A 60,948-nucleotide genomic window follows, 5' to 3' on the forward strand; every position below is an offset into this window, starting at 1 on the left:
TTTAATTTTAGAGTATTGTAGGATTATGAGGGGCAGAAATTTAAAATTTTTTTTTACATTTATGTATACTGTGTGTGTGGTGTGTGTGTGTGTGTGTATGTGTGGTGTGTGTGTGTGTGTGTGGTGTGTGTGTGTGTGTGTATGTATGGTGTGTGTGTGTAGTGCGTGGTGTGTGTGTGTGTGTGTGTGTGTGTGGTGTGTGTGTGTGGTGTGTGTGGTGTGTGTGGTGTGTGTGGTGTGTGTGGTGTGTGTGTGTGTGTGTGGTGTGTTGTTAGGATTCTCTAGAGGAACAGATCTGATAGGATGAATATAAGTGTATGATTTGTTAGAGTGGCTTTTAGGCTGTGGTCCAGCTAGTCCAACAATGGCTGTCTCCTAATGGAAAGTTCAAGAATCCAGTAGTTGTTCAGTCTACGAGGCTGGGTGTCTCAGCTGGTCTTCAGTATATGTTCAATCCCAAAGGATTAGGCTTGTATGCCTGTGAGTAAGGATGAAAGGCTGGCAGGCAAAGGCAAGGGCTTCTCTACCATGCCCTTTATACAGGCTGACACAAGAAGGGAAGACCCAGATTAAGGCTTGTCTTTCCTACCTCAAGTGATCCAGATTTGAGGGGTTTCTTCCAGCCTCAAGTTGTCTGGATGTAAGGTGGGTCTTCTTACCTCAAATGATCCAATTAACTAAGAATCCCCCATAGGTGTGCCCAGGGACTTGAACGCCAGATGTAGTCAAGTGGACAGTCAAGAACAGCCATCAGGGTCTATGAGTGTGTACAGAGACATTAAAGCACAGCCTACAGGGTCTGATATTCTTTCTCTTTCTACCAGGTAGGTCCTGGCAATCAAAGTGTTTCCCAGCTTAACAGGAAGTAGTACCCTATCCTCTGAGCCATCTTGCCAGCCTGACTTTTTTTTTTTAAGTGGCATGTAGGAGAAATGAAATGTACAATTCTGATCCACACACCTAAGACTGAGATTTTTCTGGCCTAAGGATAATGTGTAGCCTTTGGAAAAGGAAAAATTATAACCATCAAAAGTATAGGGATCAATTTTCCAAAATCAGGCATCAAAAAGAAATGGTTTTATGTCTTTTTTGGTCACTTTTTCTAGAACTTCAACCAGAATGGCTACATAGAACTATTAATAATAGTAGCTACCCAATGTGTGCTTAAGGACAGAGGTTGACTGGTCAAACTCAAAAAGTGAGTGTTAGCAAGAGCGACTGCTACTATTAGTGGCTCTCTTAGCTCCAGGAAGGCCTAGTTTGGCAGGAGCCCCGCTGGCCTGCAGAGGTTAACTGTGTGGCTATGGATGGATTGACTCCTGCATGTCAGTGTTCTTACCTAAAGCCACAGGGATAAAAATGGTCTCTCCAGAGCAGTGGTTCCCAACCTCTGAGTTGAGACTCCTTTGAGGGTTGGATAACCCTTTCATAGGGGTCACCTAAGACCCTCAGAGAACAGTATTTACATAACAATTCACAAATATCAAAATTATAGTTATGTTATGAAGTAGCAACAAAAATAATTTTATGGTTGGGGGTCACTATAACATGAGGAACTGGAGCAGCTGGGGCGCAGGGTCTGCTGACACTCGCCAACTGCCCACAACACCCGCCACAGGATCTTAAGACTTCTGGTGAGGGGAGCACAGCTTCTGCTCCAATCCAATTGCGCGGGACCTGAGACTGCATTAGTTAGGGAAGCAGAAACCGGCCTGAGTAGGACCACAGGCCTCACCCGGCCGGATCAGCGCCAGGGTAGCGGGAGCGCAGGGTTGCCTGACACCCGCCAGCTACCCACGACCCCCGCCGCAGGATTTTGGGACTGCTGGTGAGTGGAACACAGCTTCTGCTCCAATCCAATTGAGCGGGACCTGAGACTGCATTAGTTAGGGAAGCAGAAACCGGCCTGAGTAGGGCCACAGGCCTCACCCGGCCGGATCAGCGCCAGGGTAGCGGGAGCGCAGGGTTGCCTGACACCCGCCAGCTACCCACGACCCCCGCCGCAGGATTTTGGGACTGCTGGTGAGTGGAACACAGCTTCTGCTCCAGTCCAATCACGCGGGACCTGAGACTGCTCTGGTTGGGGAGAGAGAAATCCGGCCCACACAGGGCCACAAGCCTCTTCCGGTCAGAAAAGCACCTGAGCAGCTGGGGCGCAGGGTCTGCTGACACTCGCCAACTGCCCACAACACCCGCCACAGGATCTTAAGACTTCTGGTGAGGGGAGCACAGCTTCTGCTCCAATCCAATTGCGCGGGACCTGAGACTGCATTAGTTAGGGAAGCAGAAACCAGCCTGAGTAGGGCCACAGGCCTCACCCGGCCGGATCAGCGCCAGGGTAGCGGAAGCGCAGGGTTGCCTGACACCCGCCAGCTACCCACGACCCCCGCCGCAGGATTTTGGGACTGCTGGTGAGTGGAACACAGCTTCTGCTCCAATCTTTAAATAGTGACAACGATAACAACTAACCCCAGAGATTACCAGATGGCGAAAGGTAAACGTAATAATCTTACTAACAGAAACCAAGACCACTCACCATCATCAGAACCCAGCACCCCCACTTCACCCAGTCCAGGGCACCCCAACACACCGGAAAAGCTAGACACGGATTTAAAAGCATATCTCCTGATGATGATAGAGGACTTCAAGAAGGACGTTAATAACACACTTAAAGAAATGCAGGAGAACACTGCTAAAAAGGAAGAAGACAATAAAGAGGAAGCACAAAAATCCCTTAAAGAATTGCAGGAGAACACTGCTAAAGAGTTACAAATCCTTAAAGAAAAACATGATAACATAATCAAACAGGTAGAAGTCCTTACAGAAAAACAGGAAAACACATCCAAACAGATGATGGAAATGAACAAAACCATACTAGACCTAAAAAGGGAAGTAGACACAATAAAGAAAACCCAAAATGAGGCAACACTGGAGATAGAAACCCTAGGAAAGAAATCTGGAACCATAGATGCAAGCATCAGCAACAGAATACAAGAGATGGAAGAGAGAATCTCAGGTGCAGAAGATTCCATAGAGAACATCGGCACAACAATCAAGGAAAATGGAAAATGCAAAAAGATCCTAACTCAAAACATCCAAGAAATACAGGACATAATGAGAAGACCAAACCTACGGATAATAGGAGTGGATGAGAATGAAGATTTTCAACTCAAAGGACCAGCAAACATCTTCAACAAAATTATAGAAGAAAACTTCCCAAATCTAAAGAAAGAGATGCCCATGAACATACAAGAAGCCTACAGAACTCCAAATAGACTGGATCAGAAAAGAAATACCTCCCGACACATAATAATCAGAGCAACAAATGCTCTAAATAAAGATAGAATACTAAAAGCAGTAAGAGAAAAAGGCCAAGTAACATATAAAGGCAAGCCTATCAGAATTACACCAGATTTTTCACCAGAGACTATGAAAGCCAGAAGATCCTGGACAGATGTTATACAGACACTAAAAGAACACAAATTCCAGCCCAGGCTACTATACCCAGCCAAACTCTCAATTAACATAGATGGAGAAACCAAAGTATTCCACGACAAAACCAAATTCACACATTATCTCTCCACGAATCCAGCCCTTCAAAGGATAATAACAGAAAAAAACCAATACAAGGACAGGAACCACGCCCTAGAAACAACAAGAAGGTAATCCCTCAACAAACCTAAAAGAAGACAGCCACAAGAACAAAATGCCAACTTTAACATCAAAAATAACAGGAAACACCAATTTCTTTTCCTTAATATCTCTTAATATCAATGGACTCAACTCCCCGATAAAAAGACATAGACTAACAAACTGGCTACACAAACAAGACCCAACATTTTGCTGCTTACAGGAAACTCATCTCAGAGAAAAGGATAGACACTACCTCAGAATGAAAGGCTGGAAAACAATTCTCCAAGCAAATGGCATGAAGAAACAAGCTGGAGTAGCCATTCTAATATCTGATAAGATTGACTTCCAACCCAAAGTCATTAAAAAAGACAGGGAGGGACACTTCATACTCATCAAAGGTAAAATCCTCCAAGAGGAACTATCAATCCTGAATATCTATGCTCCAAATACAAAGGCAGCCACATTCATTAAAGAAACTTTAGTAAATCTCAAAGCACACATTGCACCTCATACAATAATAGTGGGAGACTTCAACACACCACTTTCACCAATGGACAGATCATGGAAACAGAAACTAAACAGGGACACAGTGAAACTAAGAGAAATTATGAATCAAATGGATCTGGCAGATATCTACAGAACATTCTATCCTAAAACAAAAGGATATACCTTCTTCTCAGCACCTCATGGTACCTTCTCCAAAATTGACCACATAATTGGTCACAAAACAGGCCTCAACAGATATAAAAATATTGAAATTGTCCCATGCATCCTATCAGATCACCATGGACTAAGGCTGATCTTCAATAACAAAATAAATAATAGAAAGCCAACCTTCACGTGGAAACTGAACAACACTCTTCTCAATGATACCTTGGTCAAGGAAGGAATAAAGAAAGAAATTAAGGACTTTTTAGAGTTCAATGAAAATGAAGCCACAACATACCCAAACTTATGGGACGCAATGAAAGCATTTTTAAGAGGAAAACTCATAGCTCTGAGTGCCTCCAAAAGGAAACTAGAGAGAGCACACATTAGCAGCTTGACAACACACCTAAAAGCACTAGAACAAAAGGAAGCAAATTCACCCAAGAGGAGTAGACGGCAGGAAATAATCAAACTCAGGGGTGAAATCAACCAAGTAGAAACAAGAAAAACTATTCAAAGAATCAACCAATCAAGGAGCTGGTTCTTTGAGAAAATCAACAAGATAGATAAACCCTTAGCCAGACTCACTAGAGGGCACAGGGAAAGCATCCTAATTAACAAAATCAGAAATGAAAAAGGAGACATAACAACAGATCCTGAAGACATCCAAAACACCATCAGATCCTTCTACCAAAGGCTATACTCAACAAAACTGGAGAACCTGGATGAAATGGACAAGTTCCTAGACAGATACCAGGTACCAAAGTTGAATCAAGATCAGGTTAATGATCTAAACAGCCCTATATCCCCCAAAGAAATAGAAGCAGTCATTAATAGTCTCCCAACTAAAAAAAGCCCAGGACCAGATGGGTTTAGTGCAGAGTTCTATCAGACCTTCAAAGAAGATCTAATCCCAGTTCTTCACAAACTATTCCACAAAATAGAAACAGAAGGTACTCTACCCAACTCATTCTATGAAGCCACAATTACTCTGATACCTAAACCACAAAAAGACCCAACAAAGATAGAAAACTTCAGACCAATATCCCTTATGAATATTGATGCAAAAATCCTCAATAAAGTTCTTGCTAACCGAATCCAAGAACACATCAAAACAATCATCCATCCTGACCAAGTAGGTTTCATCCCAGGGATGCAGGGATGGTTCAATATACGGAAATCCATCAACGTAATCCAGTATATAAACAAACTCAAAGATAAAAACCACATGGTCATCTCCTTAGATGCGGAAAAAGCATTTGACAAGATCCAACACCCATTCATGATAAAAGTCTTGGAAAGATCAGGAATTCAAGGCCCATACCTAAACATGATAAAAGCAATCTACAGCAAACCAGTAGCCAACATCAAAGTAAATGGTGAGAAGCTTGAAGCAATCCCTCTAAAATCAGGGACTAGACAAGGCTGTCCACTTTCTCCATACCTATTCAACATTGTACTTGAAGTCCTAGCCAGAGCAATTCGACAACAAAAGGAGATCAAAGGGATACAAATTGGAAAAGAGGAAGTCAAAATATCACTTTTTGCAGATGATATGATAGTATATATAAGTGACCCTAAAAATTCCACCAGAGAACTCCTAAGCCTGATAAACAGCTTCGGTGAAGTAGCTGGATATAAAATTAACTCAAACAAATCAATGGCCTTTCTCTACACAAAGAATAAACAGGCTGAGAAAGAAATTAGGGAAACAACACCCTTCTCAATAGTCACAAATAATATAAAATATCTTGGCGTGACTCTAACTAAGGAAGTGAAAGATCTGTATAATAAAAACTTCAAGTCTCTGAAGAAAGAAATTATAGAAGATCTCAGAAGATGGAAAGATCTCCCATGCTCATGGATTGGCAGGATCAACATTGTAAAAATGGCTATCTTGCCAAAAGCAATCTACAGATTCAATGCAATCCCCATCAAAATTCCAAATCAATTCTTCAACGAATTAGAAAGTGCAATCTGCAAATTCATCTGGAATAACAAAAAACCTAGGATAGCAAAAACTCTTCTCAAGGATAAAAGAACCTCTGGTGGAATCACCATGCCGGACCTAAAGCTCTACTACAGAGCAATTGTGATAAAAACTGCATGGTACTGGTATAGTGACAGACAAATAGACCAATGGAATAGAATTGAAGACCCAGAAATGAACCCACACACCTATGGTCACTTGATCTTCGACAAGGGAGCTAAAAACATCCAGTGGAAGAAAGACAGCATTTTCAACAAATGGTGCTGGCACAACTGGTTGTTAACATGTAGAAGAATGCGAATCGATCCATTCCTATCTCCTTGTACTAAGGTCAAGTCTAAGTGGATCAAGGAACTTCACATAAAACCAGAGACACTGAAACTTATAGAGGAGAAAGTGTGGAAAAGCCTTGAAGATATGGGCACAGGGGAAAAATTCCTGAATAGAACAGTAATGGCTTGTGCTGTAAGATCGAGAATTGACAAGTGGGACCTCATGAAACTACAAAGCTTCTGCAAGGCTAAAGACACCATCAATAAGACAAAAAAACCACCAACAGATTGGGAAAGGATCTTCACCTATCCTAAATCAGATAAGGGACTAATATCCAATATATATAAAGAACTCAAGAAGGTGGACTCCAGAAAGTCAAATAACCCCATTAAAAAATGGGGCTCAGAACTGAACAAAGAATTCTCACCTGAGGAATACCGAATGGCAGAGAAGCACCTGAAAAAATGTTCAACATCCTTAATCATCAGGGAAATGCAAATCAAAACAACCCTGAGATTCCACCTCACACCAGTCAGAATGGCTAAGATCAAAAATTCAGGTGACAGCAGATGCTGGCGAGGATGTGGAGAAAGAGGAACACTCCTCCATTGTTGGTGGGATTGCAAGCTTGTACAACCACTCTGGAAATCAGTCTGGCGGTTCCTCAGAAAATTGGACATAGTACTACCGGAGGATCCAGCAATACCTCTCCTGGGCATATATCCAGAAGATGTCCCAACCGGTAAGAAGGACACATGCTCCACTATGTTCATAGCAGCCCTATTTATAATAGCCAGAAGCTGGAAAGAACCCAGATGTCCCTCAACAGAGGAATGGATACAGAAATTATGGTACATTTACACAATGGAGTACTACTCAGCTATTAAAAAGAATGAATTTATGAAATTCCTAGCCAAATGGATGGACCTGGAGGGCATCATCTTGAGTGAAGTAACACAATCACAAAAGAACTCACACAATATGTATTCATTGATAAGTGGATATTAGCCCAAAACTTAGGATACCCAAGATATAAGATACAATTTGCTAAACGCATGAAACTCAAGAAGAATGAAGACCAAAGTGTGGACACTGTGCACCTTCTTAGAATTGGGAACAAAACACCCAGGGAAGGAGCTACAGAGACAAAGTTCGTAGCTGTGATGAAAGGATGGTCCATTTAGAGACTGCTGTATCCAGGGATCCGTCCCATAATCAGCTTCTAAACGCTGACACCATTGCATACACTAGCAAGATCTTGCTGAAAGGACCCAAATATAGCTGTCTCTTGTGAGACGATGCAGGGGCCTAGCAAACACAGGAGTGGATGTTCACAGTCAGCTATTGGATGTATCACAGGGCTCCCAATGGAGAAGCTAGAGAAAGTACCCAAGGAGCTAAAGGGATCTGCAACCCTATTGTTGGAACAACATGATGTACTAACCGGAACCCTGGAGCTCTTGTCTCTAGCTGCATATGTATCGAAAGATGGCCTAGTCGGCCATCAATGGAAAGAGAGGCCCATTGGACTTGCAAACTTTATATGCCCCAATATAGGGGAATGCCAGGGCCAAAAGAATGGGAATGGGTGGGTAGGGAAGTGGGGGGCGCTATGGGGGACTTTTGGGATAGTATTGGAAATGTAATTGAGGAAATTATGTAATAAAAATATTAAAAAAAAAAAAAAAAAAAATGAGGAACTTTCTTAAAGGGTCTCAGCATTAGGAAGGTTGTGAACAACTGGCCCAGGGCTATTATCTCAGGTAACTAACATACAACTGTCTAGCCGTATGTCTGGCGTGCAGTCCAACCTTATGAAATCAGTGCTACTCTCACGATAGTGCAAACATTTAATTTACTAAGAAAATGTAGGGGTGAAGTTACCACATGGACGTGAAATCCTGACTCTAATCAGATGAGTCCTGTGTTGGTCAACAAACTGTAAGAACAATTGTGCCAACTTGGGAAAATTACCTCAGAAAAATTTCCCCAATCCTATTAGAGAGCCAGTGTCCCAGGGACAAAGCAAGCAGTCACCTTCCCTTATCAGAAGGTTGAAGAGTGACTCAGAGCTAAAGGAAGCCAAGAAGCCCCTTCCTGCATGAATTACACAGAAGTCACAGCTGGCAAGATAGGGATCTCTCATATCCATAAAATACATATTTAGTTAATTCGGTTACTTAAAACGATAGAAAAGCTTGTGCCAGGCATACAAACCAAGTGAAGAACATGCAAATTGCACAGTACTTGCCAAACCTATCTTTGAATGACACTGGAGTGAGTGTGTGTGTGTGTCTGTGTGTGTGTCTGTGTTGGGAGGGGGGGGGAATACCAAGCTACTTCCAACAAGAAGGGAAGGGGGCTGTAACCTTTATCAGTTACACACAATTACCCAGTGTATTTTGTTGGTAGTGAAAGAAGATGATGGTAGCTTCATGTGGTCCCTGCACTTGGAAACATGAATTTGGGGATTGGTTAGTTGGCTGATTGCTTGGTTAGTTTGTTGTTTTGTTTTGTGTGAGGTTGTTGGAGTGTAGCCTGCCCAGAATCAGTGGCAGGTTCTTTTGTTTGTTTGGTTGGGTTTTTTTTGTTGCTGTTGTTGTTGTTAGTTTTTTTGTTTGTTTGTTTTCTTTTTTCTGTTAGCTATGTCTGATCATCACTGTGCCCTTTGCTCTGAGATAAACCCCAACCTGGGTGGTTATTCAAGATGCAGAATAAGAAAGAATCTTATGGCTTTAAAGTAAAGAAAGAAAGAACAGATTCAGTCTGTGGTATTTTCATTTTCTAGAATGTACTTTAAGTCAAAGATTATAGAAAGTGCCTGCATTTTGGCATATTATAGTAGTGCACATCACCTGTTTAAGTGGCCTTTAAGTACTCTGTCTAAACAGATGAGTGAACTGTGGGTTTTGGTAGATTGCAGTAAAGGATGTGATTCTCAGTGAACTTGCAGCAGTACTCAGTTGTATCAGCAGTTCTCTGCAATGGTGACACATACCTAGGTAGCCAGTCTTTAAGGATCAGCCCTCTCAGAAAAGCTGATTCTTCAACCTCAGCCATTCCTAATTTTCCCCTTCTTTGTGAGAAAACACCACTTGCTGTTTTCTGCCCTTCCTCTGTCTCTGTCTTTATCCTTTTCTGTTTTTTCAAACCTCAAAAGCAGAAGTGGTATTCACTGTTCCAGGTTAAGGAAAGGTCACAAGGAAGATTCGCTTATTGGGGGTGGGGAGGGGGTTTTCAAAATATTCAAATCTACTGTGCTATGTATAGGAAGTCCACCTGAAGGGCCATGACATATACAGAAGGAACGTTTGTAAACAACCCAGGTTCATTTGTGAATCCTGCCTCCAGTAGATTCAGTGTCCTGGGAAGGTGACACACGAGCACCTACAAAAATCATCTCCCCCAGCCCCTTGAGAGCATCGGAGTGTCACTTTGAGAGTAATTGGCTAGTGCTCCTAATGAAGAGACATTTGACACCCACACTTCTTCTATGCTTCTGCTAGACCACAAGCCCAGAGTTTGACAATACCTCTGAGCCATCTCTCTAGTGAGCTGATAAACACTCAACTTTGCACGATGTTTCTGGGCCTTCAGAGAGCTTTAGCTGTCTATGCTATGATGTAAGTGCCTTTACAGTAGAAATGAAATACCTTTAAAGAAAGTCAGAGCCTGGGGGATCCCATGTCTCAGTCAGGGTTTCTATTCCTGCACAAAACATTATGACCAAGAAGCAAGTTGGGGGAGGAAAGGGTTTATTCGGCTTACACTTCCATATTGCTTTTCATCACCAAACGAAGTCAGGACAGGAACTCAAGCAGGTCAGGAAGCAGGAGCTGATGCAGAGGCCATGGAGGGATGTTCCTTACTGGCTTGCTTCCCCTGCCTTGCTCAGCTTGCTTTCTTATAGAACCCAGGACTACCAGGTCGGGGATTGCACCACCTACAAGGGGCCTCCTCATTTGGTCACTAATTGAGACAATGCCCCACAGCTGGATCTCATGGAGGAGGCACTTCCCCAACTGAAGCTCCTTTCTCTGTGATAACTCCAACCTGTGTCAAGTTGACACACAAAACCAGCCGGTACAGCCCGGTCCTCCCACGTCCACATGCGTAAACAAGGAACTGATAATACAGAACCTTAAAGCAGTGCCAATGAATTCCGGTTTGGAAACTCTCATAAGATTTTTATTTGGAGCCTACAAGTTGCAGTGTGGGAGATTCGAGTTCAGATACAGTCAGAGTTCAAAGTAGGATGGGGAAAGGGGAGCTCATCTATGCACAAAAGCGCTTACACTCATTACAAGGTCATTAAAACTGTTTAAAAACAAATCCCCATGGATGGTGGAGAAGCTAGCTATGTAACCAGCACTCAGTAAAAAAGAAAGAAAAGGTCCATGAAGAAGGAGTCTGACATTTTCCCAAAACATGTTTTGAGTCTCAGACAGGTGAGGTTATCAGGCCTTCACAGACTCGAAGTCTAAGGGAGGATTCGGTCACCTCATAGCCTGGGGACCACACAGGAGCTGTTTATGCCTACCCCGGTACACACAGCTCTTCACAAGCTCTCGGCATGGACATCTCGTTTTCCTGGCGCCTTCCTTTCCTTTTCACTTTAGGAGAGTAGAGGGGAATGAAAGCCATTTTAAATTGTCTCAAAAGCAATTAACAACTCATAGCTGTAGCTTGCAAAATCCTAGCCAAGAGAAATTAAGAATGCTATAAGTAAAATAAAAAAATCTGTTGTTCGTGTGCCTATGACACGCTAGGTCTCAGGCACGAAACTAATTCCACATTCCTATTGGTGTTTCCTGAGATTCTATTGGTCCACTTGGGGATCTCCGGAGGGACTCCTCTGGCCTCCAGCTTGCCTAGGCAACCATCCATCTCCTTAAGGGTGGAGACAGGCAGGGGTGATGTCACCTGCTGTAGTCCTAAGCCCGGAACTACTTGGCTTTCACTAAAGACACCGCTGCCACGCCTCTGTTTGCTCTTAGCCAGTGGCTCCACAGGTCCATCAGCCCTGACACACCACAGGAGGCCAGACGGCGGCCTCAGTAATCAGTGGCAGAATGAGAGAGATCAGTTTTTCTAGACCGCCACAGCCTGAGCTAACTTGAAAGCATGAACTGGGCCAGCTGGCAAGGATGCTCACCCAGCGAAGGTGCTTGCTTGATGGAAGCCTGATGAGATGGGCTCTGTCACTGGGACCGCGGCTTCCACAGGCTGTCTTCTGGCCTCCGCACACATACTGTGGTACATAAGCCCACACAGACAAGCCAGCAAATACATGTTATTTAAAAATAAAGTGTGAGCCACTGGAAGATGCTCCCTCATCCATCACAGCTGGAATCTGATCCAGTGAGGTGTTTAGTTTTTGTTGTTGATGTTGTTGTTGACGGCTTGCTTTTAAGTTTTAAAGAATTTTATAGAATTGCTCAATTATTATAGGTTTGTGCATGGTGTGCATGCCTGGTGCCTGCCGAGGCCAGAAGAGGGCATCCAATTCCATAAAACTGGAGTCATAATTAAGAGCCATTGTACTGGCTGGATTTGTGTGTCAACTTGACACATCTGGAGTTATCACAGAGAAAGGAGCTTCAGTTGGGGAAATGCCTCCATGAGACCCAGCTGTAAGGCATTTTCTCAATTAGTGATCAAGAGGGAAAGGCCCCTTGTGGGTGCGACCATCTCTGGGCTGGTAGTCTTGGTTCTATAAGACAACAGGCTGAGCAAGCCAGTAAGGAACATCCCTCTATGGCCTCTGCATCAGCTCCTGCTTCCTGACCTGTCTGAGTTCCAGTCCTGACTTCCTTGGTGATGAACAGCAGTATGGAAGTGTAAGCCGAATAAACCCTTTCCTCCCCAACTTGCTTCTTGGTCATGATGTTTGTGCAGGAATAGAAACCCTGACTAAGACAGCCATCATATGGGTACTGAGAATCAAACCCAAGTCCTCTGGAAGAGTAGCCAGTACTCTCAACAGCTGAGCCATCTCTCCACCCTGATTCAGTTTTAGATGTAGTACCCCAGGATAGACCAGACCTTCCAAAAATATCTTTACTCCTGAGAGTCAGGAAAAGTATTTTAGTTAGTTAGCTAGCTAGTTAGTTCATTTTTTAGTTAGTTAGTTTACTTCCTAACTGAAGTTTCCCCTCCCTCCTCTCCTCCTGGTCCCTACCACCAACTTCCCTTTTCCACAACCCCCACCCCATCTGCTTCTCCTCTGTTTCTCTTCACAAAAAAAGAGTAGGTCTCCCGTGGATATCAACCGCCACGGCATATCAAGTTGCAGTAAGAGCAGGGACCCCGTCTCTTACAAAGGTTAGATGAGGCACCCCAGTAGGAGGATCTGTACAGAGAGAGAATACACACACTTCTGATGACCACAGATGAGCAGATGACCTGCTACTACACACAAGCTTGACTCAGAAGCCAAGAGGCAGCCGCTAGAACAGGCTGAGATACCTTTCCCCTGTGAGTATTTTAAAGAAGATGGTTATCAGCGATGCAGGACAGAAGGTAAGACTGAAGGGTGGCCCTCTAGGCCCTCCCACTCCCTGGAGATCCACTTCCTACAGCAAGACCTCACCTTCCAACATCTCCACAACCTCTCCTAACAGTGAAGCCACCAAGTGTTTAAACAGAGGAACCTGCATGAGACATTTTACATCCAACCATCACAGTCCCCCTCCAAGAACTCACCATGTCCATTTCATCGACACAAACTTATTCAAGAATGATACAATAGAAACCTGATTCTTGACACTTGTGTTGAATATCAAGGTCTCAGCGACACCCATGTGCCGGTCAACATTTCCAAGGAGGAGAATCCCTGGATTGTCACCACATCATGGAAGAGTTAGTGACTTCTAGTTCCAAAGTCACATCCTTTCTGGAGGGAGAGAGGCCTTTTCTATTAGCTTAAGTTAGTAATAGTTTCTCACGGCTAAACAGTAGCAGGAGTTATGACTCATAATGAAGATACATGTCACTGACACGAATCACATTTTCAGCCTTACACTTGCAATTTGTTCCCTTGTGAAAGTGAGATTAGAAGCCTTTGAATACAATTTTAATAATTGTCCACCTTCCATGAGCACTTTATGATCTACTTTATTTGTTCAATTTCATATAATCATAATTGTAAGTGAGGTTTTTTTTACCATGATTTCCCTTTATTGAATATGTAATAATGGTGAGAGAAAGGAGGAAAACCTTCCAGAAGGAACGAATCTCTTTCTTCTATTCTCACATCATCAGTCAAAAGCCGACAGGGCACATCACAGTGACAGACCGCATTTAATAGAACGGTCACTACTGCCGCCGAGTGGCAGGTTACTTTCAGAGTTAAAATTTCTTTCATTTCAAGAGTTAAGTTCCAGCTTAACAGAAGAGAATTCTAACACAGGGTGCACGTCACTTTATGTCTCTGTTCCGACCCTAAGACTGTAGCTTAAGAGCATGAAGAATATGTTTTATTTGGAGAAAATTTAAAACCCCATCAATGTCACAGGTGGCCAGGGTGATGGCTGGTTTTGATTGGATTGGGAAATAACTAGGGCATTAGAATCATCTTGGAGAATGTGTGTAAGGATGCTTCCAGAGATTTATCAGAGACTGTAAAACTCTCTCTCTCTCTCTCTCTCTCTCTCTGCAGGTCATTTCCTGGGCTGACATTCCAGACTGAATAAAAGGGGAAAGAGCAGCCAGCTAAACACCAGCACTAATCTCTCTTCTGGTTCCTCACTGTAGATGTGATAGAACCAGCTACCTCTGGCTCCACCCTCACACCCTCACCCTATCACAACCCCCCTGCCACAATGAACTGCATCCCTCTCAAACTCTAAGCCGGAAGAGACTTTGTTCCTTAAATTGATTAATATGAGGCATTTCACCACAATGGTGAGAAAAGTACCCCACGTGCCCATCTGAGTCCTCAGGAATCTGTGTCCTGTGATCAAGCAGCCCACCCCAAGTGCTCAGGGTGTTTCCCTCGGGACATGCTCCTGGACTACCATGCTCTCTGGGCAACAATGTCATCTCCAATCTCTGGAAAGGCAGGACCACCGTGCTCCCAGGACTCCTCGTTGTTTATGAGATATCCCAATGGAAAGAAATGTGTTGTTATTATAAAGCAAGGCATATTACTGCTACTTATTAGTTTTTTTTTCTCACAATGATGGGTGCACACTTGAGTTGGTCAAAAAAATAAAGATGTGGCTACCGTTAAGAAAGACTGCACTTTAGCAGGTGGCACTGAAGGTCCCTATAACAACAAACTCTACACACAGACAGATGGACAACTAACAACACAGCTGGAGCACATCTGACCTAACCCAACAATTAGCATGTTTGGGAATTTTTACTAACTGAACGATTATAGTGCCTTAGCTCTTTTTTAGCCTTGAAATGGGCTGAGTAAATGAAGAAAATGACGGGAAATGGCACCTCCAGGGGAGCTGGCAAGGCACAGCATGAATTGATGAAGCGTCCACAGGCCAGGCTAGGACCCTGTGTGCACGGGAAGCTTTCGGACGGAGCACAGGCAGGAGTGCAGGAGTACAGGGTGCAGAGGATCCCGCCTAACACCACGTGTGGCTGAGTGAATAACAGAGGGACAGGCAGAACATGCCACCCCCGGGAAGAAGCCAGGGAAAGCATGGAAAGTACAAAGGTGACGCTGGAAAAGGGCAGAACCCACAGCACACAAGAGTTTCTTCTCGAAAAACTACAACCTGAACATTTTAAAAATATAAACAAGCCATTGCCTGATCTGTGGGTTTTCTTTACCCCATTGTACTACCATGGGGCATTTCAAACATCAAATGTAAGAGAGAGAGAGAGAGAGAGAGAGAGAGAGAGTTTACCAATTAAGAAGGCTGAAACCAGGTCCTTTGCTAGATAATGAATGAAACTGGATTAAACCAGATTCAAACAAAACAAAATTATATTTACTCCTATGTTGAATATGAACTTTTCATAAAGTACATGAAAATGGATGAAGAACTGTAGAAGGGATGGAGATGACAGGAGAGGGTGTGGGCTATCAAGTATGCTCAAAGCGCCTTATATACATGTATGAAATCTTGCAATGGAACCCACTATTCGGTACGCTAATTCTAAACGGGGAGATGTCGTGGGTGCTGAAGATGAAATGGTGGGACGGTGACAAAAAGGTCAAAATAGGAACTGCAAAAGATCAAGAATATTATAAGGACAACCTATTAACAAAATATTGTCATGGAAGCCTTTAAAGTATGTTGTCATTATGGAGGCGATGCCACAACTAGTGACAGAAACCAATCAGGAGCTGGAGAGAAGGGTCGGTGATTGAGAGCCCGTGATGCTCACAGAGGATCCAAAATCAGCTGCTCATAACTGCCTGGGACTCTGCTCCAGAGGATCTGTCGCCCTCTTCTGGCCTCTATAGATATTGCATCTACGTGCATGTACCAACAGAGACACACACAAAGAACTGAAAATATAAAACGAAATTTAAAAGTTAAAACCTTCAGTGCGAGTTGCATAGAGGTTAGTAAACCTTATAATCTTGGATTTTCCTATTTTGGGAATCAAAGCTACTTTATGACGAAAAGAAAAAGTGAGAATGTACTCAAAGAATATTACGCATTTGCATGAAAGCAGCTTTATGTAGCCAAGTAGAATAAAATTAATCTTTAAAATGAAGAGCTTTAAAATGTTTACATTAGTTTAGATCAATGAAAATTTGTGGGTGGTTTTGAAATCAGTCTTTGTTTTTATTTCCAGTGGTTGGGAGTGTTCTCTCTAGACAATGTTTTCAAAGTAGGCAGCCGGATTTCATAATGATCTTTTCAGCCCTGTCCCAAATTCGCTGCGGCAAAATTAGAGGTACCTAGGCTGTCCTCCTGACAGTTAACACAAATGAATTTAAAATATTTATCTGGGAAGTGATATCTTAAACAGCCTGAGTCCTTCCTAATCCATCTACCCTGGCTAATTTTGGTAGAGGGACAGAGGCTACTGAATTTGGCCCACCTGGGAATAGACGTGGGCTGGAGAAACCTCAGCTTTTAACAGCTCTGGATGGATCCTTTCTTTGCCCTTGGGAAATTAAATTTGTGTTTTGTAATTTACAAACGTTTTTATAAATATGCGTAAAAAGCAAAGCACCCCCCCCAAAAAAAAGAACGAGTCAAAAGCAAACAAAAAGGAATCCATAATTACATCCAATCTCAGAATGAAAACACTTCCATTTCTTCCCACAAGGTGGCGATAGGATCCCGCTCATTTACTACAAATGCTGCGCACAGCTCTCCAGGCACCTGTGACTGCAGAATGAAAAAGCGAGAATGTGTCCTGCTGACTTTAACACCTTTTCCCTGGAAAGGTCAAGACATTTTTCAACGAAATAGAATCCGCTGAATTAGTATTTTCTGAACTCTGCTCTACAGGAAGTCCATGGATTCTTGATTATTTTTTAATGTTTTAATCTAAATATAATAATTGCATCAATTCCCCCTCTCCTCGCTCCTCCAATACCTCACATTGATGGCCTCCTTTTCCATTATTATTGTTGTTTGTTGTTGTTGTTGTTGTTGTTGTTGTTACATATATGCTTGGATATATGAATGACACCTGCTGAGTCCACTTAGTGTAGCTTGTGTTTATATGATTTCAGTAATCATTGTGTGTTGGATAACCAGGGAACTCACCCTGTTAAGCACCAGCCATCCCTCTTTGTAGCTGCCTATAGTTGTTTGACACCTCCCCCCCCAGGTTCCCTCCTTCCATGAAATCATGTCTATCTGCCGTTTTCATTGTCCAGGTCTTCTTTCAGCAGCCTGACATATCGCTGAGGTACCAAGAGTGTAGCTTTCCTGTCATTTCTCTGAGACCCAATATAGACGAACAATCCCCCCCCCCCTGTACTGGATGTGAGGAACTTCTGTTTGAGTTGTTGGTTAGGACAGTCCAAGTGACTCCCAAAACAATATAGGCAGTTACTCTTGCCCTCGGCTGCCTCTCAGAGGTTGAAGGTACTTCCCTGTTGCCGAAGACACCAACACTTCAGATATAGGACTCTGAATATTCCATCCAGATCTAACCTGAAAGCTCGCTTCCTGCAGCGTAACTCTCATAATGTCAGCAGGTGCTATGCAAGCTGTCAATAGGTCTGTCCAGCTCTGGTGCCCGTGAACCACAACAATAGCCAGTATGGCAAGACATACCCCAAGTGGCGCATATCTTGGAAGCAGTCAAAAGCTGTCTAATTGGACTTAAAGCCAATAGGAAGGAAATCATGACTGATACCAGAAATCTAGCCAACTCCTTAGTGTAAGCAAGACCTTGTGTCTTAGAATAGGACCTACTTCTACCATTTTACAAGATTCTTGATCATATATATATATATATATCAGAATAATCTTGTTACTTTAGGCAACTATAACTGGATTAACCCCTAGGTTGGCCATTGTCCTGATATCAGGCTATGTTGACTTTGACAACCCCAGTAATAAGTCATAATCTTGGCATTATGCCAGAAGTGACGAGTCTGGCATTGGCTTCTTTGTAACAAAGGACTTCATATAATTGGGGTTGTAAAGACCTGATACAGTGGCCTTGTTCCCCTTTTGTCCATGCTGGGGTCTACACAGCCAACACATGAGACTGTGTGGGTACTTACCATACTGAAACCACAGCAGAGAAATATACTACTATTAAAACAATAATCTTTGGCCTCGGTGGTCTTGTCGCCCCTTTTAAGAATCAACTGCATGTTCCACAGTAATACAGTATATTACAGGAGAGGCTGTGGTTGGTGCAGAAGGTCTGAGAAGAGTCAATTTAAGGAAGAATTCTCTCTACTGCTGATAGCCACCTAACACAGTTATTTTCCCTCATTTTTTCCTGTTTCTTTACCACAGGCAAGTAAGTGTTTCAATATCCATTTCATTGTCTGCAAAGACTTGAATATTGTTCTTTCTGAAGTGATTAACACTTTCATCATTAACTTAGGTAATGCCGTTTGCCGCTTGAGAAGCTATCCCTGCTGCGACTGAGTCTATGAGGATTGCCTGCCCACAGCCTCTCCTCCTGAGAGAGAAATGATGAAGTTTATGCTTGTAACACACAATCACATCTTAGGCCACTTGTGTCTGGTTGCCAACTAACCTGGCCTTAGGATAGTGGAATGTTTCCAGGACACGCAACTCAGCTCACAGTGGAAATTAGCAAAAGTACTCAGGGGATTTTCTTATCCTTCTGTTATGTAATTTGATTGCCACCATGAGCTGCCATTTCTCCCACTTAAGAGTGAGTTTGTGATGAATAGGGAGAATATATTAACGTTAATTTTCCACCAGATACCGATCTTGCCGGAATTCTCTAATAGTTTGCTGTGCACTGAATTCTCTAATGGTTTGTTGTACACTGACAGGCGTGATCCTGTTCGATTTCCCATCTTCTGTGCTGTCTTTCTTAGTTTTCAGGCAGGTAGGAGTTCATCCATGTGGCAGAAACAATGCTGGCTTTGCGTAGAACACAGCAGAAAGGATGCTTGCATCCTGTCATGCCTGTAATTATTTTTAGACAAGGCAGTAGATTAAGTTTGCTATCTCTTTGAGGCCCTCGGATTGTGTCTGATGAAGGGCTGTCATTGGAGATAAGTGACACTTTTAAACCGGTTTTCATCCCTGCTGTGTTTCAGGTGTGTCTCAGGTGTGTCTCCACTCACCTAAACTCTCTGCCAGACACACTGGTGTGAATGAGAAAAATAAATAAATAAACCACAAAACTCGCTTCCATATACCTCAAATTTTGCTACTGGGAGCCTTATATATCTCCAGTTCCAAATGGGTCTTTGTGGTTTAGAGATTCGAATGAAATTTATTTTCTCTGCAAAGAACAAGTTAAGTAATCATTTGCAGACCGCTTTACCTCCATTTCTCTGTGCTGTATGGACGTGTGACTCCAGTGCATGTGTGTGCTTGCATGCTAGAGTTTAAGGTTGGGCATCTTCCTCTACCATTCTCCACCTTACTTTTTGAGGCAAGGTCTCACACAGAACCCAGACCTCACCATTTCAGCTAGATTGGCTAGCCAACAAGCTTCAGAAATCCTGATTCAACCTCCCCAGTACTGAAATTACTGAGTGCACACCATCATGCCGACCTTTGGTTCGAAACTTCATCTTTGTGTCAAACACTTCAGATACCGATCCATCCCACCACCACCTCCAAGTCTCAAGCCGCTTTGATTTAAGTCATCAAGACATGGTAAACTCTCGAATCTCTAGACCTCATGGGGCCCTGTAAACAGCAGTGGGCAGAGTTCTGAAAGAGCTAATGCTCATGAACCTGCAGGGGTGCCTGGGAATCTCCTTCAGCAGTCCATCACCTAATCAGGAATGGTAGAGCATGACACGACCAGAAACAGAAGACATCGATTCCCAAAGACTGAGCTTGTTGAATCCTGTCTGTTCTCTGATGAAGGGCATTTAGAAGGCAAGCGTGTGGTGGTATGTGTAGAGTCAGAGGTAGTCCTAATAGAACTTTGGCAGGTATAGTGGTTTGAATATGCTTGGTCCGGAGAGCAGCACTATTAGGAGGTGTGGCCTCGTTGGAAAAGGTGTGGCCTCGTTGGAGTAGGTGTGGTCTTGTTGGGGGAGTGTGTCACTATAGGTGTGGGCTTTCAGACCCTCCTTCTAGCTCCCCTTTAGCCAGTCTTCACCTAGTGACCTTCAGATGGGGATGTAGAACTCTCGGTTTCTCCTGCATCGTGCCTGCCTGGACACTGCCAAGCTCCTGCCTTGATGATACTGGACTGAACCTCTGAACCTGTAAGCCATCCCCAATTAAGTTAATTCGAAAAGTAATGCTTTTGGTGTTGATTTTAAAGAGAATGGATTGTTTACACTGTTAAAATTAGATTTTGCTCCCCAAAATTGTGCTCTGGTGTTACAAGAGAAACTTAAAATTTGAGCACAGGCTCAGGATTCTGACTCATGCATATTTGTAATTAAGGAAAACTCTGGCAGGTGGAGATTGTTGCAGGGTTTGAGAAAGGTTAATGAGGCTATGGAACTTATAGAGGGATTACAATCAGGCCTGCCTATTCCATGTAGAATTATTATGGATTTGGAGGATTGTTCTTTATTCCTTTGGGTCCTGATGATTGTAAAGGGTTTGCTTTCAGTGAGCTTGCTTGTAATTTTAAAGAACCAATGAAGCATTATCACTGGAAAGTTTTGCCTCAAGGAATGGCTAATAGCCCTACATTATGTTAAAAAAAATTGTGGCTGCTTCAATACAAGAAGTTAGGACTTTGAACCTTCCAGTGTATATTATTGATTATATGGATATTTTATTAGCTGATCCTTCTGATGGACTTTTACTACAAGGCTTTGCTCTTATACAGTAAACTTTAAAATTTTGGAGTAGTTGTTGCTCCAGAAAAGATTCAAAGGCAAATTCTTTTTTCGATATTTGGAACATAAGTTATATCCTAAGCAAATTGCAGCACAGAAAATTCAAGTAAGAAAAGATAATTTACTTACTCTAAATGATTTTCAAAGGTTGTTAGGAGATATTAATTGGCTAAGACCTTATCTTAAGCTTACTACAGGAGACCTTAAACCTCTGTTTGCTACCCTCAAGGGGGATGAAAATCCTAATTCCCCCCGACAATTAACAGATGAGGGACAAATAGCTTTGCAGAAAGTAGAGGAAGCTGTCAGCCAACAACAGATACATTTTATAGACTATGCTCAATTGTTGGCTGCTTGCATTATTGCTACAACTTCTGCGCCCACAGCAGTCCTTTGGCAAAAGGAAATATTAATGTGGATTCATCTTTCTTTGTCTCCAAAGAAATTTTTAAGGCCTTATTATGAAGCTGTTGCTGTCTTAATACAGAATTGTAGGACACAATCACGGAAATATTTTGGAAAAGAACCTGAAGAAATATTTATTCCTTATTCCAAACAGCAATTAAATTGGTTATTGCAAAATACTTATATTTGACCTATTGCATGTGCAAATTCTTTAGGCAAAATTGATAATCATTATCCATAAAACAAGTTGTTATATTTGCCTCTATGCATGCTTTTGTATTCCCTGTAAATTTACGCATGCAGCCCATAGAGAATGCACTTACTGTATTCTCAGATGGCTCATCTAATGGGAAGGAAAGCATCTGTGATTGGATCACATGTTCATCGAGTTTCTCCCTGCTTCAGCACAAATAATTGAACTATGTGCTGTAGCTGCTGCTTTTGAAATGCTGAAAAATCAAGCTTTTATTTTGTATGCTGATGGCCAATATATATCATGGTTTGCAACTGCTTGAAACTGTTCCTTTTCTAGATACTGCTAATTCTCAAATTTTTCAATTATTTATGCAAATACAACTCAATTTAAGAGAATGTACAGTTCCTTACTTTGTAGGTCATTTAAGCTCATACTGGATTTGCCTGGACCCCTTAGTGAGGGCAATGCCACAGCAGATTTGTATACCAGGAAGGTTACAGGCCTTACACGGGAACAATTAGCCAAACAATCTCATTCTTTACATCATCAAAATAGTAATAGCTTGAGAAAGCAATTTGGTATTTCTAGGAAATGTACAAGTCAAGATTATAAAGACTTGTTCCCAGTGTCCTCAGTTTCTACCTGTGCCACATAATGGTGCTAATCCTTGAGGACTTATCCCTAATCAATTACGTTACTCATAATTTTGATTTTGAAAAATTAAAGTATGTACATGTGACTTGACAGATTTTCAAGCTTTCTACTTGCAATTGCTTTAACAAGAGCAGCAACTAAAACTGTAATTAGTCATTGCCTATATTGTTTTTCTACGCTGGTTGTTCCAAATCAGATTAAAACAGATAACGCTTTCACAGTCAAGCTTTTGAGACTTTCTGTCAACAATTTAACATTATCCATATTACTGGAATTCCTTATAATACTCAAGCACAAAGCATTGAGAAATGGGTATTGTGGAACTATCTTCATAAAATAAAAAAGGGGGAGTTATATCCCCATACACCACAAATTTATTTAAATCATGTTCTTTTTATTGTAAAAATTTTTAAATTTCGATGGCAAGGAACTCTCTGAGTGTCTATGCCCCGCTACAACCAGGCATACTTATGCCTAGGTGAAATGGCAGGATCCACATACTGGCATATGGCATGGTCCTGATCAGATATTTAATATGGGGAAGAGAACATGTTTGTGTGTTTTCCTCAGGATGCTAAAAGAGCGTGCTAGCTGCCACAGTGATTGGTGAGACATGCTAATGCTGGGACAAAGAATGATGCTGACCTGTGAGCTTGCTGAGTGCCCTGACAATGGAGACAGGAAAGCTGTTTTGGACATACATTCCCGACCCACCTGTGCTTGCCTATTTCCCAGATTGGACAAGCTGCCTTGCTTCAAGCTTTCAGACCTTGTGGGACAGAGGACATGGACACTGTGGAAACTGCCTTCAAAAGCTTAATCAAATAGAGAAGTTATGATGACTCTTCTCTTTCCTTGAATGTGACCAGCTATTCTGACTCAATCATGGGTTGGTCTATGAATCAATCCAATATTGGAAATAACAGTCTTCATTTGGAAGACTGGTTCTGGACGTTTTTAGAGACACATTTGAAAGTTAGCTGCAGTTCTCTATGATGCTATGTTAGCAATAGATTGGGACAGGATCTGGTTTTCAAAGAAATGTTAGTGCTTGAGCTAAAGCTCCTGATCGTTTATTAATTGGTCATGTTGAAATTACTTTGTTTCTTCCACAGTATTTAATGTAAGTTGTATTGATTGTGCACTTTCTAATTGTGTTAGTGTGTTGAAACCTGGCATGTCTCTTATGGTTGTCTATCAACCAGTTTTTGTTTTAATGCCTGTGAATATTACAGGACCTTGGTATTCTGAAAAAAGTTTGCAGGTACTGGAAGAAGTGAGTCAGGCTCTAAGCAGAAACAAGAGGATTGTGGGCTTCATTGTTGCTGGTATAGCAGCTTTAATTAAGTTAGTAGCTAGCACCACTGCTGCGATTGCTTTGACACAAGAAGTTTAGATAGCTGCTTTTGTTAATCATTTAGCAAAAAATGTTACTAATGTCCTGAGTATTCAAGAGGATTTAGACAGGCATTTGAAACAATGGATTGATGTTCTTTATGATGCTATTCAAATTATTAGATAGGAGGTTCAGTGCTTAAGAGTAGGAAGCCATCTTGATTGTCATGCTAAATGGATTTGTGTTCCTTCTAAAATTTACAGTGATAGTCACTATAATTGGGAAAAGGTTCAAAGACACTTGTAGGGTGTTTGGCATATAATTCCAACACCTCTCTGGATATTTTAACTTTGAATAGTGAGATTATGAATTTAAGGAATGCTGCTCTGCTGAGCTTTGATGCTACAGATATTGCTGGTAGAATTATTCGTGGCCTGAGGTCAGTATTTCCATCTTGGTCAAGCTTCAAGAATGACATATATGGCTTGATCATGCTAGCCCTTCTTGTCCTAGGAATACTTCTATTCCTGCCCATAGTGTTAAAGCTTGCCTTTTACAACATCAACATGTTAGTGGTCCAAGTACATGGCTTGAAACTAAGAATGAACCCCCAAACAGAGTTATTAATTTAACAGGCTGGCAAGCCAAGGGAGGGTAAGAGTCTGCACAAGGGCCTTGCCAACCTAAGACAAAGGCATGTGCCAACAGGCCATGTTTGTTTATATAACACAAACAAGCTGCGCATGTCTTGAAGATGGGTACAGAAGTCATTCTTGTCAGGACAACCTAAGACAGGCTCAGCCTTGTTTATTAAATTTAAAGAGGGGAGATGTGAAGAGCCTTTTGGGGTGTCACTAGGCAGGAGTCTGACACTGGCCAAGGACAAGGAAATGGGCTTCAGACAGGAATCTGACCTTGACCATGACAGGGAAGTAAGCTCAGGCAGAAATCTGACATTAGGGCATAGTAAGTTTTGGCAAGAATCTAACTTTAGGCTATAATAGGGAAGTAGGGTAAGGCAGGAATTTTAATCTTAGGGTGCAACAAAAGAAGTAGACTTCAGGCAAGATTTTTGGCTTGGACAAGGAAGTGGGCTTAAGTATTTTGATCATTATTACAAGCCCTTTTAAACAACTGTCATGGGAGTAATCACGGGACTTTGCTTACTGCCTTGCTAGTTCCTTATTGTACTGCTCACTCTTAATACTTGCATGTAATTAAAATGGTATAAAAAGAGGATTGGGAAAATTAAATTTGCCTTCAGTCTCAGAATTGAATGGGGTCATGCTGCAATGCTGTCTAGTTATCTTTTTTTCTTTTTAATCCTCACTCCTCCGCTGGGGAACCTGTTGACTGACTGAGTGGGCTAGGTCAAAGGCCCCAGTTAAATAGCTGCCATGGTCATGTCTCATCATGGCAATAGAACATGACCAAGACACCAGGTTATCCAGTTCACATAAAATGGCATACAACTCCAGCGTACGAATGAAAGCATGCTAATATCTCCCCCAGAATTCCATCTGTTGTCACTCTTACAAAGCTTTTTCCCCTTTGTTTTAGACTCAAGTGGGAATGGCTGCTTGAAGGATTCCAGTTTAGGGATTTCATCTTTCAATACTATGATGGGAGAGTGGGGGTAGTCTTCAAGGACTTTGGTCATTCAGGAATTCAACATTCATAGTTATAGTCTTTAAAGACATAGTAAGCAGTATGTCTTTAAAGACAATAATCAGCACCATAGAGTCTTAGTACCTGAGACATACCGTGTGCTTATCATGGTTATCCTTATCTTACCAAGGAATTGTGCATCCCACTGCAGATAAACACTGACACCTGACACAGGTGTCACCTCTTACCTTAGTTCCAGGCCTGTTGCCTATAAACTCTGGCTCTGCCACTGATTGCTTATCTCCATGTCTTAAGAGGTTCAAGGCCCTGTAGGACTCCTCAAAGCAACCCCTGAACTAAGTAACACAGTGGTGGGGGAGGGGGACTTGATTCACCTGCTGCCACTGGCAAACAAGAAGAGCTTGAGTTAACTCCTTTTCCACTCTTTCTCTGGTGACTTGATTCTGGGCTACAGCCTGGCTCCTTCTCACTCTGGCTTTTCCTTGTCTGCAGAGAAGAATCACCAATGTGAGACATTCACATTTTTTTTTCTCGTAAGACAGAGTAGTGCCCATTTCCAGCTCCAGGGCTACCTATCCTATGACAGGTCATCAATCTCACTGGCCTTCTCCTATCTGTGCAGCACAGGGCCTGGTGAGTCCCTCCTTACTCCATGAAAGGGTGATGACAGACCTAATCTTGTGCAGGCTTGCCACAGCTTCAGAAACTTTAAGAGGAAATGTGGTGTGGAGGAAGCATTTCTTACCTGTTTGTGCAACAGCACGGATCCAAAACAACTTTCACGATGACCCTTAAGGTCTCCATCCCTGGAGACTTGTCCTAGCTCTTCTTCCTTTTAGTTCAAGTGGGAGAAGTGGTCAGAGTGTTATGTGACAGCTGAGGGCACATCAGTTCATTCCATTATTGCCCTTTCTCTCTCTTTACCTAGCCAGGGTCTCCTGCGTGCGATATTGGCCTCTAACTCACAATGTAGTCAAATATAACTTTGAATTTGGGATCTGGCTGCTTCCACTTCCTCTTTCAAAGTACCAAAATTACAGGTATGCATCATCCCTGTTTACAAAGTAATGGAGATGGAATTCGGGGCTGTTTGCATGCTGGGTGAGCACAGTACCAATGGGCTGCTTAATCAACCCCCATTTCTCACTAGGTGCTTTTCTGTTTTCATTCACTCCCAGAGCTTCCTCCTACAGAGGCCTCTCTATGGCTCCTCTCTGGATCACAGAACTTGCCATCTTTACTTGACAGGTGAAGGTGTTCCGTCCACTGCATGAGCGCTCACCAAGACACTTTTCCATTCCTAATACTGACTGCCCAGGATTCAGTTGCCCTTTGTCCTCATTCTTAAATAATGTTCACAACAAAGCAGGAGGAAAAATGTTTAGGATGCAGACCTAACGGCCTCATCTCTTTTCTTAAGTGAACGAAAAATCCTCACTGTGTTAAGTGACTCGGCTCACCCGGACTCCATGGTTGTGCCTGAGAGAAGAAGTGATGGCCTCCTGACAAGCCGGAGTCATCTACAGAGCTGTTCAGTGTTCTCTTGGGAAGCTGATCCCAACCTGGTTTCCATTCTCAGGCTTTCCTTCCTACAGTAGGTTGGGTTTTTGTTGTTTGTTCATTTTGCAGGGCAAACCTGACAGAAATATTTGTATTTTGCACTTTTGCAAGGGGTGTCTGTGGGTCTCACTCTTGCTCAGGGAGCACTGCCATATACAACCTGCTTCTCTGGGTACACCAGCTACCTTCTTTCATGTGTATGTGAGAAATGTCCAATGAGAAACTGGAAGAATAAATTCAAATCCCCAAGGCCAGAACCAGACAAACCCTTCCTAAACATCCAGTGGTGCTGTTTGGTAGGAGAGCTCAGAACAGCCTCGTGAGAGGCTGACTGGAACACCTGTAGTGTGGACCAACAAAGATCCTCAGAGTGGATTATTGGTGCTGTCTCCTGATTGTGGGTGAATAGAAAGAAAGAAAGAAAGTAATAGCTAGAGAGAAGGAAGAAAGAAAAAGAGAAGGGAGCCCATACAGGGACTTTGAGAAGGTTCTAGAAAGGCAGACTGCTGTGAGGTTTTTCTGGAACGTCTAAAGATGGTCTGCAACCTGGTAATGAAATCTACAGGTTTCTAATCAACAGAGAACTTGCTCTGAGCCATGGCTCTGTTCCTTTCTACAGTCCTGAGATTATAGGCAAACAGCACCATCCTCAGATCATGACATATTCTGTTGTGTATAATCTATTGAACTTTACGATGTGTTTTGTTATTTACTATACACCATCTTCCTGTTAGGTAGAGCAATTTATTTTTTAAGTTTTAAAAAAATATCTCAGGTAAATTGGTCTTTTTATTATTATTATTATCTCATTGAGTTTACTAAAACTTGTCTCATAACATTTTTAAACTGTGAGCCTGAAGGACCACTTACATCAATACTACAATATATATAAAACTATAAAATATGATCCAATAATAAAAATCTTCTGCGTTTACTGCACTTAATAACATCCGAATGTTCTCACATACGTGACCTAGCTTCTCTCTAATATCCTCTGTTACAGAAGGGATGACACCAGAGGTTCACAGTGTTCAAGGTCACACATAGAGAGGAATTTAAAACCCGACCCACTTCACTGACATTTCCATCCCATAATGTAAATTGGATTTTTACATCGAATAGTAGAGAGTGGGTGACATTTTAAGAGTCCATTATTTTACAAGTCAATTTTGTAAGGGGCATATCTGAACTTCTCAATATTCTTTATTATTTCCGTGGACTCATATCCTCACTGGTGTTTTATGTTAAAGAAATTGAGATAATGTCAAAAAATGCAAGGAAAATTTAAAACTTCTTCCTGCTGTGCTTTCATAGGCAACTCAAGTGTTCAACTGAAATTAGTTTTAAAAAAAAAAACACCTTTGTTATGAAAAGGCATATGAACATTAGGCCCCTCATTCGATTTTCTAAGATCAAAGTTTAATCTGTGAGGTAGAAAGAAAAATACAATGAGAATGTGTTGATGTTTAATAGACAGAGGAAAATCAATTTAGAATTCCTGTCATCATCCATCTGTAACTCTCATTTCTTTGAGTGTTCTCAACAGAGCACACAGTCCCAGACTGCATGGTTCCACAAGACCCATCTGTGCCTCCGTGAAGCTTTCTCTCCAGGTGTGTGTAAGTGTTCAAGTCTCCTCAGACATAGCTGAGGGCTAGGAGCGGAGCCCCTGGAAAATTACTTGCCTCATTAGCATCCTTGAGGCCCTCAGTTCTGTCCCTAACAGGAAGGACAGAAGGAAGGAAGAAAGGGAAAGGGAGAGAAGGAAGGGGAGGAAAGAAAGGAAAACCCTGCAGCTAAATAAGTGTGCATATTCTTATATATGAGAGAGAACATCTGAGAGAACGATCACAGAGCCAAATATTTTTAATTTTTTTTTTACTTTATGTATATGTGAATCTGTTTGTATATATACCATATGCATATATGTATCTTTGGAAACAAGAAGGAGCAATCAGATCCCACGAAGACAGAGTTACAGGCAGTTGAGAACTGCCCAGTGTGGGCGCTAGAAACCAAACATGTGTCCCCTGGAAGAACAACAAGCTCTGTTAGCCACGGGGCCATCTCTCCAGTCTCTGTTTATTTTTAACCTTTTAAATCCCCAAATTCTAGCATTTAGGCAACAGAGACTTTGTCCCTTGTTATGATTTTAAGACTGTAAATTGTAACTCATAATGTTCACAGTCCCCACTTACAGGTTATGAATGCTTATGTGACAGTTAATATGTCAGCATGTTAGGGTTTGAATTCCTAGGAACCAAGCCTCTGGACATGCCTGTAAGGGACTATCTTTTAGGGTAGGTATAAAAGTGGGCAGGTACTGCTCAGGCTGACAAAGAGAAATCCTGTTGAGCATCCTGCCCGCACTCTCTGCTTCCTGACCCCAGATGAAAGGTGCCCAGATCCATCTATTTGTCTAAGAATTTCATAAGTTCATTGTTTTTAATAGCTGCTTAGTACTCCATTGTGTAAATGTACCACATTTTCTGTATCCATTCCTCTGTTGAGGGGCATCTGGGTTCTTTCCAACTTCTGGCTATTATAAATAAGGCTGCTATGAACATAGTGGAGCATGTGTCCTTATTACCACTTGGAACATCTTCTGGTTATATGCCCAGGAGAGGTATTGCTGGATCTTCCGGTAATACTGTGTCCAATTTTCTGAGGAACCGCCAGACTGATTTCCAGAGTGGTTGTAGCAGCTTGCAATCCCACCAGCAATGGAGGAGTGTTTCTCTTCCTTCACATCCTCACCAGCATCTGCTGTCACCTGAGTTTTTTATCTTAGCCATTCTGACTGGTGTGAGGTAGAATCTCAGGGTTGTTTTGATTTGCATTTCCCTGATGATTAAGAATGTTGAATATTTTTTTAGGTGCTTCTCAGCCATTACATATTCCTCAGCTGAGAATTCTTTGTTTAGCTCTTTACCCCATTTTTTAATAGGGCTATTTGATTTTTTGGAGTCTAACTTCTTGAGTTCTTTGTATATATTGAATATTAGCCCTCTATCAGATTTAGAATTGGTAAAGATCTTTTCCCAATCTGTTGGTTGCCTTTTTGTCTTATTGACAATGTCCTTTACCTTATGGAAGCTTTGCAATTTTATGAGGTCCCATTTGTCGATTCCTGATCTTACCGTGCAAGCCATTGCTGTTCTGTTCAGGAATTTTTCCCCTGTGCCCATATGTTCGAGGTTCTTCCCCACCTTCTTTATAAGTTTCAGTGTCTCTGGTTTTATGTGGAGGTCCTTGATCCACTTAGACTTGAGCTTTGTACAAGGAGATAAGAATGGATCAATTCACATGATAATTGCCAGTTGAGCCAGCACTATTTGTTGAAAATTCTGTCTTTTTTCCACTGGATGGTTTTAGCTCCCTTGTCAAAGATCAAATGATCATAGGTTTGTGGGTTCATTTCTGAGTCTTCAATTCTATTTCATTGGTCTACCTGCCTGTCACTACACTGATCTGGAGGATATCATTTTGAGTGAGGTAACCCAATCACAAAAGAACACACATGATATGCACTCACTGATAAGTGAATATTAGCCCAGAAGTTTGGAATACCCAAGATAACAATTTGCAAAAACACATCAAATGCAAGAGGAGGAAGACTAAAGTGTGGATACTTCAATCCTTCTTAGGAGGAGGAACAAAATACTCATGGAAGGAGTTACAGAGACAAAGTGTGAAGCAGAGACTGAAGGAACGGCCATCCAGAGACTGCGCCATCTGAGGATCCATCCCATAAACAACCACCAAACCCAGACACTATTGTGGATGCCAACAAGAGCTTGCTGACAGGAGCCTGATTTAGCTGTCTCCTGAGAGGCTCTGCCAGTGCCTGACAAATACAGAAATGGATGCTCACAGACATCTGTTGGATGGAGCACAAGGTCCCCAATGAAGGAGCTAGAGAAAATACCCAAGGAGCTGAAGGAGTTTGCAACCCCATAAGAGGAACAACAATATGAACTAACCAGTATCTCCAGAGCTCCATGGGACTAAACCACCAATAAAAGAAAACACATGGTAGGGTTCATGGCTCTAGCTGCATATGTAGCAGAGGATAGCCTAGTTGGTCATCAATGGGAGGAGAGACCCTTGGTCCTGTGAAGGTTCTATGCCCCTGTATAGGGGAGTGCCAGGACCAGGAAGGAGGAGTGGATGGGTTGGGGAGCAGGGGAAGTGGAGAAGGGATGAGGGGTTTTCGGAGGGGAAACTAGGAAAAGGGTTAACATTTGAAATGTGAATAAATAAAATATCTAATAAAAAAAGCCAAAAAAAAAAAAAAAAAGGAAGGAGGAGAAGGAGGAGGAGGAGGAGGAGATGGAGATGGAGGAGACAGAGGAAGAGACGGAGGAGGAGACAAAGAAGAAGACGGAAGGAAAGGAAGGAAGGAAAGGGAGGGAGGCACGGGGAGGGGGAGAGGGAGAGGGAGAGGGAGAGGGAGAGGGAGAGGGAGAGGGAGAGGGAGAGGGAGAGGGAGAGGGAGAGGGAGAGGGAGAGGGAGAGGGAGAGGGAGAGGGAGAGGGAGAGGGAGAGGGAGAGGGAGAGGGAGAGGGAGAGGGAGAGGGAGAGGGAACAAAAGTGCCCAGAGTCCTCAAGCCCCTCCAGTCAGGAGTTTCCCATCATCATAGACTCTAACCTGGAACTACCGGCCAGAATAATCCCTCCCTACCTTAATTTGCTTTGGCTGGGGTATTTCATGAAAACAATGAGGAAACTAAGAGTTTTGTGCATCTTTACATGGCAAATGTGGGCTGGGATTGTGGAATAAGTTCAAACTTAGACACCTTTTTCAAGAATTGGTTCAGTGGAGGGTTGCAGTTGCAAAGCCACGAATACTTTTTGAATTTGATGGCCAAATGTTTAAGTATCATATCCATGAATATTTACTGCATGCAAAAAAAATTTATTATGTGAACATACAAGCCCCAGGAGCCCCCAAAATACAGCCAGCAGCCCCCAACATACAGCTAGAACTCAAGTCCTGTTCTAGCAACTTAGCCAACACAACCTTTCGGCATGTTCAGTGGAGATACAGAATTTTCTAGTCATTCCTGTCTTCCTTGGTTTGTTGGTTTGTTTGGTTTTGTTTTAACAAGACTTGATGACCTCTTCCAAGTAGGACATGAACAAATGAGAGACAAAGGAGTAGAAATATCTCTGAGTCTAGCACTCATTTTGAACCTAGCTTTCTGGCTTCGAGTATTGTTGCTAATTAAACAGGGGAGGGGGTGGTATTTATAATTTTAAAACACTTTGCATTCTTCACTCGTTTCATATGCAAAGAACTTTAAAGGCAAAACCACAAGAGAGTGTATCATAAACAGGGCCTACTTACCAAAGGAGGTCACACAAAAATTAAAACGCACTAAAGAATAAATAGTTCCTACTGTCCAGGGGGATGTGCTATGCAACCTCAAAGAAAAATTAAAACCATATTACACACACTAATCAGATTTGCATAGCACATCTGATTCATTTCCACCCAGTGCCAAGGCCCTGCTAGGTGCTGAGCCAACACATGCATCTGAGCTGTGTCTCTGAGAAGCTCAGACCCTGGGTTTTCTTCCTCTCCCTTCCAACTGGCCAGCACACTGTCAGATCCCCCTGAACTTCTAATACTGGGCATTGAGAGCCTAGATCTCTCTCAAAGGAGCAAGAAACTAAATGTTCATAGATCCGATTTTCACTGTCAACTTAACTGGATTCGGACGCACCATGGAAACCCACCTCTGGGTGTATCTACAAGGGTGTTTCCAGAAAGATCTAACTGAGGAAGGAAGACCCACCCTAAAAATGGGTAATACCTTCCCATGAGTCCCACATTGAGCTTTTAAAAAGACAGGCAGATCGCCAGCATCCATCCCTCTCTGCTACCTGACTGTAGTTCCCAGCCATGAATGGGGCTGACTCTCAAACCTTTGCTTGCTTTTGTAGGCTATTTCTCATTTCAACTACAAAGGCAACTAATACAAGGCTTGGTTTCTATAACATTCTCGCGTCTTAGAGAAAAAAAAAAAAAAAACACACACACACACACAATTGTTTTATGCTATATAAAGAATTCTTCTTTCTCTTCGCCCTGGGCCAGCAGATGATGAGAACAGTTTGAGATGACCTTCTTTGCACCAAAGTCCCTTTGACTAGGAAGTGTCAGAGGGTGGAGTCTATCCTTAAAGACTCCTTGGTTTGGGGAAGCAGTTACCTCTAAGGAAGAGCCTGACAAGCAGCGTGGTGGTTGGCTGCTCTGAAAATCCCTGGGAAATCTGCTCGGAAAGGATCGCCTGGATTCGGAATTGATGATGGTGAAGCCAGTGTCAACATTTGTCTCCGCCTCGAGCTTCTCAAAGCCATCTTCCCTAAGAGTGTTCCTTCCCATCTTGGGTTCTATGGGAATAGACAGTCGGCACTGCTGCATGCCTGAAGCGGAGCTGTCGGCCAGGGTGGACCAGCCAAGCCTTCTCCACAAAGGGTCAGTAGAGTTTTCCCATGAGCCACTGGGTTGTGGAAGCTCCAGCGAATGTACTTTGAACCTCCGGCTCCTGCTCCTTCTCCGGCTCCTTGGCTCCAAGGTTCTCTGTGTGGAGACAGAGTTCAGGCTGGAGTCCTGTGGATGTGTGTCACCTCTCAAGCAGCTGTTCAAGAAGGGATGCTCACCATTTTTAACGCCAACTCCTGGCTTCGGCTGGACCTATGAGGCAGGAAAGGAAGAACCAATGAAATCCGATTTTTCACTGCCTAGCCTCCAGAAGCACCATGTGTCTTGTCCACCCTCTGCTGTGCCAGACCACTGCAGACTTTCTGTGGAGCCGTTTTGAGCTGGGATGAGACAACAGTCTGATTATAAAGATCAGTCCTGGCTCCAAACAGCTCACTCTCATCCTGGGACAAAGTTGTTTGTTTGTTTGTTTGTTTGTTTGTTTGTTTTTTAAAGTTTTTTCGAGACAGGGTTTCTCTGTATAGCCCTGGCTGTCCTGGAACTTACTCTGTAGACCAGGCTGGCCTCGAACTCAGAAATCCGCCTCTGCCTCCCAAGTGCTGGGATTAAAGGCGTGTGCCACCCATGATAGGACTTTTGGAATGAAATAACCACTAGGCATACTTCTGGTAGATATAGTTGCTGAATACTCACAGACGTTCTCAGATGATGCTCAATGACATTACCAGAGAAGTGATGTTTTACAACAGACAATAATCAAAGCCTATAGCCACAGTCAAGATAAGGACGAGAAAGGTAATTCAGTCTCTCAAGGCTGGTGACACCTCTACTAGATTATGCTAATAAAGGTACCCTCTTAGATGTTCCTAAGACACTTGGGCACCCCAGGCAGGCTAACAGGCTAGTACCTTTTAAAACAAACATTCTTTATTTTCTTGATGTGCCGTTTATACACGGTAGAGCTTAGCATTGTCTGGGAAAACAGGAAAAAAACAAAGGCTACTTCTACATATGCCTTAGCATTTTAAATCACACAAAGTGCATTCTGGTTCCAATCATACAACATCAGTCAGCAAAATCCCCATTCTGCAGGGAGCTGCTCTCGCTTTCCACAGGACGGAGTTCACTGGAACACTTTCTGTCCTTGTATTCCTGGGAGGTTGGTATCCTACCTCTATCACACTCTCCTAAGACGATTTCTGGAAGTGACAATTTTCACCATAGAATTTGGTATCTAGTACCTCTCTATAAGTTATTGTTCAAGGAGACCTCCCAGATAACTACAATAATACAGGCTAATGCCATTGCTCTTGCTTGCCCATCAGAACTAGATAGTAAGACCCTATTGCTAATGGCGATACATTTTGTGCTGCTTTCTGTAGGACACAGAGAAATCAACTGACTAGGAAACTTGCTGCCTGCTGGCTTGTGATGAAAAGTGCTACATAGGCCAGTGGGGGAGAAAAGACATCAGTGGCCCTCTCCAGCACTAGACCCTGTATACTACAATACCAACTCTAGGCAAAATATACCCACTGATTCACTAGGGGGAAACCAATAACTTTGCAGTCAGAATTCAAACCACCTCCACACCCAGTAGAATTTACACCCAGTCCTGTTAACCTAGTCAATGCCCGTGGCCTTGCTGGGGAGTTCTTAGACCCTAGGAGAGAACTTACTACTATTTTGCCAAATGGTCACATTGTCAAGCTGCCTTCTAAGCATGACGTTGTCAAGCTGCCTTCTAAGCATGTATGTTTATACCCACAGATTGGTGCTGGTTTCAACCTTGAACACAAAAGCTTCTGTTTTGAGAGGATAGGGGTTAATGTTGAGAGTAAGTTCAGCCCTAAATGGGATATCTGCATCAAGCCCCTCCTTCATGGAAGAGGGAGGTGGGGAAATGTAAGAGGTCAAGAGGGGTGCTGAGAAAGGCTGTATTGGAGCAAGACATGAGTGTGCACTCACACCACCTGCACAAACCATGCCAGTCAAAATTCCAGCATAGCTGGGGGTGTGGCACATGAGGCCCCACCCCTAGCTAAAGAGCTTTCAAAGACGTTTAAGAGCAGAGCAATCTGTGTGTCTGTTGGGTCAGGGGAGGACTCTCTATGCTTGGTGTGCTGTCTTTGATGTGAACTACCATCACCCTAAAAATAGTATTTAAAGAAGAAAAGAGGGAACTGGACATGTGCCTCCCGAAAGAAGAAGGTAGAAGTCGGGGCGGAAGGCGGGACTACAATGAGTCAGTTATTAAATGCACACAAAGGTGGTTGTTTTTTTTTTTTTCAAATGACAGGCAAACACACTTTCTTCTAAATTTTCTCTGTGATAGAAATAGAAAAACTGCAAAATCAACCCCCTAAAATAACAGGGGCATCTATTTCCTCTTTTAGAAGTTTCAAATATGTCCCGTGAAAGGGTCACGTAGTGACTGTCTCGACGTGTAGATAGCAGCCCAGATACTTGGCTCGGCAGAGCTGCCAGAGACAAGCCACAAATAAACGGTGTGGCTGTGTTTCAATACGTTTCTATTTGTGGAATGTGAATGTTGTGTCATTTTCATGTTTCATATTTCTTTTCCAATCATTTAAAAATGGAAATCTATTCTTACTTCCTGGCCTATAATTGTCCAATCTCTCCCGTCTCTAGATCAATGATTCTCATTCATTCTCTTTCTCTCTCCCTCTCCCTCTTCCTATCTCTCTCTCTCCACTCCTCTCTCCCTCCAACAAAGTCTTTATTCTAAAATTCTTTACCTGCAGCCCAAGACATGAAGCATCTTACTAAAGAAGCTTAGAAGCTATAGCACAGGGCTAACCCCTGACTGCTGCATCTTCCTCAGTTCTCACTCCCACTTCCAGGTCTGTAGGATTTTAAGAAATATATATTAGGAACCACAACTCTGGAATCTCTCTATGCCATCCATGGGCCAAGTCAATTCACTAGAGACCTGGACACATCTAGATGTCCAACTTCAATCCACCAATGAGATTCCAAAATGGAGCTCATCTGAGCATGTTGCTCTGGCCTGTATCAGTTACTGCTAGCACTGAAGGGCCGCTGTTGGATGGATGTTGGCTGCAACTTGATGTGTGCCCGTTGGTAAGCCCATGGGAGACACTTCTGTCTTCAAGCATTGCTCCACACTGTAATCACCTGGGGATCATTTAAACAACTGTAGTGCCCCACCTCTGAAATCCAGCTGCATCCAGATGAGGATGCAGCATGAACTAAAAATGTTCACATTTCCCTAGTGTGTCTTTAAACATATAAGCAAATCTGGAAGCCACTTCCATGGACTTAGAAGAGCTGTGTCTGGGTAGTTGTCTGTGGACAGCTGATACCCTGCCACACCTGCTTCTCACTAAAGCTTTCTCTTTATTCTGTGTCCCTTCCTCCTTTCCGTCCCTCTTCTCTCCCTCCTCTTGCCCCTCTCTGTCTTTCTCTTTCAGCTGCTTGTTTTCCATAAAAAATATCTTATTACAGGTTGGATAGTTCTTACCCAAAATGCTAGAATCAGAAATATTTCTTTTTTTTTTTCATTTTTTTCAGACTTTCTGCATACATGTAATGAGATATCTTGGGGATGGGTCTAAAATGTAAAGGCAAAACTCATTTATGTTTCACATGTATCTCGTACACATGGCCTTTAAGTACTTTTGCACGTTGTTGATCTAACTGCCCCATTACGTGACGTCACGCTGAAGGTCAGCATTTTCAGAATAGGAAGCATTTCTAGCTTCAGGATTTTGTATTAGGAATACTCAACCCGAATAAAAGTAGTATAATTCATCCTATAAAATATACAAAATATAAAAATGATGTAATTGTGTAAGTGTGTAAAATAAACCTTAAGGTCTCCTACCTTACCAAATCTTAAAATAATCCAAATTACCACTCTTTAGAGAAAACCATTCTGTGTATCCTTTCAGAAATTTACGGCAAAACCTACTATCTACCATTCCACTGGAGAATTCCCTCGAGTCTGCAAAGAGCCCAGAGACCATCTCTACCTCTTGCAGGATCTTTGAACATTATTTTTTATCTGCATATTTGGCCTGAAGGACATCTGTTTTCTTCTAGGAATAGAAACTGGCATAGTTTTATTCCTGCTCATAAATCATTCAGGAATAACGTGAGACTGACTACCCAGTGTGGAGGAACAAATCCTTACGTTTGACTCTGCAGGCCCATTTCGGTTTCTAGCAATTGCTGTCAGAAAGTGTCTGGTGTGTTAGCTTAGGATTCCTCAGATACAAATCCCAGAGTGGTAGCCCAGAGTAGTAACCCAGAAGCATACACGAAACTCCATGTCTGTTGCAGCACTTTTTACAACAGCTGTTTTTGTTATTGTACTTGTTGTTTGTTTGTTTGTTTGTTGTCTTTTGGGTTTTGTCTTTTGAAACTCTGTTTCTCCGTTCAGGCCTGGCTGTCCTGGGACTCATTCTGTAGACCAGGCTGGCTTTGAACTCAGAGTTCCGCCTGCCTCTGCCTCCCAAGTGCTAGGATTAAAGGTGTGGCTACCACCACTCAGCTCACCGCAGTCAATTTACAGGTGCCTGTGCCCATTAGACGAATGGATACAGAAAATGTGACACTTATGCTCACAATGGAGTTCTCATGAGTCGTTTGCAGAAAATGAACTGAATCAGAAATTATCATACCAAAGAAAGTAAATCAGACTCAAAGAGACATGTACCATGCAATTCTCTCATTTGTGGATGCTGCATTAATATATATATATATATATATATATATATATATATATATATTATATTATGTGTGTGTGTATGTGTGTGTGTGTATATATATATATATATATATCAGATATTATAATTTTTATTGTGATATGTATGTATTTTAGGTACTAGGTACCTACTACATATGCATTACATAATATAATAATATCATATATTATGATATACATATAATATCATATGTTCTAGTATCATTTCTGTTGTTGTGCTCAAATCTTGACAGAAAGCAGCTTATAAAAGAAAGTATTTATCTAACTTAAAATTCCAGGTTAACTCATCATTGAGGGAAGTCAAGTCAGGAATTTGAGTAGTGATCACATCACATCCATAGTGATGAGCATAATGAAATAAATGCACTCAACCCTATTTTCTTAATTGTTTGCTATGTTCTCAGCTAACTTTCTTCTATGGTTCAGACTCCATGCCTAGGGAATGGTGCCACCCACCATAGGCTAGGTCTTCCTATATCAATTATCAATCAAGACAACTCCACAGACATGGCCACAAGTTATCGTAATGTAAATAATGCCTCATTAAGAATCTCATCCTTTGTAATTGTAGGTTATGTCAAGTTCACAGCTACAACTAACCAGCACATTGTATAAGTAAATACAACATGAAAATAGAAGTGAGATTTTATGGGAGCATTAATAGGAATTAATGGGAATGGCAAGCATATGGAGAAAGGAGAGGATGCATATGATCAAAGTACATCATATACTTGTATGAACATGTCTTTGTGAAACTCATCACTATGTGCAATGAATATGCACTTAGAAAATGTATACAAAAGAAAGAGACCAAGAATAAAAGCCAGTGAGATGGCTCAACAGGTAGCGGTAGGTCCTGTCAGGCCAGATGACCTGAGTTTGATACCCAGAACCCAGAAAGGAAAGAATGACTCCCTGATCTCCACAGACCTATCCTAAATGGCGTGTGTGCGTGTGTGCGAGCACAGCCACCCTCCCCACTTCCTCTTTGTCTTTCTATCGTTTATCTTATAATAAATGAATAATAAATAAATAAGTAAATAAAGACCTTGAAAATTAAAAAAGAGAATTCTACTTCCCCTTACCAAATAGACTCATTTCAAATTCGAATGAAATTCATCTTGAAGCCATAGCTATGTCTATGCAGGAGTCTCCTGGGCCTCCAGATCTATTGGGTCCTTCTGAACCAGCCCAATATGCTCTCCATTCAGTTCTGGTTCCCTAGCTCCTTGGGCCATCCAGTGGATTTCCTCTCCTATAAAATGCTCTGCCTTTGAAACACCAAATTTAAGTTGTCCCCAGATTTCTGCCTTGTATCTTCCTATAGCCAGTTTAAGGCTAAGACTTATTGGTTTGACCACTTCCTTGCCAATCTCTTCTCCACCACCATTTTCTTTTTTGCCATTCTTCCACCAAATATTCCCAGCCTTGGATTGGAGTCACACATTCATGTTTCTCAACTTGGGCCCAAGGTATAGAAAAGCACATGGCTCTGAACACTGGTGCAAAGGAGGCTGTGGCTTCCAGCTTCAGCCGCCTGCACTCCATCTTCCTGTCCTGTTTCCCTGGTCACCCTTCTCTGGTCTGAACCCATGAAACTATCCTGAAAGCTTTAGAGGCACAACCTCCCTTTACTGTCTACTGCTGTCTCATCAGAAGGTCTCACTGTCTCAGTGACACTCCTTAATTACAGCTTGCAACTTTCTGCCATCAAACTAACCATGACTCCATACATCCTGCCCATGGAGAAGTCACCAGCCCTTCTCTGGGCTGTGAACTCCATTATCCTCTGCCTTCTCCATCCCTATCAATTGATAGACACTCCAGTTTATCAACCATTTTTTTCTCTTCCCTCCCTCTCCTCCCCCTCTCTGCTCCCCACTCCTTTGAGATAGTAATAGGGTTTCTTATGCCTCCTGCCATCTCTCTCTTCCTGTAGCTTGCTTACTGCTCTTCAAGCATCTGTTTCTAAAATTTGTTAGCTACCTGTATCTTTTCTACTAACCCCCCTCTTATGACCTCCTGTGTCTTTCATTTGGGAACATAAACCATTGTCGTGGGTAGCACTAACCTGACCCTGGGACTTATTAATGAAATATTTAATTCAACATACCTATACCGCTGAATCCATCTCACTCTTCCCAGCAACTGTTCTGCCTCTTTGTTTCCCTGATGACCACTGTGCTACCCAAGTCAGAGCTTCCCCTGCCCCTTTTACATGCTGTGGGTACAGCAGTCACTATGGCCTCTGCCTCCTAAGAGTCCCATGGCTCTCCCTTCACTACCATTAGCCTTAAAGCTTAGTGTGTCTCATCTGACATCTAAGCAACCATCTAAGTCCCCATGTCCCCTCTCACCTCCCACCAGTCCACTCTCAGCTCTGCTCCCTGGGGAGCTCTCAGAGTCCTATAATGTCTTCCTGTTAGTCTCAAGACAAAGCAGGATCCCTCTGATTAGCCTGTCTTGCCCTTCACCATCTGCAGTAAGAAGTCCCTACAGCTGAGGCTCCATCCCTTTCTCCCTTTGAACTCTTTCAACCCCTTAAGCATAACTTGCTCACTCCCATTGCTTGAGTTCATCTATTGTCCATGCTGTCTAGAAGGGATTCTTTAGAGTCTTTTTCCTGGAAACACTAATCGCCGTCACCTCCAAGTAGAGACATTGCCTCTTCATGAAGGTCTTCTCAATGTCACAGCATTGGCATCGGGCAGCCCTACACACCGACTTTGCCACTGATCAGCTGTGGAACTTTAGACAAATTGCTTAATGTTTCTAGGCCTCAGATTGCTCACTTGTAAGAGAAGATAAGTGATAACACCCCAGGATTGTCATGAAGCTGAAAGGATAGCAGCGCCTGTGGGAATGTCACATACATCATGGTTGTGCCACTGTCACTAATACTGCTGTTTGCTTTTGCAGACCTTGGTGCTTACCATTCTGTTGTATGCTGGGTTCTATGTCTGCCTTCTCTGCATCTGCTCCTGGACTCCGCCAAGGTATCATAACTATCTTCATGATAATGACGCATGTTAAATTCTTGTATAACCAGAACTCAGTACTTGTTAAACAGGCAAAACTTAGCACTTAACAGAATACAATGGTTGTTTGTTTGTTTGTTTGTTTTCAAAGAGAAGTGAATAAAAATTAACTTCTATAGATCAAGTTTCTGGCTACCATTTAGTTACCCCATGAAGCTGTACTAAGAAAATTCAAGCCTGGGGCATGTAACTTAGTGGTTGCATAAGCTGAGCATGTACAAAAAGAAAGAAAGAAAGAAAGAAAGAAAGAAAGAAAGAAAGAAAGAAAGAAAGAAAGAAAGAAAGAAAGAAAGAAAGAAAGAAGGAAAAGGGAATGTGAAGGGAATATCTTTTTCTTTTTTTCCCCATATAGACTGATGTTTCTGTAATCTTCCTAAGCTAGAGGGGGGAACAAAAGAGAGGAAAAAAAACCTTGTCAATCTAGAAATGTAATGTGGTTGGTTGAAACTAGAAATTTCCAAAAGAAACATAATTCGGAGTGATTGGGGCAAATCCCTGGAGGGAAATAAGTCTCCTCTTGCTAAAAAGACAAATGGAAATGCATTTATTGGAAACATGATCCCTGGGAGCTCATCTTTCTAAGAAATTGAGCACAGACTGAGGGCAAGGTTTTTCCCAAGTTCAGAAAACATCAGCAGCTATGATGAAAAGGGAGAATGGCCATCACACACTTACAAGTTTCAACTTGAAAAAACATGAGAAAATGCATCAGAGAAGATTCAGCTGTTTCGGAGCAGGCTGGTATCTGTGAAGGTAAACAGCGCCATGTCTCCTTGACAGGTGGCTTTTCACAAAGGAGAGAATGGTAGAATCAAACTAAATAGATGAGAAAAGACTCTCAAGTAGCACGAGACTTACTGGAGAGTGGGAAACCTTTCCCAATTAGCTGTGCTTTTTAAACCTCCTTAATCCACTGACAAACCTCTGATGCTAAGCTGCTATTCTATAGCAGCCAATACCCTGAGCCACACCTGCTAAGCCCAGCATAACCCAGGTACCTAGTGAGTGCAGATATGAGAGAAAATGTATCATTGAGGTGAGTCAGGTATAGGGATGGTGAATGGAAACACAAGAAAACAAAGAAGAGAGGATAATAAAGTCTGTGTGACTATGGGTTAGAGATGCAGATATGAAGAAAGGAAGCCTGCAAATGAGTTGCTTATTTCTAGAGAAATAATATTGCGTAATTCCTCTTATATGAAATGCCTTAAAGGGGTGAATTCAGGAAGACAGGGCAGAGTGCAGTTTGCCCAGCACTGGTAGGGAAAAGGAATAATGAATTCAGCTTAGTGAGGATAGAGACCTTGGTTCTAAGTATGCTATTGAAGGCCCAGACCACTTAGTTACAAAAGCCAGAGCATTCATCATCCATCCCTATTGTCCTAACATTGATCCCAAGGAAGTTTACACTGGGTTTTGCCTTCTAAAAATCTCACTTCATTCTAAGAGAAACAATGGCTGTTCTGTAGCTATAACATGACAACTTCTACAGCATAGCATAGTCTAGTCTTTTGAACTTTTTATTCAAACATTTTTTAGGACAAGAAATGGCAATAGAATTTTCTAGAAAACAATTCCTTGTTTTGTTTGGGGAAAAAAAAGTGTAGAATCATAGATACAAAACAGTCAAGAAGAAGTGACCAAAACCCAGGGTTTTGGGGTAGTGACCATGTGCACAAAATCAGAGTCCAAGGGAGGTCACAAGAATGAAGGACACATGCTGAGTCCCTACTTAATCGGTGTTGAGATTCCTGAATCATCCTGAGACAACAGGGTTATTTTCATATTCCTGCCTGGATTTCCTTTCCCCAAAAAATGTCACCAGTCTCCCCAAATTTGACTCAACTTCCCAAAGTAACTAATTGTATAGAGGAGTCTCCCAGCTCAGCCTCACTTAGCCTTCAGAGTAGGAGCAAATGAGGACGTGCTCCCTGCTGTATGCCAGCGATGCTTATTTTAAGTTCTGGAGATTAACCAGAACTAAATGTGAAAGTTCAGATGGCCTGGAAACTGGGGAGTTGTGCATGAAGCCTCTGAAAGAAAGAACGCCTCTCCATCTTTCCTAAGCATGAAGTAATAAACGAGGCAGTTGCTTGGTGACCAAAGTGTATGCATGGAGGTCATTCTGAGGGAGCTGCTTCTTGCCTTCCACTGCGTGAGTCCTAGAGTTTGAACTCAGGTCCTTGGGTGTGGCACAACCACCTTTACCAGCAGAGACATCTCTCTCAACTGGGTCAGTTTCTAAATTCTTTTCTCTGTAAGACAAAGAACCCACAAAAGAAGCCCGGATTCCCCAGTAATACATCTGACAACAGGTCTGGGGGTCCCTTCCCAGCTTTCTGACAACAGGTTTAGGGGTCCCTTCCCAGCTTTTTGGAGCTTTCACTTTTGCTCAATAAATATGCCCTGCATTTTACTCACAGGAAAAAAGAAAAAGAACTTAGAAATTATTTATGATAGAATACATATAATTTATGTTTTATTAATGAAAGCGACAATTGTTTTAGTTAATGTTATTGCATACACTAGGCCTTAAGGGAAGTGGGTTCTGATCATTTCCCAAGGACAGACACCATGCGATATTGCTTTGATGGCTATTTACCTCTTCTACATTTACGAGCCCACAGACTGCCAACACACTACCCATCCCCTATGCCCCACCTTTGTGATGCCACCATCAGTCAAACAGACATTGAGAGCTAAGAGACAAATCCTAGCTATATCTTGGACAAACAGCTGTGCCTCAATCTTCTCATCTGTTGACAAGAATGATAGTGATTCCAGAGGTTGTTATAAGGATTAAATAAAATTAATGATTTGAAAATCATAGTACAGTGCATAAGATACACAACAGTAGCTAAAATATAATGATGTGCAATTGTAAGTGTTTTGTCATTTCGTGCCAATCAACAACCTTAGTACAGGAAGATGCCAGTATCACCTTCATTGAGCTAAGGTCACAACAGCTACTAAGCGTCAAAGCTTAGCTGCCATATCATACGCTGTAAGGGACAGTACATGGCAGCCATCATGATTAGGTAAACACTTGGCTGTGTTCAGCATTGGTAATGTGGTTATAAAGGGTGGTTTTCAGATTTTCTTTAGAAGCCATTCTGGGCGCTGTACTTGATTTGTGCTTAAATTGAACAGTAGCAGAAAATGCTGCAAAAATGAAGCTAATAGTACTGAAAACCTAACATTCCCAATGTTAGGTCTGTGAAAAGAGCTCCTGACACTGCTGCCAGTGTGTTGATCAGCACCCTGGGTGGACCCAGGGTACCTCACAGACCAGGCCGTTCTTCTTAGGTGGAACATTCCCTATTCTTTCTATCCCTTTCCTCAGGGTGCTTGCCACACTCTGGCTTTACTCCTTTTCTAAAGCCCCCTCCCTGTCACATGGCTGTTCTCCATGCACACTTAAGTCAAAGGGTATGATTTTTCTCCTTTTCTTCTCTGTCTCCCTCCTCTGGGCAGTTGCTGAGATTTATAGCTTGTCTGCCCTAAGCTGCTGTTGCTTCTTCAGCTGCCGCTACTACTACTACTACTTCTTCTTCTTCTTCTTCTTCTTCTTCTTCTTCTTCTTCTTCTTCTTCTTCTTCTTCTGCTGCTGCTGCTGCTGCTGCTGCTGCTGCTGCTTCTTCTCCTCCTCCTCTTCCTCTTCTTCCCTCTACCTCCTCCTCTTTCTCCTCTTTCTCCTCTTCTTCTTCCTCTTCCTCCTCCTTCTCTTTCTTCTCCTCCTTCTTTTCCTCTTCCTCTCCCTCTTCTTCCTCCCCCTCTCCAAGAAATTTGTCTTTGAGTCTCCATTCGAGTCTGTTCTTTAATTCTTTTATTAACAAGACTAAGAACCACAACAGGAGACCTCCACAACCCCAGTGACATGTTACAACTCTGGTAAAATGCTCCAAATATTTACTGACTCTGAGTGGGCAGTGGATATGGATGGGTGACAGGCTTGGTAAGGGCATTCAGGGGAGGAAGTACCACCAGAGTCTTGGGTTTTTCATGTATAAGATCACACAAATCAGATATTTCTCATCTGTCACAGGCAGTGCCTGTATAGTTTGAAGCCTGTGACAGTCAACTGCAGTATTTGATTCGCTTCTCACAATGAGTTGTTTTTTTTTCTTTTGTTGTTATTGTTTTGGGTTTTTCGTTTGTTTGTTTGTTTGTTTGTTTGTTCTTTAGAAAGGCTTTGGGTCTCCCCAGACTTGCTGGTCTAATGAACCTGGGATGCTTCTTGGCATGGGTGGGCAAGTTTAAAATCTCCCTAGTTTCTCAGTATGTAATCAGGTTGGAAAACCTCTGACTAAATCAGCTCCAAGGTCCATCCAGATAATAACACCACACCTTTCCATGTCCTGACAGGAATGAGGCTATTTTAAAGAAATACTTGTGCCCCTTCCTTTAGCTCTCAGACTAATAGTGAAGTGGATTCCAAGAAACTTGAATTTCCTCAGGAATCTCATGTTGCCCAGATGGTAAAGCTGGGACCCTGAGGGCAGCCAGGGGTGGGGGTGGGGGTGGGGTGACTCCCAGAGATTTGACTTGGTCTTGACAAACTTGCCTGGCTGTCCTGAAGGAGAAGCTGGGGCTGAGACAATGGATGGATTATGGTTGGGACCACACCCTGACCAGGACTGCTTAGGCATACTTCTTGCCCTCTATTTAAACTTAAACTTCATGGGGGAGGGGGGTGGCGACAGGAGGGTGATTGGACCTCTTCACTTGTTCAATGTAGCCACTTTGAATTCTTTCTCTGTCTTCCTCTACTATTCGTCATTTTAATTGGCCTGCTGTAGATGGATGGCCAAGTCTAGCTTGTTTGAGCTCCCAGGGTCCTGGATCTGACCCTACTAAAACCCGGTACACCCCAGAAATGAACGAAATGAAATACCTGCAGCAGAATCTTATTGCCATCATAGTCCTGAGTCTGCCACCTCGCGCTGCTGATGGGAACACACGGATTGGGTAGAAGGGGCACGAGCTGCCCGATCTCTTGAACCCTGAACTGCAGCACAGAAGACTCCTTGGGGTCTACTGACATTCCCAGGGGCAGCTGCTTCAGAGATAGCTGCAGGCTGAAGCCCTCGGTGGCATAGAGGACAAAGAAACAGAAGTCGCTCTTTTGCACAGTGGCGTCTCTCTGTAGAAGCATCTCATAGAGTCTGATGGCATCTTCATAGTTATCAAAACTGCAGTACAGAGTCACCCTGAGGATATCAGTGCCACAATTCACCGGCCTCATGCCCCACACTGGCATCTGGTTGTGCAGACTGTAGAATTCCTGATTGGCAGGGAGATAAGAACAAGACCTCCCCTGTGCATGCTGGGTAGGGAAACCCTGCCAGGGTGAACGCCGTAGGAAGTCCAAGACTCGAAACAACCGTTCTTGTCCCAGGCTTTCCTGAAGGAAGAGCAAAACAGACATTCCTGGGAAGCGGGCCCTCCGCGGGTGGTACTTTTCATGGTAATTCACCGGTCTGGCACGTTCAGACACCAGGAAGAGACGCACCTCTGGGCAGATACATTCCAGTAGTTGGTCCAGAGCCTGCTGCAGAAGGAAACCGTTCCCAGTGTCAGCAAGAAGATGCACAGTCAAGGCTAGAGGTTCCTGTATCTCATCCATGGCAGGCTACGTGAAGATTATAATGAAGGCCACCCGACAGCGCCCACAGCTCAGCCTTTTAGGAAGAACCAAGGCCTCACGCAGAGCGCTCAGCCTCTATAAAATCTTCAGCAACTTCTGAACCAAGTTCTTCACCGTATCACACATGCTCCTGGCTTCCTCCAGTGCTCCAGCAGGGAATGTCACTCAGGTGTGGAGTCGGCTACACACAACAGAGTCGCTCTATGTCATCCGGTCTGAGCAGATGTAACTATTTACTTGGCTTTCTCGGGCATTCCCCAGGGTTTCTGTTTGACCTAAAAACCTATAATGCTGAGACCCACGCCCAGTGGGTGGTTCTTACATTCAACTCAATAGAGGAAATGACCGGGCCGAAAGGAACAGGAGGCAGCTCTGTTGTGCTGATAGCAATCTGTAGCTCTGTTACACTGAAGAGACATCCATTTGGTGGACCACAATGGGCTCTGACTTCCTACTTAAATATCCTGATGTTTACAGTGGCCTGCCAGGCCACCTGAATAGAATGTGGTCTTTAAAACAACTCTCCAGTCTTATCTGCATGCCAGCGACTTGCTTCTGATCATTTTATACTAAGTCACAAAGAAGAGATATTTTGTCTACATAGTGTTGGCCTCACTGAAAAAAATGCCTGGTTGAATTTAGAGTCTAGATGCGCTTAAAAGACATTAAGAAACGAAGTCACCTTGGATTCATGCAAGTGAGCCTACCTATATCAGTAGTAATTGTGTCTTCCTGCTGAGGATCTGTTAATAAACTGCCATTAAACGTCCTATGAATTGATTTAATTAGCCAACAAGCCTACAAAGAAGAGGGTAATTATTCCCCAGTTGCTGACAAGAAACTGAGGCATAGAAAGAAAAAAAAAAAGTAACTTTGCCAAACTCACACAGTGAAGTGGCTGAGGTCTTTGAACCCAAGATAGCCAATGCTACCTCTCTGGAGCTGAGAAGGCCAGCCACGATTTCTTTTCTCTTGTGGTGAGGAAAAGCTGCCACGTCAACTTCCTGTTGACACACTCACCTGTGGATACAGGCTGTAGAATCTTACATAGAAGGATACCCCATCATTGATGAAGTCACCTAATCTGTTCCTATATTCTTTAATAGTCAAGCCTAGTTGCAAATATCTATAATCCTAGGATTCAGAAGGCTAAGACAGGGGGATCATTGTGAGTTCAAGGCTGTAGAAGGCACTCTAAGCTATATATCAAATCTCTATTGCAACAAACAACAAAGAAAAAAAATGCTATTCTGATAGTTGTGCTGTTGCTGGGCCTGGATATGCATCGATTTCTAAATGTGAGTATGATTTAAAGGAAGCTATGAATGCTACAGAATATGCTGTGACTTTCTAATTAGTTCAAAACCAACTTCTTCTAACTTAAATATACATGAGAAAGTTACGATCCCGTGCTTTTATAATGGGCTGAGTACTCTAATTCTAAAGAGAGACACCTTTGCCCCTCCATAGCTAAGAATGGAGCAGTGGAGGCAGTCCCAGGAAAGGACCAGTAAGGAGTCTCCCAGCTGAGTCTGCATATCTGCTGGCTACATCCATAGGTCTCTATACATTGTAAAACTCTCACAGGCACATGGAGAAGAAATAGACTCTTCCTCCCCCTGACTTGACCAAAGCATCCAGCCATCTACTTCTCTTTTCTAATTTCTGTTTCCTATATTTTTTTGGACTGCAGAGAAGCTGAGGTGGAAGCTTATGGGCCTGGCCACTTAGTAACAGGAGAACGGCCAAATTTAAAGTCAAAACTTCATGGAAAAGAACCATCTCCATCCAGATCTACCCACAATTTTAATCAATTGAATTCTATAATCCTAAGATTTCTGTATTAGAAAATTATAGAAATGTAATTTGTAAGGACAAATTGTTTTTAAATGTCCACATAACACTTTGTAATTAGATTAATTTTGCTTTAACTGTCTGGTAATTGTTAGAGGGTTTTTTTTTCCTTAGAGCATAGCTTTCAAATGTTCAAAAAAGAAGAAGCCACCTCTTAATTCATGTCACATGCTGACATTTGAAAACTATAACCCTCTTTCCTCACTATAAGACCCTTTCCTCTCCCACAACCTGCCTCTATCTCTTCTGAGTCACTTTAGACCAAACCCTGGTTCTTGAAAGAACTTTTGAAATTCTTAAAATAGCATAAAGAACTCTAAATGTTTGAAGAGAAAAACCCTACCCCTCAGTCAAAAAGATTAACTCATTAGCTCACGGCATTTTGTCTAACCCAGAGGCTAAACTTCCTAGATGGGAATTGGTTGTTTAGCCTTCCATCCAACGTTCCTTTTCCCTGTGGAGTGTTGTGTAGATAGATAGATAGATAGATAGATAGATAGATAGATAGATAGATAGATAGAATCTCATTAATCTGTTGGCAGCTAAAACACCAAGCAATTGCAATCAGGAACAGGGGAGGGTCAGCCAGCATCCTACCTGTCTTTGCAGTTCCTTCTCTTGGAGCACTGGGACATCCTGGCCCTACCCCACCCTCCCCAGCTTGCTACCTCCACTGTGCTTACCTTCCTCCTCTCAGCACAAAGGGAAGCTTCTTAGTTAAGCCCCATGGTGAACTTTGGTTTTGCACCATGCTGCAGTGAAGAGCACAGATGGAAACATTCAGGGACGTCGTCAGCTTTGACTCGTTGATACTGAGCTCTCTGCCTTATTTTCCCTAAACTCGGAACCTCTGCCCAGGTTCTTGTCAGAGATCCATGTCTGAACAGCAGCTAGCTGGTCTGCTCTTTACAGCAAGGTTGAAATGTGGTGGCTGGAAATAATAAGAAATCAGCTATTTAGGAGAATGTGTTCAGACCCATGACGCAGACCTTCTGGATTTGTCCTTTCTGTTAAGTCTCATGAATACACTGTAATATCTTAAAACCCTGAGATTCCTACTCCCATGTCCAGAAAACCTTTGAGAATATGTCCTTCCATCTTTAATCTATCAAATTATGTTTATATTTCTCATAGACCGAAAGACTGACTCTCCCAGCATAAAGATACACAGTCACCCAGGTCCCACTTTGGAGAAGTAACTTAAGCTGTTGGTGTCATACATGAGAGATACATGGGAGGACCAGCTCAGAGGTCTGGGGGAGGAAAGATGCTGCTTAAGTCTTTATACGTGAGATGTATGGAGACAGGCAGGTGGGGAGATTAGGCTTGGACTTAGGGGAAAGGAGCCTGTGGGAATGGACCGTCTCAGGGCTGTGACCAACTAGAAGCATAGGCACACTATAGCGGGAAGGAAGCCAAAGGTTGTAAAAGGAGCATTTTGGCTTTACTCTAACATAAACAGAACTATAGAAGTGCTGTCTTAGGCAGGACGGATGTGGAGGCAGGATCTCACTATGTGGCCCAAGGTGGGCTCATACTCACAGTCCTCCTGACTCAACCCCTCAAGTGCTGGGATTACAGTGTATGCTACCCACACCTGCCATCTGGAAACCCAATCATGCAGGCCTGTGAGCTGGTGGAGTATCGTGCCCTCAGTCTTCCCACCATGGTGTCATGGGTTTGTGAGTGGAGTTGTCAGTTCCAAATAAGGACTAATGCAGAAAAGGAGCAACCAGGCCTGAGAGCAAGGTGCATTCATTGCACAAACATGTCGAGAAGATGTCTAAAAGACTCAGACTAGAGGCGTGTCCGCTACTGCCTCGGAGTGGAACGATAAACCACAGAGTATACTGAATAAATGATGATCTCTGTGGGACTGGATGTGATCACCTGTGGAGAGACTACTCGATAGGATGGGAAAGAGAGGAAGATGGGCCACGAACATATTCCATTTAAGAGACAAGAGAAATGCACGTGGCATCTGGGGGCAAATACAGAACAGGGATGTGCTGTCCTGACTGGGTGGCACTTGGGGCTTTGGCTTAGGACACGGCTTTGGCTGAGTAGACACCGTCACTTAGACATTGTCCCATTTGTGAGCTATTTCAAAATCTCAGTCAAATCAAAAGCAAGAGCTGTCTCCCTGCAGACCTCAGATCCATGCAAATCTCTTATTTCCTTTGTGCCTAGAAGAATTTCACTCTACACCTCGGATTCTGCATTGGCACTCCAGGAGGGACACACACACACACACACACACACACACACACACATTGAATCCAGAGGAAAGGCGCTGGGGGAAAGATCAAACCCCTCACACCTTTACCTCTTGCTAGTAACCTCTAACTCTGTGCCTGTGGGATGGGCATGGCAATATTCTCTCATGGATGCAGGACTCTTCGCATCCCACCCACCCAGGGACCTCCTGGAGGATGAAGGTCGGTCTTGGTTCTTGGTACCACAAAGCTGGCTATTGACAGTCTTGATTGCTGGGCTTTAATCCAGAAACTTACAGGGCAGCTGTGGCCACTCAGGTAAGTCTTGGGACTTCAGGGCACATTTAAAAAGCAAAGGAGGATACAGGAGTAGGGAATACTTTTAGATTTGATCATGCCCGGTGCTCTAGACCCCTCTAAAGTGTGCTTCCCTAACACCTGCATACAACCGCACAAGCATGCACAAGCCCCGTGGGGCTCAGCTCCTGGCTTCTTGAGAACCCTGGCAGGAACAGCAGCACAAAGACAATGGAGATACTTTAAGGGCTGTACTATAAGAAAAACGGTGTAAATAGTCACTACAAGCACCTTCTTCCAGCTCTTGGCTTGCTACTGAAAGCCTCCCTCCCAGTTCCCCAAGGAATACTTCCTGCTGGTGGGAGGGGGTTGATGCAAACAATGCTATCAGGCTCCCAGTAAAGGACCATCTGTTTCCCACTTCCCTGAACCCTGCACCTCAGAAGAGCACAGAACTGAGCTCTGGTTTTCACAGGTGGGAACAGAGACCATGTGTTTCCTACTGGCCCTTTGTTGTGCTCCGCTGCTGTGACGTCACTTCCGGTGCCCCAGCCAATTACAGTTCTCAGCTATAAACCAATGAGCCAGAGGCCTGACCCTCGCACCTGCCTCTGCAATTTCAAATAGCTCAGGCTTGTTTCATCATCCAGCGAAGAGAAAACTAACAGTGGTAAGAATTGACCTGACTCAGGGGAGAGTATCTAATGAGTTCAAATAACCCAGAAGTCTCGGAGCCTTAGACTGTCTCAGTTGGTATTAACTTCAAATAAAACCTACTTAAATTAAGCACAGTGGAGAATGGGCAAATGAATGGGTATAATTAATTTTATGGAGTACTATGAAATAAATTAGTGTACATTCTTATCATGTGTGACTATGCAGGCAAGCACAAAACATATAAAATAATATGTTTTGTAATAATAATAAGAAATTACCCGTATCTAGTAACGCTGGAAATGAACATATCTCTTCCAACCTTTGACCTCCTAAAGAGAATTTCTGGAGAAATCTTTACACGTGTGCACAAAAGAAGGTAAGCTCAAAGCTATTTATGACTTCACTTATCGCCACAAAGAGAGAAGTGAGAAGAGACAGACCCCACAGCAATAGAAGAATGGGTGCTGGTCCCAGATGCCCTCACTAAAGACTCATTGTTGAGGGAAATGACTGAAACACAGCCGTTTCATTGTTTTTTTATCTGTTCCTTGACAATGTCATACTTGCACATAATACATGTTTATCACATTCATCTTCCACATCCCTCTTAGCCTACTCCTGCTCGTTCTGGACCCCCTCCTCTTCCATCATACTTTCTCTTCTACTTATAATGCACACAGTTTCATTACAGCCGTTTGCCTGTACATGGATATGGAGCTAGTTTCTAGTGTCAGATCCATTTCCCCCCACAAAAGCAGGTCCAGTGACTTGGTCCAAAAATTGGGTCTAGGCTTAACTTAAACTGGGCTGTAGAAGAGTTTCTGGTGGCTAGATCACACCAGCATTCCTCAGGGGCTTGTGAAATAGGCTCCCATTAGCCAAAAGGAGTCATTTTCCTTGCCTGCAGAAGGGACACATGGCTTTATATTGGCATAAAGCTGTGGTACCTTCCAGCATGTCGAGTCCATGCTCGACTTGAGACTCTCAGTCCCCCACACACTTGTACATCTCAAAGCCCGTGCTACATCCTGGCCCTTCCCACATCTCCACTACAATAGTTTCCAGGTCATTGGAGTTCCCATGTTTCCTTTTTCCCTGATACCCATTAGTTCTCTGCATAACAGCAAGATTTTTTTTTCTCTCTTTCTCTTGATATTTTCTATTTTCTTTCTTGCTGTTCTCTACTATTCCTTCTCTTGGTCTTCTCTGATAGTCCCACTTTCCCAACCCTGGCCATGTCCAATCTGCTTTTTTCTCCCTCTGCTCTGAACTCATCCCAGATGTCTCTGGCTGGTATGTGTGTGTGTGTGTGTGTGTGTGTGTGTGTGTGTGTGTATGTATGTGTATGTATGTGTGTGTATGTGTGTGTATGTGTGTGTATGTGTGTGTATGTGTGTGTATGTATGTGTGTATGTGTGTGTATGTATGTGTATGTATGTGTGTGTATGTGTGTGTATGTGTATGTGTGTGTATATATGTGTGTGTGTGTGTGTGCGCGTGTGTGTGTGTGTGTCTTGGTCTCTGTCTCTCTCTCTTTCACCCCCCCCCACACCCACACACACTAAAAACATTCCCCCAAATCATGTAGCAGTCATTTTGTTGGTTTCTTTACTGGCCCTTACTTATTCCTAGATCATTGGAACCTTACCAGAGATTTTACCTCTGAAGTAAAACAATTCCCCCTCTCCCTCAGCCATCAACTGCCACACTCCTGCCTCAGCTAGTGGGTCCCTCCTGATCTGTGCTAAAATTTTGACTGTTTTAGTCTTGGGTAGGTCTTATGCAGGTAACTACAGCTGATTGGTAATAAGTATAAAAGTCATGTCAGGGCTTATACAGCACTTTGCAGCACTCCTCTCTCCATCTTGAATCTCCAAGATTCTCTCTGCCTCTTTCCTTATAGTGTTCCCTGAGAAGTGAAGGGCTTGGAGAGGGTCAAAGCACTCAGGTTTTCCTTGTCAGGACCTTGACTAGTAATGCACCTCTGCACTGAGTGCAGCTCATTGCAAAAATGAGGTTTCTTTGACCAAGGTTGAGAGTACCCTAGGTTCTGGATCAGACCCATTTCCAGCCCTGGGCCCCATTATATTTTTAGATTAGCTTATAGAGTCTCCATAAAGCTTCTGACAGATCCTAAGCCATGGTTAGTCCTCCCCTTCTTGGTTAGTCCTCCCCTTCTTGGTCAGTCCTCCTTTTCCCAGTGAATTCTTTTCACCTCCAGTATTTCTTCACACATACTATTTTATTTTTTGATGACTCTCACAAATCAAATGTTTAGGGGAAAATAGTTTCAGAAAGATGCAACACAGAACTTTACCATTAGTATTAATTTGGGAAATATACCAAGACATTCTAATGATTATAGATACAAATTTCAGTACTCAAAAATAAAGAAGGCTGGTGATATCGCTTCATAGTAGAGTGGATGGATAAGACACTGTAAAAAAATTATAATCACGAAAATAAGAAACACAAAGCTCAAGACAGAAGTTATCTCAGGAGTGTGTGGAGTGTGGTGGTCACACTGAAAAGCTTTACTGAGATGCATGGGAAGACCTCAGGTGCTCATGTTATTCTTTTAGATCTTTGGAAAGTATTTTGTGATCATTTTAATAGTTGCAGTCTACTCTCTGTAGATCTATAAATATAATTCTGGTACAGTTTTAATATGTAGGTATAAACTGTGTAACTGTAATATATTACAATTCAGGTTTCCAACAGAAAGTACATATACATGTATGAGTATGTGGCATGATTATTAAACATACAGGAGAAAAGTGTCTGCCAGGGCATAATTCAGTTTTGTATAAACAATGGATCCCTTTGGCATCCCTCTGGAAATAAGTTCACTTATTTCTATATCTCTGCATTGGTCCTTATAGCAAAAACGATGTGTGACTCTTATAATTAAATGCTATGTGATACATGGATTGATTCAAGCCACACATGAATAAAGACTAATCCTCCAATCCATTCAACACACGTCCTTTAAAGAAAGTAACTACAGTGTAATTTAACACCAGAACTTGATATTAGAAATATTATGATAAATTTTTTAAAGTAAACTGTCCTGGTCTCAGGAGCTTACGTTGTGATGGGAGAGGCAAATATTAATCAAACAATCACACAATTAAATATAAAGCTGCAGCTGGGTGTGATGGTGCATGCCTCTAATTCCAGCACTCAGTAGAGAGAGGTAGAAGAATGTCTGCGAGCTACACAGCAAGTTCCAAAACAGGAGAGCTGCACAGTGAGACCCCACCCCCTCTTTGTATGTGTGTGTATATACATGTATATATATATATATATATATATATATATATATATATATATATATATATATAAAGAGAGAGAGAGAGAGAGAAACACATTTGTGCTAAATACAAGACACTGGATTTGACCTGCTCCAGGAGGCTAGTGTAGTGGTTTAATTAATATGTCCCCCATAAGTCCGAAGCACTTCAACACTTAGTTCCCAGCTGGTGACTGTTTGGGGAAGGATTAGGAGGTGTAGCCTTTCTGGAGAAACTATGTCACTAGGGTGGGCTTTGAAGTTTAAAAAGACTCAAACCACTGTGAGTGTGTTTTCTGGGCCTCCTAGCTGTTGTTTGAGAAGTGAGCACTCAGTTTGCAGTTTTCATCTCTAGCTGCCACACCTTCTGCCATCTGCTGGCTACTAGCCATCATGGACTCTTACCCACTGGAGCCATAAGCCCAAAATAAACCCTTCCTTCTGGAAGGTGCCTTGGTCACTATGTTTTATTATAACAGTAGAAAGTAACTCATACAGTTGGGTAGGTGTCTCAGTAGACAAGAGCTTGAACTCTGATCTTTGAAGAGGAGCAGAAGGAAAAAGAGGGAAGAACATTCTAGGATGTGGAATTTCGTGCAAAGACCATGCAAGGTAGGGGCACAGTGGGAAAGAAATCATCTTGCATTCACTAATGGTGGTACCATGTGATAAAATGTGACAAAATGAGAAATGCTTTTCTTTGTTTGGTTGAGTGAGTTTGTATCTCTCTGTGTCAAGCATCCTAATGCTTCCACTCTTTAACACAGTTCCTTACGTATGCCCAACCATAAAATTATTTTCATTGCTGTTCCATAACTGTAATCTTGCTGCTGTTATGAATAATAACATAAATATCCGATATGTTGGAATTGTTTGACACCCCCCCAGAGGGGTCACAACCCACAGTTAGAGCAGGCTGGCACCAGACTCATAGGGACCCACCTGCCTCTGCTTCCCAAATGCTGGGATTAAAGTCGTGTGCCACCACGCCTAGCAGATGGGAAATTCTATATGAAGCACACACTTGGCTGGGGTGTGATGGGAAGGATTTTGGCAAACAAGCCTCTGGGAAAATTACGTGACTCAGAACGCTCCAGCAAATCTAGACAATTACTAGCCAGAAGATAAGAACTGCTTTAAACACAGACTCACATTAACTAATCCTTGTAACATCCTTCTGATGTAGGTGTTCTCATTATCCCCACTCTTACAAAAGAGAAAACCGAGGAACAGACTTGGGGGGGTGGGGCAGGGAAATGGAAGCACATTGAGATTTTATTCAGATGGTATCTACATATTAGAAAACAAAATAATGCTATAGAAATGTTCAGCAATGTTATAGATATATAGATACATAGCTATATTCTACAAAAAGATTGGTGGCTCATGGGACTGAAGAAAATGGTCATCAGTTCTGGGGGCAGGAGCAAGATCACACACAGCCATGAGCAGTGTCGAGTGAGTGTGTGTTACACCAGGCAGTCAGCTGGATATATGTGAAGACGTTTTTACTTGATACAGATGAGTTCTAATTCTCTTGATTTTTTTTTCATGCTATTTGTTAAGTTTGAGTTAAAAGTAAACTTTCACACACACACACACACACACTCACGGCCGGCAAAAGCCTTCTGTCATAAGAAATGTAATGTAAGAAGCAACTCCTCCAAAAAAACAAACCAACCAGATGTCCCTCCAGAATTTACCAAAGAAATTGTAAATGCTAGAGAGCTCACCTTGCTTTTAGGCAGCTGTCTTGTTAATGTAATGGCTTACTAACTTTGAACCATGGAAAAAAATATTAAACATTTTACTAGCATATAATGTGCACCTTTAAAAATAGTCTAGAAATAGGCAGATAGTATAATACCACACTTCAAATGCTGCCAAAGATGAGGTTCCAACAAAAACTCTGGCTCTAATTACTGTGTAGGTTACAAATAGAGATGGATGGGTGCCTGACAAGAGACCCAGCTTGCTCTGCCAACCTTTAAATCATTAAAGCCTGCTCAGCAAAAAGCCAGAGAGTCAATCAGACCGAAACCAGCATGCCTGGGCTAGTTGGTTGGCCCTGCAGAGCCCAGAGCCTTGCCGTGCTTAGCCAGCTGTTCACTACTAATAGGCCTCCATCCCTATTTTATATTTATATCCCAGCTGCTTCAAAAGGCCAGGGCTGTGCCAACCACACAGCAAAAATAGAAGAAAGGGGAAGAACCTTACATGTTCACACCACTCCATTTCAAAAATGCACATGAGGGAATCTTGCTCTATTGAGTTTCGTAAATGAACTTTTATAAGACACGAATTTGGACTTAAGTTGTTCTTTAAATATGCATCAATATTAGAAGCTTCCTAAACCTATCAGTTCAATTCTGTAGGATCACACATCAGAAGAATGGAGATGGTTCGTAAGTGAGCCAGTGTAGGTATAAACAATAGATAATATTGTTTGAATAGACACATCTAGAAATTGGGCTGGAGTGCTGGGAAGATAGTTGATATCAGAGAACCCGAGTTGTGATCTCTGCTGTGTTACACACAAGATCACGCTGCTTCCTTGCTCCCAAATGGGCCACCATACAGCATTCTCCTGTGTCGCTGTGTTGTCAGCAAAAAAAAATGGACCAACATATTCCTGGCTCTGAGTCCAGGCCAAACAGTGTAGTTCTCTTAGGTATTCATTGACTGGTTGATTTTGTTCACACACATAGCCCAGGCTAGCCTTCAACTTGCTAAAGATGACCTTAATTTCCTGATCCTTCCAGCCTCCAATTCCTGAGAGCTGAGATTACAGGCCTGCATTTCTTTTTCTTCATGCAGGCAACCTGTATGTGTTGAATTTCCAATTTCTTTCAATATTGCCATATTGCCGGGCAGTGGTAGTGCAAGCCTTTAATCTCAGCACTTGGGAGGCAGAGGCAGGCAGATTTCAGAGTTCAAAGCCAGCCTGGTCTACAGAGTGAGTTCCAGGCCAGCCAGGGCTACACAGAGAAACCCAGTCTTGAAAAACAAAACAAAACAAACAAACAAAAAAAAACCCTGCCATATCTACTTGCTTCATATTAAAAAACAAAAACAAAAACAAATCAGAACAAAACAGCCTTATACCAGCACACATCTTACTTTAACATAAGTGAATATGTTTCATTCTTACATAGGAAAGTGAATCATTTCCACATGTGGGAAACCCGAAGCACATAAACCAGACATGAAATAACCTGCTCAGCAAAGTCATACTTAATGATTGAGAATAGAAGCCTCGGGCTGGAGAGATGGCTCAGCGAGGATGGCTCAGCGGGTAAGAGCACTGACTGCTCTTCCGAAGGTCCTGAGTTCAAATCTTAGCAACCACATGGTGGCTCACAATCACCCATAATGAGATCCGACGCCCTCTTCTGGTGCGTCTGGAGTCAGCTACAGTGTACTTGTGTGTAATAATAAATAAATCTCTGGGCTGGAGCAAGCAGGGACTGAGGGAGTGGAGTTGACCCGAGCGACTGGGGCCGACCGAAGCTAGCAGGCAGATCGGAGTGAGCAGAGGTCCTAAAAATTCAACTCCCAACCACCACATGAAGGCTTACAACTATCTGTACAGCTACAGTGTACTCTTATACATAAAATAAATAAATAAATCATAAAAAAAAAGAATAGAAGCCTCTTTACGCATAGCTCTCTCTCCAATCCAGAGACTCCCCTCCCAGAACACAGCTTGCTAAGAGCCTGTTGGAAGAACTTGGTGATAGTGGGAGGAAGAGACAGACTGCTCTTACTATGACATGTGACTGAGCTCATCAGCTAGATGGGACCTTAACCAGTTTTCTGACTCTGAGTCGAAAACACACAAAGCTAAGAAGGTAGATGGGTGATATGGGGTCAATGGGAACTAGATACAGTTAAGTGGACGCACCTCCTGGTTCATAGAAATAACACCTAGCCAGTACCTGCTGACAAGTGGATAGCATTTTCTCAATAGTTCATGAGAAATTCAAGTTTAGATAGTAGGCTCTCTCCATGTGTATAATGACCCTATCTACAACACCAAGTGCTCTAGAGGAATTCGGGATAATAGAGTATGTAATAAAGCGAGGCCAAGTGTTATAGGACAGCCTGCTGAAGCACTTTACCAACTCAAGGAGGTGGAGGCAGGGGGAGAAAACTGAAAAGAGACCTGAGACAGAATAACTTGGTGCAGGACTATGACTGGCTCCTGGCTCAAACAGGCTAATGATACGTGATATTTAGGACAACAGGGCAATTTGAGAGAAAAATTAGTGTTGAAGATTTCCAAGGAGTCCCTAATCATTTTGTTAAGATAATAATGGTGTTATAATTAAGTAGGGATGATGTCCTTCCTTTTTAGAGGAGAAATGTCACTTCATCTGTGATATTATTAGGACAAATACTGGGTTAAATGACCTATCTGTCATGTCACTCTGTTCATTGGCCATGGAGAAATCCTTGCGACGCTTCTGGGTTGGGAGGGATAACTATTCACTGGCACCCCTCTAATTGGTTTATAATGTCCATTGACTTGTAGCAATCTAGCATCAGGTAGGGCTGCGAAAAGAAATGGAATATTTTACAGATGTGTCTTAGGATCTTTTGAAAGAAAAAATTACTAGGAGCAGCAGAGGTGATGGTCTCTCTGTGAAGTGCTTGCTAACTACACGAGCCTGATGACTTAGGTTCAGATCCCCACCAGTACCTACATTTAAAAAAAAAAAAGCCAAGCCAAGTGTGGTATCAAAGGTTTGTAATTCCAGCACAGGGAAGGTAGAGACAGGAGAATCTTTGGGGCTCACAGGCCAACCAGTCTAGGCAGGTTCAGGGAGAGACCCTGTCTCAAAACAAAAGTAGAAAACACTAAAGACACCCAACATTAATGTCTAGCCTTCAAATGTAACACAGAGAGAGAGAGAGAGAGAGAGAGAGAGAGAGAGAGAGAGAGAGAGAGAGAGAGAGAGAGGCGCAAATATATGCAACGAGATTAGTAACTGATAAACATGTATTGTACAATGGCTATGGAGATGTTTCTTCGGTCAACACAGTATTTCCCTTGCAAAAGTCCTAGGTTCAGCCACTAGAACCTATGTGGAAAAAGCAGAAAAGCTGGGCACAGTGGCCCATTCTTATAATCCTAAGGCTGGGAAGATGGATACCAGTGAATTCTCAGAGCTCACTGGGTAAATGGCCTAGTTTACCTGGCCAGTTCCAGGTCAATGAGAGACCTCTGAAAAGGTAGACAGTACCCGAGTAACAACACACAAGGTTGCTCTTTAGGTTCCACACATATATCATACATGCACACATGTATGGTGCACACATACACGCCACACACATGAATGTCTCAAACAGCCCTTCGTTTGGCTATTTGAGGGTTTGTGAGTCTGGGATGAGTTATAATCTCTAATAATAAACATGGGGGGGGACAAGAAATGGAGAATAAAAGCAGAGGCACGCTCTCCTAATAAATTTGGGGGGGGGGAGAGAATGCATCTTTTAAGTCCTTGGGAAATACTCAGAAAAGCCTTTGGCTCTCCAGATCAAGCCACCTTTGGATCTTACCCCAGGTGGGCTGGAAGATGGAGGATGGTCAGACTTGGTTTACACCTGATTTGATCAATGAGTGTTTCTCCTGAGAGCTTGCCAAGTGGTAAGAGCTGAGCCACACCCAGCGCTGGCTGATTCCTAAGCAGAGCTGCCTTTGCAACAGGTTCTGCCCAGGTTTCCTGCAGCTACTCTGAGCAGCAGCCCTCCCTCCCTCCCTCCTGTGAGACCGCCATGACCTCCTGAGGCACCGCTGTGACAGTTGGCACTTGGCACTTATGAGGTGAAGGCAAAGCTGGTTCGTGAGGCTTATTTTCAATTCTTTGTGAACCACAAGCCCTCACACTGCAAGATCGTCATGACAACCTGTCAGGATGGGAGCCAGGCGTTAAGTTTGGGGATCTTCTCCCATTAACCCAGTTGCTCTCATGATAAACAGCATTCAGTGTGGGAGAGCCAGTGACAGTG

At 42.7% G+C, this 60,948-nt stretch overlaps 1 protein-coding gene across 1 annotated transcript; it reads right to left on the reverse strand.

Moving 5' to 3' along the window:
• Positions 1-32,798: 32,798 nt before the first annotated feature.
• Positions 32,799-46,626, reverse strand: Fam124b (family with sequence similarity 124 member B). The gene is made up of 2 exons (XM_021176657.2): positions 45,868-46,626; positions 32,799-33,437 (listed from the first exon to the last, which is right to left on the reverse strand). The coding sequence occupies exons 1-2, from the start codon at positions 46,597-46,599 to the stop codon at positions 32,799-32,801; spliced, it is 1,371 nt and encodes a 456-aa protein (XP_021032316.1). The 5' UTR covers positions 46,600-46,626.
• Between the last annotated feature and the right edge of the window lie 14,322 nt (positions 46,627-60,948).

This window comes from Mus caroli, unplaced genomic scaffold, assembly GCF_978045245.1.
Source record: "Mus caroli unplaced genomic scaffold, Mus_caroli_1 scaffold_1, whole genome shotgun sequence".
NCBI lineage: Eukaryota > Metazoa > Chordata > Mammalia > Rodentia > Muridae > Mus > Mus caroli.

Bases quoted from the DNA above. Each gene is read 5' to 3' on its own strand.
- Fam124b (XM_021176657.2), bottom strand. From the start codon at position 46,599: ATGGATGAGATACAGGAACCTCTAGCCTTGACTGTGCATCTTCTTGCT. The intron at 33,438-45,867 runs GTATTTCATTTC...CCTGCCTCATAG, and splicing joins GCAATAAGATTCTGCTGCAG to GTCCAGCCGAAGCCAGGAGT.